At 40.3% G+C, this 72,089-nt stretch overlaps 2 protein-coding genes across 5 annotated transcripts in view; one reads left to right on the top strand and one right to left on the bottom strand.

The window, feature by feature from the left end:
- Positions 1–2,076: 2,076 nt before the first annotated feature.
- Positions 2,077–38,241, bottom strand: fam114a1 (family with sequence similarity 114 member A1). 2 transcript variants are annotated; one of them, XM_073064836.1, is made up of 14 exons: positions 38,132–38,241; positions 31,274–31,681; positions 28,094–28,175; positions 26,118–26,234; positions 24,019–24,119; positions 21,615–21,749; positions 14,989–15,141; positions 10,485–10,608; positions 9,809–9,888; positions 7,950–8,105; positions 6,468–6,607; positions 5,511–5,583; positions 4,976–5,029; positions 2,077–3,978 (listed from the first exon to the last, which is right to left on the bottom strand). In XM_073064836.1, exons 2-14 carry the CDS (start codon positions 31,667–31,669, stop codon positions 3,877–3,879), a joined length of 1,713 nt encoding a protein of 570 aa, XP_072920937.1. In that variant the 5' UTR covers positions 31,670–31,681; positions 38,132–38,241; the 3' UTR covers positions 2,077–3,876. The 2 variants fall into 2 exon arrangements, with proteins under 2 accessions (XP_072920937.1, XP_072920936.1); XM_073064835.1 differs by having other exon boundaries at positions 9,809–9,891.
- Positions 38,242–54,415: 16,174 nt separating this feature from the next.
- tlr1 (toll-like receptor 1) overlaps positions 54,416–72,089 on the top strand; it is an 18,796-nt gene continuing 1,122 nt past the window's right edge. The window contains exons 1-4 of one of the 3 annotated variants that reach the window (XM_073063963.1): positions 54,416–54,435; positions 54,787–54,922; positions 67,765–67,849; positions 70,767–72,089. The exon at positions 70,767–72,089 is cut by the window's right edge and continues 1,122 nt beyond it. In XM_073063963.1, the coding sequence (XP_072920064.1) occupies positions 70,830–72,089 (1,260 nt within the window). In that variant the 5' untranslated portion in view covers positions 54,416–54,435; positions 54,787–54,922; positions 67,765–67,849; positions 70,767–70,829. Of the gene's footprint in view, positions 54,436–54,596; positions 54,923–67,764; positions 67,850–68,027; positions 68,478–70,766 lie in introns of those variants that run through there. The other 2 variants (XR_012101177.1, XM_073063964.1) reach the window with 2 other exon arrangements.

Here is a 72,089-nt window from a genome sequence, read left to right on the forward strand (position 1 = left end):
TATATAGGACCCTGGTCAGACCCCACTTGGAATACTTTGCTCAGTTCAGGTCACCTCACTACAGGAAGGATGTAGAAACTATAGAAAGGGTGCAGAGGAGATTTACAAGGATGTTGCCTGGATTGGGGAGCATGCCGTGTGAGAATAGGTTGAGTGAACGTGGCCTTTTCTCCTTGGAGCGACGGAGGATGAAAGGTGACCTGATTTAAAGTTAAAGCTGTGATTCGAAACTTAACCTTGATTGCCTTTTTACTTAACCCAGAGAAGTCGAGACTGTGACTATCATACTTACTGCATTATCACAGGGTAATAGCATAAACACAAATAATAAACAAGTTGAGGCAAAAATGGAAATAGTGTTAAATAATCACAAAAGATTTATGAAACTGAAAAAGGCTTATACATGTGTTAAATTTTCCATTTTGTAAAGAGCAGATCACAATGTTGGATTTGACTGCCCTCTGTCGGGTGGCTTGGTAGTGACACTGGGGAAGAGCAACCCTTAATAAATACACCTTAAAGCATGCATTTTATCTCAATTTGTGACTGAAAATAACTCTTGCTAAACAGAAAAGATCATATAAGTGTGTACAAAGTAATAAACCTTTATACTTGTTCTTTGAGAGAGAAATGCAAGTGGTCTATTGTACTAGGAAGAATGTTGATGCAAGTTTTTCACTGCCGATTTAGCAACAACTGCAGATGATTTAGAGAGTAAATTTTTTTATCCTTTGTTCTGTGCTGTGAAACCAATGATTACGTGTCTATGTTAATGCCAATGATTGGAAAATTTTGGTGCATCTTCCAGGTTAACAAGTTGAATAGGCTTGGCAGGGCTTAACTCTGGCATGTGTACTGGTACAACTAGAGAAATGTCATTCTTGTTACACAAGGTTCCCCAGTGTGACCATCTGTCCCTTTTTGATCTAGTCTCAAATATATTAGCCTGGAGAGTGGTGGCAGCAGTAGATAGGGAGTTGCAGTGAGGGATTTTGGGAAGAAGGTAAGAGTGCTGAATGTGGCTGAAGGTGTTGTCTTTGTAGCAACAGCAGTGATGAAGGCCACAGGATTTATCTATCTCTATCTCAGCCTGAGCTCACTCCTCTTAGAATCAGCAGCTGGCATTCTTTTAATTAGGTGTTGCAGTGGCAGGTCTATCACATGCATTTGTTGCTGAACATCAAGTACTGAGGATTATCCCTTCAGTGAGTTGCTCGACAGTGATGGAGCTGGACTTACTGCATACTGTTGTTGTGTTGTCGTCTGGACTTGTTACATACCGATATTGCGCCAAGGCGGTGTGAGTGATTATCTTGGACGTTGGTATTGTGATTGCAAGGCCCTGTTAGACATTGGTAACATAGAATACTGCAAGTCGGGTTCACTGGTGAGACTAATGGCAAGGAAGCTGCATTGTCTCAGCTGTGACGAGAGCTAGGCAGTAGCAGTCGCCCGGGGAGGAGACACTGGAGGCAGTAGAAGCCTCTGTGGGTGCACTGGAATCCATACTGGGTTGGGGGGCTGTCCCCTCCCTTCATTGCTGTCCTCTAGTGTTCACTTGGTGGAAGAACTAGCTGGATCAGGACAACTTACCATCAATCTAGAAACATGCTACTCAAGGACTTGGGCTATATTATTATTATTATTATTATCCTTTGTGACTGTATGTTTTTAATGAAATTATAACGATATGGGCTATATACATTGTGCTGTGTATTGTTGGTAATGTGTTTTTGCACCTTGACCCTGGAGGAATGCTGTTGCACTTGGCTACATTCATGTATCATTGAAAGATAATTAAATTTGAACCTTGAACTTGAATTGAAAGCCAAAGCATCCAACATCATCAAAAATTTTGATCTTTAGATCCCCTTTTCAAATGAGTTCTCTGCACATCAAATCAGTAACCACTTTCAGCATAATCACTATAATTCTGAACAAATTCTATGGCAAGTGATTGGCAATATATGGTAACATTTGCAAATATTTAAAACATTTTCATATGGCTGAAAATCAGTTTTCTAATTGCAAACATGGTTCTATTTTAATCTTAAAAAATACAAATCAAGCAGATAATGTTGTTTGGTTTGTTTTTATTCTACTCAAGAGAAAGCAAAACTTCAAAATCAGCAAGTGTCAGAGCCTCAGAGCCAGGTGTGTTTACAGGAATATCATATCACTTACAAACCATAACTTTTAAATTGTTTTGTCATTAAATATTTTGTATTTTGAAAATCATTTATGCCATTAACAAATAATTCATTAGTAATTGCACAGGTATTGACAAGACAAAGACAAAGACATAATAATTTATTGTCCCTTTACTAATTCTGATGGAATTTAAACTCCTGAAGTATGGTTTCATGCCTACTGGTTAATCTTAATTAACTTGCCACTTCTCAAGCCTTGTTAACAATGATGACCAGCAATTTATAAACATGTAGCATTACTACCAAAGCTGATTACATCCTGAATGGACTCTCTGGCAGGAATTATTGAAAAGTGACTTCTGCATAAGCCTGGAGATATTTTCCTTTTACAGCTCCAAGATGAAGCCAAAGGCAATGCCCTTTCTGCTCCAGGGCAGAAGTTTTATTTGATTCTGTTACACCACCTTAATATTTGAGCATATGGAATTCCAGCTCTCTACCTTTGAACAAACAGATCAAAACCAGGGGTACCTGAACTTCCTCTGTGGATACTTCTATCACCTGTGTTAAACACTACCAACCTCAAACTAATACTCATGAAATTAGAAAAAGTCAGATATTTTACACACTTAATATGACAAGGTAAAAAAGACATAAGTTTATTTACATATTGTTAAACTATAGGCCTAATGAACATGTTTTGTTATTGTTAAATTGAGAAATCATGAAAAATATCAGCTCTTAATCCATTGACTTCTCAACATAATCTACATAAATTCCAAACACAAACTTGTCAGAAGTTTGATAAGATTGTAATTTTATTTCCAAGCTTGAATAAGATTAAAATTGCAGGTTTAAGTATGAAAATTAAAATAAAAATGACAAGGACAGGAGCAATGTATTTTCATAATTTCATTGCAAGATTGGGAGACACCCTGAAGAAGCTGTTGTTTTTATATCATTGATGCCACTCTCCCACTGAAATCAGTGACAGTTTGGGACATGCCCTGTAGAAATACTCTGCTTAAAATACATCAATAAAAATGTTCCAATTCCTATTTGCACAAACCTTTAATAAAATATTTTAATTACAAAACATACTACAATAAAACTAAATTTCCTACAAGGTTATGAAGTATTTGTGAATTTATTGTAATGTTACACATGACATTGTTGTATTCTTGTCTTGGTCAAAACATTACTCAATAATATTAAATTGCTGTGCTGAAGTAAATAGAATATCAATAAAACACACTAGTGTTTTGTACTTCTGACTTGTTGAAAAAAGTGCAGTTGGTGCTGTGAGTGTCAAGACTACTTTTGTATTAATTGCACAATTTAAATATTACAAATTGTAGTTTGGTAAATATGGTTAAAATACAATTTGAAGTTAAAAATATTTTCAAAACACTAAAAGTAATGCAGAAGTTGCACCACTTGGAGGTATAAAACATGAATCAGAAAATCTGATTCATGCATTGCAATGATTATTGCTTTTAAATGATACAACACAAACACTGATTTACTGTTCCCTCAGTATAAACAACTAAATCAATTAGTTTTCAACTAGTCTTCAATAATTTTGCCAGTATTTTTTTCTATAGTATTAGTGTAATTTCCCTTTAAAATATTATCAGTTTTCTGTCAACTTTGCTTTAAGCTATTTGAACATTTGAAACTTTGTCTAACATCACTGAATGGAAAGGAGGTTCCACAATTTTCCATCTTATTTGGCTTCTTTGGTGATACTGGATTGTATATGGCAGATCTGAAGAATTGGAAGCAGTAATTGAAATGCACTTTGGATGTATGTGGCACTGTTAGAGCCCTGAAAAGAAAACCCCAAAGTATTAGTTCCTTACATTATTTTTGCACATAAATAAATGCAAAACATTTCTTACTACTTTTAGGTGTACTTTCTGTACTGGCATACAGTGGGCCAAATTGCTTAAAACTGAGACAACTGGCTTAGTGAACAGCAAACTCTGGGTATATCATGTGGTTAGAATATTTATTCATGATTTAAAATATAATAAAGGATATGGATTTATTTCTAACTGAAACTAAAGATCATATGCTTTATCAATAGTTGTTCTAGGTCATATGGAATAAGCTAAATAAACCAAATGCAGTAAGTGCTAAGTAAAATTAAAGTGGAACACTGCAAAAGGTAGAAATCTGAAACAGATAAAATCCTTTACAGAGATGCATTATATGAAAAAAATAAGAATATAGTATGTTGAAAAGCATTTGTGGTATTGAAGAAAGAGAAATGTGAATGCAGGCCTTCTACCACATAAATACTGTACTGGGAAGGTTGAAGCTAGGATCATAGAACACTACAGCACAGAAACAGGTCCTTCATCCATCTAGTCCATGCTGAACTATTATTCTGCCAAGCCCCATTGACCTGCACCCAGACCATAGCCGTCCATGTCCCTCCCACCCATGCACCTATCCCAATTTTCTTAAGTGTTGAAATTGAACTTGCACCCACCATCTCTGCTAGCTACACATTCCACACTCTCACCACCCTGAGTGAAGAAATCCACTCTCACGGTCTCTTAAACATTTCAATTTTACTCTTAACCCATGACCTCTAGTTCTAGTCTCACCCAACCACAGCGGAAAAAGCCTGCTTCCATTTACCCAATCTATACCCCTCAATTTTGTATGCCTCTAATCTCATAACTCTGAAATTTAAACGACACAATTGAGTATTTAAATGTCATTGGAGTGCAAAATAAATCTGGATTATGCAACATAAAACAAAAACAACTGGAGAACATTGAGGAGGGATTTTAAAAATAAAATATAGAAGTTACCTCCAGCAAAATGGTGTTTATTTGTGGATTTAGCACCTCTGCTTTCAGCTTAGCCTGTGTACAAAAACACAAAGGCAATGTAAACTTCCTTAATTTACATTATCTAACTCTTCAAATTCAGAAGTAACACAAAGATTTATGGATATATTCAATTACAATTTTAAAATTAGTTTGATATGTTCTATTGTGTATTTATAGATGATACCTCTTGGCTTAATTACAATGTAAAGCATATACTTGAAAAAGAATGTTTACATTTGTAAAATAATAATTATTAATATACATAAAAACAATTTTCAGAATCGGTCAGTGGAGTTTTATCTGTGTTACATTGTCTAACAAATGCAGTTACTCTCACTCTTCAGAACTTTAAATTTTGATGCTTCAATTAAAGATCCATTTGTGACTACAATGATGTTCTTGTGGACTGGGACATCATTATTAAAGTCCACTGATGACTTAAAAGTGCATTTGGGCACTTCTAAAAAGAAAATTATAATAAATTTTTAACTATGTGGAAATTATAATAACTTACCCCTGCTTGAGTTAAACAGAAAACAAATTTCTGGGAAAGAAGGGACACATCCTTACACATAGCAATGGTTAACCTGAATCAATGAAAGAAAAAAATAAATAAAATGTGACTTATAGAGCAAACAGAACATATTTTCTTGATGAAAGACTTGTATTAAACACTAACGTGCAATCATGGAAAAGCTATGCTAGACTTTACTAGATGTTCAAAGCAAGCTATGTTAAAACATTATGAAATTTTAATAACATTTTTTCTTCTAGTTGTAGATAACAATCTAACATTGATTATTACAGAGTTTTATGGAATTTTGTGATAGGAATTTGACTTATGCTGTTTCTATATAATGTAGATTTAGACTAGTGCAACTGAACAAAATGACTGAAATTATTAAAGAGAAGCAGTAGACCTCATTACAGGCCCTACAATATATTTTTAAAAATCACTTGTATATTTGAATTTAAAATGGATTTAGGTTGTAAAAAATTAAGATGGCTTGAATTTAAAAAAATCTGGCATGTATGTTTTGCCTGTCACAATATCGCTGTTTCTAAGAATTACTGATAACATTCAATCTCTGCTTCAATGGAGAGAATAATGAAGTAGAGAACTAAATAAAAGTCACACATAGGTTAAGTGAAATTGAGGAGTGTGGGGTGGTGGGAATAGAGTGGTGGGTCAGGGCTACCAGTTAGAAACTATTATATCGAAAATATTCGAAATATTTTAAAGGAACACATTTTAAAAACAATTATTGGAGGAAGTCCCATCTCCTACTAAACTGTACTATTGACAGTTCTGTCAATGAACTCTTCACTCAGGAATAGTATTTTAATATTTGGAAAGATCATTTTTTGTTTATTAATTTTAGCAAATAAACACATTCTCATAAATGGCTTATGGAAACAACCTATTTTTGATTAAAATTATTCCAAACAACGCTTAGTGATTATGTCTTACTCAGTCAGGACTTTAGCCTGATCCAATGCTGATTTCTCGATATCCTGTCCGTGGAGGATTAATTCAGCCACCTTATGGAGTTGTTCAATGCAACGTGCTGTTACTTCGGCCAAACTCTCAATGGATGACATCAAGACATCCTGTGTTTAATAAATGGTTAATTTTAGAAATAAAAAAAATCTCTACAATTTTTGCACACCTCTATATTCTGAGATTGCTTTCCAAAAGCACCAGCCACTTTAACTTATTTTGCCAATGAGAGCTGACATGTGAAATGTCTACTAAGGTTCCAGTGTCAAACCCAATTATACCACTTTATCAATGTTCTTTCAGGCGCTTCTATTCAAAGCTGTTGAGTTAAGAGCCTGTGTTGTTGCTTTCCTTAACTTAAGTGCAACATTTGTTTTTACTGCTATTACTTCTGATATTGGCTATCAGAGCAGAATTGAAAAACTAGGAACTTCTCAGTATGCTTGGTGGACAAGCAAGGAAGCTTTGATATATTACTACAGACTGCACAAAGCCTAAAAAGTACCAATTTAAGTCCATAGTACAATTTACTGGGCAGAATTCTCAACTGCAGGTAATGTCAAGACTTGTGTTTGTCAGCATCATCAGGAAAGAGCCATTTCTGACTTATACTTGCATACTAACACGGAAGTTGCCATTGAATTGTAACCTTCATTGAGCGAATCTACTTTCAGGTCACCATTACAGTATGATATAGGTTTTATCAGGAAAGTGATAAAAATGATTATTGATAGTGCTATCAAGTGGATTTGACATGGTCAACACAGGTGAATTCCAGAATTGAGGCAAGAGTGACTTCTCTGGATATCAAGATTACAATCAACTTTGCCATAAGGTCTGGCAAAACGGAAATCTATAAGGGAAAAGCATTAAAACAGTTGGAGTCAAAGGAAGATGATTGTGGCTGCTGGATGTCAATCACCCCAGGCCAAGACATCACTGCAGGAATTCCTCAAGGCAGCATCAGATCCAGGTGGTTTATCAATAACCTGGAAACACAAAAGACTGCAGATGCTGGAATCCGTAGCAACACATAAAATGCTGAAGTAACTTAGCAGATAAGGCAATATCGATTGAGGGAAATGGACAGTCAAGACCCTTTATCAGTCCTGATGAAGCACCATGTGCACTGGCTTTATCAATAACATTCCTTCCACGATCAAGTCAATAGTAAGGACATCTGCACAACATTTTTTGGGACTACTGATCTGTTATCTGACTATTATGAAATAATGATAACTCAACATCTTGTTCACCATTTGAGAGCCTGATGATTCACCATCTAGTTTTGGTGATAAAAAAGAATGGGACAATACATTGGTGGAGCTTTGCAATTTAAAAGGCACTTAAAGGACAACTTAAAAAACCATTTGCAAAATAAGGTTTTATTTTTGATTGAGAAAAAGCACTTCAAATTAGTATTCAATTTAAGCTGTCCTTGGAAAATCTCACCTCTGTTAGTATTTTGCCTTTTTGAATTTCTTCCTGCTTTTGTTTCTCATCCTGTTTATCCTCTTTTTCATTATTTGCACCTGTACTTTTTATTTCAGCTTCTGTTGCAAGATTAGACATGGTCTCCTCCACCCAATCGTAAGCTTTTCTTCTTGCCTGGAAAAATGATTGTCTGCCAATTAGGACCACTGCATTTTGTAAATCTCTTTTTAAAATCTTATTTTAAACAATTGATAATATCATTCCATAATCACAAAAGGTTAAAAGATTAATCCATTACTCTACAACTATTAAAAGTAACACAAAATGGTCAATATCTGAAATTAAAAGGATCTTGTTTTGTCTAAATGAAACTATTTTATTAAGAGTTTGACATACCATGTTTAGATCAAGTTAAGTAACAGGTTCAAACACGTGCTAAAGACATATTATTGATTTATCAGTGCTTTCACTGGGAAAAATCAGTAGCCAAATTGTATATAGCAAGGTTCCTCAAATCACAGTAAACTAAATGCTTCCTATGGTATAATTATAATGTATATAAAGCTTTATATTGGCAAAAAAGAATCACTGGACTGTGCTTAGCATCAGAGGGCCCTCGTAAAACTGGTTAATGAATAACAAGGTAAAAACATTACCTTCAGCCAATCAACCATTAGAAAGTTTTAACTTTGACGTTCATTGACTTCAGTTTTATGAGGGCCCTCTGATGCTAAACTCAGTCAAGTGATTCTTTGATGCCAATATAAAGCATTATATAAAACATGTCCATTTTGTCCATTTGTGGCAAGTAACATTTGAGCCACAGAAATGACACACATTGTCCACTTTAATGTCCAGCTACCTAAACTTGCTACTCAATGGCATTACAATTACCAGGTCCCCCATCAGCATTATCTGGGGGGTCCTTTTGATCAGAAACTGAGCAGGATCAGCCACGTGAGCACATCAGAAGCTGAATTTCCAGAGAAAAGTGATTCTCCTTCTGATATCCCAAAGCCTATACACAAGTTACAAGGCAAGATTCGGAAGAAATAGATGAGTACAGCTCATCTATTTCAACATCAGCAAAGCAAAACAGACTCCTTTACTGCAATCCCATCCATCACTAGCACAACATGGTTAGGGTATGTTTCTGCTACAAAATCTGATGCAGGTATGCATTCAGCCTATTCCTACAGCATCTCCTAAACCCTTGCCCTTTAGCACCAGGATGGACGAGCAAAGAAACAGCTGCGTGTTCACACTTCCACTCTTGTCAGACGTTTTGAATTAGAAATATATTGGTTTCTTCATTATTGCTAGGCTCTCAAACTTGAAAATTCCTACCAAATACAAATATGGGAGCTTCTTCAGAAAAACCCCCCACTAATGTCAGCAGCTCAAAGCATGGCTCATGTTCTCAGGGAGATTAAATGCCAGCAACAACTCATCCCAGAAAATAAACAAATGTTGAGCTCTCATCGGCTCTAGAAAGACCTCAGAATTGTTCTTTAGAATAATAAATCTGCCATTAGCTGGGTTAAAGAGAATCACTATAACTGCCATTGAAACGATTGGGTTTGAGAACAGTTGCTCATGAACTGTGTAGAAAGATTAGGATGGGTGTGTTGATGTTCACTCTGGGCTGAGATAGGATCAGGTCATGCCATGTAGATGTTCCTCCCCTCACCAATGGGGTGCAGCCTTCAACGAACTGAAGGCCTCAAATAAAAAGACTATGGAGAGCAATCACAAATGCAAGTACATACTTGCATAGCAATATATATGAACAAGCTTAGTGTGTACCCATGAAAATTGCATCTAATTTAATTGTTGCATGTCTGTAAGTTTCATTATACATAAACAAGTCTACTTACCTTGTTAAGCTTGTCTGGAGTAGCAGCCACATGCAACTCAAATAGTAGTTCAGTTAGCATGTTCACAAATTCTTCATCGGCTGCTTGAAACAAAGCAAAAACAGTTCGCTATTTCACACTTCATTCAGCATTACAGAAGGTGATAAGGAATTTTTCCTAAAGCACGCATGTATCAAAGGCAATAATTTAAGTATTTGCATTATTGTACAGCCTCATTGAAATACTGGAAAACTATTTTTAGATGGTGATAAATGACAGCGGGTTTATAAACAAATGACAAGGAAATCTACTCAATGATTAAAGACAATGAAGGCTGGGGAAAACAGCTGGTATGAATTTCACATGTCCTAACCCAATTTAGGACATGAACCACTATAGAAATATTATGGAAAACCTCAACAATGACAATTTTCTGTGGAGATGTAACTTTGTTGAATCAAGTCTGTCATAAATAAATTTTAGTGTTCAACTTATACGGCAGCCATGAAACTAACTTATAGGGAGAAATTCAGCCTAAACAGGCCAAGATTCCAGAATTTCTAGAACAGCTTGATTATTTCCCTATAAAAGTGAAATTTAGAATCATTTAGTTATGTCAAAATGTTATTGTTGATTAATTTTCTGAAGCCAATTCTTTAATGATTTGAACAATTGAAATTCAAGTATATTGACATACTTTTCTGTTCTTGATTTTCTTCTGTATTAAATTCTTTCAATAAGAACAACTCTTTAATACTAATAAGGTCTGTTTTCATGGTTTCCAATTCTTGTCCATTGAGGGACATCAGAGCAGTTTGAACCTGGTAGAAAAACAAAGTCTATCATTAGTGGTTGATTATAAGTAAAGTTGATTACAGCAATGATTTTAAGAGTACTGTCATGTGTAACACTAGCAATAAAGAAATCAAAACTAAGCATATTGCAAAGTAATAGAGCAACCATGTTTTAATGGTATAATGCAAATTTTAACAGATTTACCAATAATATGATTGCTCTAAATATAGAGAATGGACCAAAAAATAACACCTCAGGTAGCAATTATAATACTGAAACTATAATACAGGTTGCAGGGGATTGGTGGGGTGAGCAAAGAATGAGAGAGAACAAATTATTAATCTAACAGAGTTCTACCACATAATCCTGACGAAGGGTCTTGGCCCGAAATGTCGACAGCGCTTCTCCCTATAGATGCTGCCTGACCTGCTGTGTTCCACCAGCATTTTGTGTGTGTTGTTCTACCACATAATAGTATTTTTTCAGTTTAATGAGTTTGTCATTTAATTTTTCCCATATATGACAACAAGGTCTGAAAGCTGCTCAGATCTATCTTCCATAGTGTAATAGTTCAGATGGCCAGATCATAGGTTCAAGAAGCATTGGAATTTTTTCAATGAACCAACAGGCACGGATCGCAGTTGTTAAATTTTCTGATATTTATAACCTGCATTGATCTCAATTAAAAAAATGAAGAAGTTCTACTGGACTAGTTCTGACATTCAAAAGAGCTGGAGAACGAAAAAAAAAGGATTAAAACATACAACAACATTGAAAAATAATGATAATTAAATCAAATGGGGTGGGTGGAACTGGTAGAGATAAACAATAGTACATAAAAACAGAAATACTTTATACCGTGGCCATTGCTTGTAAAGCCAACACATTCTTTAACCTTTCTCAAAGCACTGCTGTTCAGCTTATAGATGGTACACACTTTACTGATGGCAAAGAGTGTAAATGTGTAAGGAGGAAAGTGGGAAGGAAGAGCCAATTAAATGAGATGTCTTGTCCTGGATTATGTTGAACGAGTCTTTTGGCTGGACGCATCCAAGAGTATTTCATCTCACATTTTTTAAACGGTGAAAGGCCATCAGGAAAGCACATCCTCTGCAAAGGCTGATTCAATCCAGCATCCAAGATATTGAACATCACAGATCTGAATGTGAATAAATTTGGTTACACTGTCTCTGGCCAGACAATCAATGCATGCCACAAATACTATCTTTTTTTCCCTCATGATGTTCTAATGTTATCAAGGTATAAGGCATGATCATCTAAGAATAAAACTGAATATTCTTTAATCTTTATAATTTTAACTACTGGCCTTATATAACCATATAACAATCACAGCACGGAAACAGGCCATCTCGGCCCTCCTAGTCTGTGCCGAACTCTTAATCTCACCTAGTCCCACCTACCCGCACTCAGCCCATAACCCTCCACTCCTTTCCTGTCCATATACCTATCCAATTTTACCTTAAATGACACAACTGAACTGGCCTCTACTACTTCTACAGGAAGCTTATTCCACACAGCTATCACTCTCTGAGTAAAGAAATACCCCCTCGTGTTTCCCTTAAACTTTTGCCCCCTAACTCTCAAATCATGTCCTCTCGTTTGAATCTCCCCTACTCTCAATGGAAACAGCCTATTCACGTCAACTCTATCTATCCCTCTCAAAATTTTAAATACCTCGATCAAATCCCCCCTCAACCTTCTACGCTCCAATGAATAGAGACCTAACTTGTTCAACCTTTCTCTGTAACTTAAGTGCTGAAACCCAGGTAACATCCTAGTAAATCGTCTCTGCACTCTCTCTAATTTATTGATATCTTGACGAGATATTGATACTATGACGAGAGAAAAGTCTTCATATAGAAGGTATGCCTTAATATTGTTGAATGATGAAGTAGACACGGAGACCTAAATGGCCTACTCCTGCTTTAAATATCTGAAGGTGATAATAAAGTACTCTGGCAATCTTTACCACTGGAAAACAAGGCTGGAGGCAAATTTTGGTTTGCGGAAGCTGGTAGACATTTCTAACAAATTTCAAATCTCCCCAATGCTAAGAAACACTTAAAAGTTGTTAGAATTTCTGTAAATAATAATAAAAACTTTTAAATAATTAAAGTATTAGAATAACATGAAATAATAACACATAGTAGAAAATAAACTTAATTTATCTGTTCCCTCCTCCAACACCATGTATGCACAAATATGCACACACCTTCCAGAATCTAATCTGGTGAATAGGCAGATTAACTTGAACAATCTGTGGTACCATTCATACAGAGCAGTATCACAATCTTTTGAAGTCACTGCTTTAGTGTGATGATGGATACCTAGTTGATTTTGTAACAAGTTCTTGGTTTGGTTTTGATGAAGAAACCTGGCATCAAATAGAATGGTCCTGTACTTCAATTAATACTGGATGCTCTCACCCTTTAATAACTAAAGTAGATTTTGTTCTTGTTTTGTTCTAATTGTGTTTTCTTATAAAATTGTGTATAATTTATGTTTTCATGTGAATACTGCTTATATAATGCTATGTGTTTGTGAGGCATTGCAAGAGTTTTTCATTGCACTTGTGATGAACTTGAGTTGACTTAATTTCGTGTAGAGGAAGATGTTCTAATTTTAATGTAAATGCATTACCGAAGGACACATCTATGATTATATATTACCTTGAGATTCATTTTCTGACAAACAACCAATGTGCAAAAGATGACAAACTGTGCGAACAAAAAAAAAACAAGAACATGGGTGGTAAAGAGTTCTTGAAAGTGAATCTGCAGGTGATAGCATCAGTTCATTGTGGAGGTAAATGAAGCAGTTCAGGAGTGTGACAGCTGTAAGGTAATAACTGTTTCTGTACCTGGCGGTGTAAGTCTTCTTACCGATGGTAGCAGCGAGAGGAGAGCATGGCCTGGACGGTGGCGGTCTTTGATGTCAGATGCTGCTTTCTTGTGGCAGCTTTCCATGTAAATATACTCAATGCTGGAGAAGGGTTTGCCTGTGATGGACTGGGCTGCATTCACCACTTTCAGAAGTCTTTTCCTTTCCTGGGCATTGGTGTTTCAAACAGTTGTGATGCAACCAGTTAGGATACTCTCCACTGTGCATCTATAGAAGTTCGTCAATGTTTTTGGTGACATGCCGAATCTACACAAACTTTTAATTAGAGGCACTGTCGTGCCTTCTATGTGATGACACTTACGTGCTGGTCCAGGAGCAGATCCTGATAAGTTAAAGCCCAGGAATTTAAAGCTGCTGATGTGATGCACCTCTGGGTATTTCTGACTCATTGGCCACTACCAAGGGCCTGGCTTCTGGAGGACTTCTCTCCTTTGCCTCCATACTGAAGGCTTGTTGCCGAATCCCTGTGGCTGCATTCATTCCACAAATCTGACTGACACAGGACTCCTGAAGCAGATTCGCCTGCGTAAAGTTCCGCAGCAGAGGTGCACTGTTCACTGAACACAGCCTCAGCTTTTAAGGGATAATCAGATATACATGACCACTTTACCTAGGATTTCCTTCAAATTGCGGGTCAGAGCTATCATAAATCAGCTCAGAGATTACCATTGTGCATCAGTATGGCTACTTCAAACTGGACAATAATGCCCCTCTAGTTGTCTATCAATAATGTCTCCAAAGTGAGCTTTCTACTTGTTGTCAAAGATGATCACATTGTTCATGGAAATAAAGCATACGATGTTTTCTGATTATAAGAGCAGATTCACTCTTTCCAATACTCAGACATTAAGAGCAGCACTCATTACTCATCCTTTACTGCCCGAGGAAGCTGCAGTCCTTCTGGCAAAGGATTTCCAGGATTTAGATCCAGTAACAGTGAAGGAACAGCATTATATCACCAAGTTAGGATTGTGCATGACGTGGAAGGCAGTGATGTTCCCTTAAATCTGTTAGCTTCGTTTTTCTCAGTGCTAGAGGTCAGGGAGGCTCTATAGAGCAGCCTAGACAAGTTATTACAATGCATTTTGCAGATGGTGCAGACTGCAATCGTTCTGTGCTGCTATTGGGTGGAATGAATGTTTTTGAGTAGATGATGGCATGCCAAATCAATGGGGTGTTGAACTTACTGAATGCTCACAATGCTCTGATTTCTATAATTGTTCCATGATCCAACTCAAGGGAATCTAAAATAACAACATTCATTAAATGACCGTGTCATTTACATTTCCTGTCAGGTCACAATTTGAACCTTGCAAGGTGTGCGACCTTTAAGATCTCCAATTTCTTGTACGTGTTGATTATAATAACATTTCACTAACGCCAGCAACTTGAATTTCAATGGAAACCTAATTCATTCAAACACAAGTAAAAAGAGAAAGTCAATTAAATTTCCTCAAGTATGAAGTGCTTAAGACAGTACTTACTTTTATTTCACTTTCATTGGATAAAATTTCCAACGCTTCTAAATGAGAAAGACCTTGGAAGTCATCAAACAACATCCCAAAGTGAACTGTCTTCTCTACAGCAATCTGGCAAGAAAGTCGTTGTTTTTCTTTTTCTTTTGCTTCTCTTAACATCTAAACAATGAAATTGTACGTGTTAGCTGCTCATGGACATGACACGAATGGTCTGACTTCATGTACACACTTTTTACCTCACTACCAGTGGTGGACCAAAATATCCCGAGTTTTTTTTAAGTTGTTAGGAAAATTACAATTCTGAATTGTCACTGTCACGCTACTTATATTATGCGGTGAAAATCTTGATGAATAATAGTCAATAAGTATGAATGAATGAACCTTATTATCATCAGGCAGTTTCCACCCTTTGGTTATGAAATATTTAATCCCTTTATCCCCTTCTCCCAACAATGAAACACCAAGCATTCGTCAGGTGGGAACTGATGAGTTTTAAAATCAGAAGTAAGTAGGCAAAGAATTCTGGTTAGTTCACAAAACAAAAACCATGAATGCAATTTGAAAAATCGAATGCCATTTGAAAACAGCAAATCACGTCAGGAGGGAGTCATTCTTTGAAGTAGCAAGTGAGAGCACAACCCTGTTGCAGAGTGGGGGCCATTTGAAAACTGTAAGTCTCGCTGGGAGTGAGTTTTATTTGAGCCAATTAAAAGAAGTGAGGTGTAAGCAGAGTGGACATTGTGGGAGTGGCAATTGACAGGAATGTTCCGGTAAGAAGAAAGGACAAGAATGGCATGGATGTCAAGGAGAAAAAGGAGAAGAATATAAACCTTAGGAAGTTAGAATCAAAAAGAGCCCTTGAGTATAAAGAAGCTGGAAAAGAACTCAGGAAGGAAAAGGAAAACCAGGAGGGACCATGAAAAGTCATTGGCAAGTAGGATTAAAGAGAATCCCAAGGCATTCCATACATACATCAGGAGAAGTAGAAAACCAAGGAAAGGGTAGGACCACTTATGGATAAAGGGGGGAACATTTGCTTGGATGTGGATAATGTGGATGAGGTCCTTAAATGAGTACTTCACATCAGTATTTACCGAGGAGAAGGACATGGAGGATAGGGAGATCAGTGCTGAGCTAGAGCACGGATGGAGCATTTCAAAGTAAAGGAGAACGTAGTGTTGGGTCTCCTAAATAGCTTTAAGGTGAATAAGTCCTTAGGGACTGATGGGATATCACCGATTATTGAGAGAAGCTAATGAAGAGATTGCTGGAGTCTTGACCAATACCTTTGTGTCCCCTCTTGCTACAGACCAGGTCCCTGATGACTGGCGAGCAGCTAATGTTGTTCTGTTATTTAAGAAGGGAACCAGAGATAATTCTGGAAACTGTAGACCAGTGAGTCTCCCATCAGTGGTAGGGTAGTTACTGGAGAGAACGCTTAGGGATAGGATTCATGACATTTGGAAAGCCATGGCCTAGTTGGTGAGAGCCAGCATGGCTTTGTATGGGGAAAGTTGTGTCTTACTAACTTGATTTGAGTTTTTTTGGTTGTGGGTGATTGATGAAGGTGAGCTGTGGATGATATCTCCATGGATTTTAGTAAGGCATTTGGCAATATCCCTCATGGGAGGCTCATCCGGAAGATGCATGGGATCAATGGCAAGTTGGCCATTTGGATTCAGAACTGGCTTACCATAGAAGAGGGTAGTGGTCAAAGGAACTTATTCTAGCTGGAGGTCCGTTATTAGCGGTGCTCTGCAGGAATCTGCAGTAGGACCTCTGCAGTTTGGGATGCATATAAATAACCTGGATGACATGTAGATGGGTGGGTTAGTAAGCCTGCACTTAATACAAGGGTTGGTAGTGTTGCTGATAGCATAGATGGCTGGTAAAGAATTCAGCGTGATGCAGATCAGTTGAAGATATGGTCATAGAAATGGCAGACGGAGTTTAACCCGGCCAAATGTGAAATGTTGCACCTTGGTAGGCCAACCTTAGAGACAGTACACTGTAAAGGGCAGTGTTGAGGAGCAGAGGGAACTTGGGGTACAAGTTCACAGCTTCCTGAAAGTGGCTGCACAGATTGATAAGGTGGTTAAGAAGGCATATGGTATGTTTACCTTTATTATTTGAGGCACTGAGTCCAAATGTCAGGAGGTCATATTACAGCTTTATAAATCTCTAATTAGTCCACATAGAGAACTGCATACATATCTGGTCACCCCAGTATAGGAAAGTTGTCCGAGCTTTGGAGAGGGCGTAGAAGTTTACCAGGATGCTGCCTGGATTTAGAGGGCATGTGCGATAATGAGAGGTTGATCGTTTTCTCTGGAGCAGCAGAGGCTGAGGGGAGATCTGACAAGAGGTTTATGAGGCATAGATGAAGTAATAAGACAGCATCTTTTCTCAGGATTGAAATGTCTAAAACCAGAGGCCATGTATTTAAGCTGAGAGGGGGTAATTTCAAAGGAGATGTGCGGGCCAAGTTATTTTTTTAAAATACAAAGCAGTGGATGCTGGAAGGGCACTGCCTTGGGTAGTAGTAGAGGTGGATGCATTAGAGACTCTTAAGAGACGTTTCAGTAAGTGCATGAATGTGAGGAAAATTGAACATTGTGTAGGAAGAGGGATTCGACGAGTTGGCTATTTGAATAGTAATTTATTTGATTTGGCATAACCTTGTGGGATAAAAGGGCCTGTTCCTGTTTTGTACTGTTCTATGTTCCATATTCTAATTTAACAAAGGATTTGAGTTAAATTTTTTAATTTCTCTCCAATCAACCATCATGAACAGCAGCCAACTCTAGACACACACAAAATGCCGGAGGAATGCAGCAAGCTGGGCATCATTTATTGAAAAGAACAAATAGTTGCCATTTTGGCCCAAGACCCTTCACCAGTTCTGAAGAAGGGTCTCGGCCCGAAACACTGACTGTACTCTTTTCCACAGATGCTGCCTGGCCTGCTGAGTTCCTCCAGCATTTTGTGTGTTGCTTGGATTTCCAGCATCTGTAGATTTTTAATTTCTTTACTTTATTGACACTAATTCTTACATATATACTCAGTAGCCACTTCATTAAGTATTTTCTGATAACACTCTACTGCAAATCACTGTTGTAACGTGTGGTTATTTGAGTTACTGTTGCCTTCCTGTCAGCTTGAACTAGTCTGGCCATTCTCCTCCAACCGCTCTCATTATCAATGTAATTTTGCCCTGAGAACAGCTGCTCACTGGATGCTTTTTGTTTTTCACACCATTCTCTGTAAACACTAGAGACTGTTGTGCATGAAAATCCCAGGAGATCAGCAGATTTTGAGGCACTCAAACCATCCTGTTTTGTACCAACAATTATTCCACAGTCAAAGTTACTTAGATCACAGTTCAGCCCATTCTAATGTTTGGTCTGAACAACAACAGAACCTCTTGACCATGACTGCATGTCAGGGAGCAGGAGTGAGAGCCATTGCCAAAGGAAAAAGTGCTAGGCAAACTGAAAGGTCTTAAGGTGGACCAGATGAACTACATCCCAGAGTCCTGAGAGAGGTTGCTGAAGAGCTAACAGATCCATTGGTCATGATCTTTCAAGAATCACTTGATCCCTAGAGGACTGGAAGATTGCAAATATCACTCCCCTATTTAAGAAGGGAGGAAGGCAAAAGAAAGGAAATAACAGGCCAGTTAGCCTAACCTCAGTGGTTGGGTAAGTGTTGGAGTCTATTATTAAGGATGAAGTTTCAAGTTACTTGGAGAATAACGATAAGTCAAAGTCAGCATGGTTTCTGTAAAGAGAAATCTTGCCTTACAAATCTGTTACGCGTTTTTCAAGGAAGTAACAAGCAGGGTGGACAAAGGAGAGGCACTGGATGTCATTTATTTGGATTTTCAGAAGCCGTTTGATAAGGTGCCACACATGAGGCTGATTACAATCCTATCGTGATACAGGAAAGATATTGGCATGGATACCAGAATGACTGACAGGCAGGAGGCAGAGAGTGGGAATAACAGGGACCTTTTATGGTTGGCTGACAGTGAGTAGTGGTGTTCCTCAGGGGTCAGTATTGGGACCGCTACTTTTCACATTGTTTGTCAACGATTTGGATTATGGAATTGATGTCTTTGTGGCAAAGTTTGCAGCAGGACTTAAGACAAATTGGAAGAATGGGCAAAAAATGGTAGGTGGAATACAATATTGAAAAATATATGTAATGCATTTTGACAAAAGAAACAATAGTGCAGACTATTATCTAAATGGGGAGAAGGTTCAAACATCAGAGGTGCAGAGGGACTTAGGAGTCCTCGTGGAAGACTCCCAGAAGGTTAACTTACAGGCTGAGTTTGTGGTAAAGGCGGCAAATGCAATGTTGGCATTTATTTCAAGGGGAATAAAAGCAAGGAGATAATGCTGATACTTTCTAAGACACTAGTCAGGCCGAACTTGGAGTATGGAGTTTTGGGCCCCATATTTCAGCAAGGATGTGTTTATCATTGGAGAGAGTCCAGAAGAAGTTCACAAGGATGATTCTAGGAATGAAGGGGTTAACATACGAGGACTGTTTGCCAGCTTTGGGCCTGTACTCAGTGGAATTTAGAAGAATGCAGGGGGGTTTCTTTGAAACCTACTGAATGTTGAAAGGTCTAAATAAGGTGGATGTAGAGAGGATGTTTCCTATGGTGGGGGTGTCCAGAACTAGAGGGCAGAGTCACAATATGGGGGCTGACCTTTTGGAACAGCGGTTAGGAGAAAAGGAACTTCTTTAGCCAGACAGCAACTCTGTGGAATGCTCTGCCACAGACTGCAGGGGAGGCCAAGTCCATGTGTATATTTAGGGCAGAAGCTGATCATTTCCTGATCAGTCAGGGCATTAAGGGATATGGCAAGAAGGCAGGTATAAGGGGTTGAGTGGCATCTGGGATCAGACATGATGAAATGGCGGAGCAGACTTGATGGGCTGAATGGCCTAATTCTGCTCCTACGTCTTAAGGTCTTTATGGATTGTCTTGCTGCCGCATGGTTGGCTAATTATTTGCATTAACGAGGTGTACAGGAGCACCTAATAAAGTTGTCACTGAGTGCATAATGACAAAGTAATTTTTAATGGTAGAAAAGTAAACAGCAACACAGCTTTCAGCATGTCATTTTTAAAGTGAACACTGGGAAACAAGGAGCCTCCAGCAACTAACTGAAATGAAGCCAAGCTTGGTATTAAACTTTAGGATCAAGTTTATGATCTTGTATTTGCGTCATTACCCACACAGCCTATACCCACCTCCGTAAAAATCACTCACTTCTTCACTGCCCTGCACCATTTGGTACTCCAGTCCCTAATCCATGCTTTTGTTACCTCAAGATTTTACCCTCCTGATTGGTCTTTGCCATTCTCCTTTCTAAAACTTCAGGTTGTTGAAAATATTACTTTATTTTTAAATTCGATTTTTTTTGACAAAACTTTCTTTATTTTTTTCCCCTCACATCTTTTACACACGGATTGTTGCCAAGATTTTGTTTATTTTGCTTCTAAGAAGTGGCATGAGATGTTCATTTGCTTTACAGGCATTACATAAATAAGTGCAATAGATGGCTCTCGTTAAAAATGACAGCACTGAATCTTTTCAAATCATTTTATTCTTGAAACAAAATGATAGAGAAAGAATGGGTCCCCATTAGGCAGGGGAGCTCTACAGCCTCGGTTGTGGTGAGGACTATGCCCTCACTGCAGGGCAGGCTGTTGCAGTCAATGGGGAGAGGGAAACACTGAGGCAGTGGCCTCAAGAGGCATACTGGAAGCTGTACTGGTTTGGGGGCTGATCCCTCCCATCCATGCTGCCCTCCAGTGTTCACTCAGTGGAAGAACAAGCGGACCATCAACATACAGTCATGCTACTCAGGGACTTGGGCTATATTATTTTTGTTTTGTGAATGTATGTTTCTCTGCAATCGTAACCATATACACTATTTGTGCTATGTGCAGTGTGCTGCTGGTAATGTGTTTTGCACCTTGGCCCCGGAGGAATGCCGTTTCATTTGGCCATATTCATTTATGGTTGAATGATAATTAAACTTGAACTTGCACTTGGAGAGAGGTCAATCTATGAATCTTGCCAACAAAACTGAAGAATGGTACAATCGATATGTTTCAGAGGCATTTAAAACAGGCACGTAAATAGGCAAGGCATAGAAGATGGGGAAAAGGCTCACTAAAGGACTTGGTGGGCTGTAGGGCTTGTATCTGTGCTGTTTAACACTGACTATTTGCAGTGATTCTAGATCATGTAACACCAAGATCTCAAATAACTGTTGGGTTACTTCCATCAGTTATTGAAATTCTGTAAAAGGATGTTAGTAGTTATGTGATGGTCCAAGTAATAGTTCTGAGAAATTATGGACATCAGCAAGATGCAAAAATTCCAGCTTCTAGCAGAATACTGTAATGGTGTTTCTGTGTAACATGCCACATGTAATTAATTGTAAAATGATCACTTACTGTAGTAACAGAAACAAGAACGATACCAACATGACATGCATTTGAAGTCTCTATAAATATTCTTAAGAAATCAATAAAAGTAGTTTACACTTTTGAAATTTTGCTGTACATCTTTAAAAGGCAATCAGATGAGGCGTATTTCTAAATACCTGGGATAAGGTAGCAGTTCGATTTATTAATATCTTTGTTTTCTTGAATCCAGGGTCATTTTCTGCAAGGACATTCATGGTTTTCTTGCCAATAAATTCTAATGCATCCAAGCCACCCGTGATTACAGTTTTACCCTAAATAAAGCAGAAGTGATATGAGTATTTGTAGCTGCTTGCCATTTTTAAAATTCATAAACTGTTGAATTCTAGAGGGAGTCAGTTGTTGATTTGGTGGTAACACTCAGATGTCTTAAAAGTCAAGCTTAGAAATCCAGAATCTCAAAACAGATCAACTCTCCATTGTAGAGGAAGTGGGGTCTTGCTGTGCACAATTTGGTTGCCACGCTCATTTCTAAATAGTAATTATACACCAAACATAATTGAGCTGCAAGAGGTACCTCCATGCAATTTGAAACTTGTTTATCTGTTTTACCTGGGGTATTTTCTGTGCCTTTCGCCATAAAGTATCGCAGAACATTGATTTAATTATCTACCATTCCCTGTGGGTGGTGGGGTTTAGCTACTTTTCTGCGAAAGGAGTGTAAGATGCTCCTTCTCTCTGCTAGCCTGCAGGTCACCCTTGGGGCAAGGTGTAGCACCTGCTTAGCCCCTCCAATCAGGGTCATGTAAAGCCATAGGAGCAGGTGGTGGATGATTGAATGGCAGGCTGGCGCACAACTCCTGTTTATGCGACAACTGATGCCAGGCAATCTATGAAGTGTATTGATAATGGCTGAGGTCACCCGTTTTGTAAAGACACTGCCCAGAAGAAAGCAATGGCAAAACACTTCTGTAGAAAAATATGCTAAGAACAATCATGTTTATGAGACCATGATCACCTACGTCATAAAGGTGATAATGCGGTTGACCATTCCTTGCTTCCCTTTAATATCATCTATGGGCCCCACATTTACCTTTAATTGCCCTCTTCATTTTTGTATATGCATACAAATATTTGCCATTTCTTTCAATGATACTTGCCAGTTTTCCTCTCAATCATTTGTTCCCTTTTTTTGAAGCTTTCTGATCTCTTGCTGTTGGTTCTCAGAAATTCACAAAGTTTTGGTGCGCCACTCACTTCTGTCTCTGCATGTATTCTATAGTTGATTTACTTTTCTAGTCCATTCTAATAAACTATCTTTGTACTTGCCCTTCTTTAAATTCAGGACTCTGATTTAGGATCGTAGGTCTTCCTCCTCAAACTCTATCTGCAATTCTACCATGTTATAATCACTACTCCATTAGAAATTCTCAACTACAAGATCCTTTATCACCCCCCACCAACACCTCATTACACGTGACCAAAACTAAAATGGCCTGTTCTTGGTGAGGTTCTATAATATACCACTGTAAAAAAATAATCTGTGATGTACTCCACAAATACCTCTTCCATGGTAGTCCTGTCACTTCGAGTAAAGTTACCCATGATGAATGCATTTACCATCTCGTAACTCCCCATTTATGCTTTGCTTTCCAAGGATGTTACCAGGACTTGAGGACCTGAGTTATAGGGAAAGTTTGAATAGGTTAGGACCTTATTCCCTAGGGCGTAGGAGAATGAGGGGAGATTTGATAGAGGTATACAAAATAATGAGGGGTATAGATTGGCTTAATGCAAGTGGATATTTTCCACTGAGTTGGGTGAGACTAGAACTAGAGGTCATAGGTTAAGGGTGAAAGGTGAAATGTTTAAGGGGAACATGAGGGGAAACTTCTTCATTCAAAGGGTGGTGGAACAAACTGCCAAATGAAGTGGTGGATGCGGGGTTGATTTCAACACTCAAGAGAAATTTGGATAGGTACACGGATGGGAGAGGTATGGAGGACTATGGCTCAGGTGCAGGTCGATGGGACTAAGCTGATTAATAGTTTGGCACAAGCTAGGTGGGTCATAGAGCCTGCTTCGGTGCTGTAGTAGTTTATGACTATGATTTCAGGGGAGGGAACATTTTGGCTGCCTATAGACTATTCCTATCCAAGTCTCCTCCCCCCAGCTATTCCCTATTTGCAATGTAGCCAATACCAGATCATGATCTACTACACTGACTCATCAAAACCTAACCCTTTCTGTTTTAGTAGTACCCCATCCTCTTCCGTTTTACTTCTTTTCTTGTGGAACATGAATGTCCTGGAATACTGAATTCCCACTCCTAACAACCTTGCATTTGTTATTGTTTCTGGCATCCTCCATCTTATTACAAATGTCAAGTGTATTCAGATAAAAAGACATTTTCTCCTTATCTGGATTCAATTCTGGCCACACTTGCTTATATTTTCTGTCATACTTTGATTTTCATTCACTCCTTCATGCTAAGCATGTTAATGAAGCTTATAGCACAATTAAAAATAAGAAATGCCAAGTATACTGGCTGCCCATGTTAATTAAGTGTCTGACTTGTCTTACCGTGCTCTGAACTACATTAGAAATGGTTGACAACATGCCACGAGACCCGGCTGTGGGCGAAGAGTGTGTCACATCTGCAGAATTTGCTTCTTCTTGTGTATCTATCCAGGAAATTAAAAATATACTAAAAACAGTTATTCAGGAACAAAAAAGGAACACAACCGTATCTCATTTCTTAAGATTAATCCCCATAATAAAGCTGAAATGCTGCTCTATTTCACTCTCTGCACTTCTGCCTGCTTGACACCAGGAATAGCACAAAAATAAATTAGTACCAGTCAATTTTATTTTCAAAATGCTTTCATCTTTGATGCACATTATTGGAAATGAAAACTTCAACTTGACATCTTTCATTAAAGAACTGCTCTCATTAATATCTGTCATTATCACTAAAATGCAACCAAACACAATTATTAGTTGGCTTTCCCTTTACCAAAAACAACAATAAATATCTTGTAGCTCTTTGAGAAGTTCTACAGTTCACTTGCTCACATTCTACTATCTGATGGATTTATACATCTACATAAAAATATAATAAATACCCAGCAATATATTCTACACTGGATAGACCTTGCTTTTTGAATTGGTCACCAGGAGGTCAAACAAGCTTCCACTAAACTATCATTTGTCAGAGCCCCAAGATGAAATCAAAACTAGAATGTTCAGCAGTTCAAACAAATTCAAGTCCTGGTCAGATCATTATTGGAAAGCAGCTAATATTAATTATAATAACAAGTTATACTATAGTGGAATACATCCAAAGCATCAAAGCCAATCACAATGACCTTTAAAAAACTAGGATATCACCAAAATCCTATCTTCTGCCAGTTTAATTTACCATAGGAATGTGACAAACATCTGTGTAATTCTTATTAATAAAACGGAGTTTTAATCCCAGTACGAACATATTGCTCACTTTTTGGAGGTTTGTCAATTTGTACAGATTTTGGATTAATCTGTAGCTAGAAATGGAAAATATCAATTTATCTAGGACTTGCTTCTGACACCCATTTCCCCAGGTCAGTAGTACGAGGTAAACTAGATTAGTTTCAAACACTGATGAAATGTGATGACAATGAAGACACCAACCCTCCCCAAATTACAGTCTATGTTTCAAGAGTGGAGTTCAATTTGGGTTCAACAACAACTCTAATACATGTCATAATTAGAGCTGTGCAAAAATTATTGAATTTATTTATTTTAGTAAAGATATAAAAGTAGTGTCAGTTTGCAATACCAATGAGGAGGAAGTGGGTTAAGTGTGGAGTGTAAGTTTACTGAAATAATGACTTTTTTTTGGTGGAAAAAGAAAAATATAAGGTTAAGATTAGCATTATTTGTCACACATGTACATTGAAAAATACAGTGAAATATGTTGTTTGCGTGAAATGAAATCAGCAAGGATTGTGCTAGGCAGCCCACAAGTCTCACCACGCTTCTGGTGCCAACACAGCAGATCCAAAAATTACTAACCCTAACTGTATTTCTTTTTGGGATGCGTGAGGAAACTGGAGCACCCAGAGGAAACCCACCTGGTTACAGGGAAAATGTACACACTCCTTACAGACAGCAACAGAAATCAAACCCTGGTCTGACAGCTGGTGTGGTAAAGTGCTGTGCTAACTGCTACACTACTGTGTTGGCCTGAACTAAAAATCTCACTGAAACTTTGAAAGACCTCATAAAGTGCTTCTTTGTCATCTTTTGTTGACAAACACTAGAATCATGAATCAGTACAAATTAAATATAATTGGAAAAACTTTAGAACTAGTCTCTGCATAAAAGGTAACAACACAATATACGCTACTTCATTAAGTTCAAGAACTTTGACAAGTATATTTTACAGATGAGGTAAGATGAGTAAAAATTTAGAAGAATTGTTTGTGAGTTAAGCTCCATAAATTTAACTCTTCCTTTCCTGCTCCTCAGTGAATTATTTAACCAAGTCTTATGCCTGAGTGCGCCCTACACCCTGAAGACATCTACTCAGTACACAAAATGGGTCAAAAAGGTACTAAATATCAGAAGAATAAAGAAGTAATAAGTGACTTCAAGAACAGAACAGCAAAGAGAAAAAAAATTGGTTATTTTTCAGCTACCTGATGCTAAGGCAACTTCATCTGTCTCAGCTAGTTTCCTCTCCTCAGAAGAGGGGGCACCACCATGTATTTTGAGAGATGCTTCTGCTTTTTCCTTCACAGTATTCAGTCCATGACCTACAATTAAGTGTTAAATTATTCAAGGCACATATTAAAATAAAGCTTTTTGAGAATAAATAAAAAGTAGCAAGCATAACCAACAAAGCTCAAAGGCATGGCCTTCACTAAAGGCTGATTTATACTTGTGCGTACGGGCTACGCCATAGCCCTGATTTTCACTTCTGCGTAGCTCTACGCCGTAGCAAGCATGCGTCGGTGTGCGCCAAAACGCTAGTTGGTGGTGGGGTTTCTATGCCACTGTGTTGAGATTCTTTGTGAGAGACATGGACGAGGAAATGCATTTCAAACATTTTCGCATGTCGGCAGGTAGATTTGATGATTTGGTTCATCTATTTCGCATCGGTGTACAGACATGGCAGAGAAGAAGCAACCAGAAAAGCGTAGGAGGAAATGCGATGCTACCAAATGGACCGAGCTCAGTTGTTGCGGTCTGCGTCGCTGTGACGTGTGAGTTACTTTTTTGGGGAGGTGCACGTCACCCTACGGTGTAGGGTACACGGTACCTACGGCATAGACGCGACGCACAAGTAAAAATCAGCCTTAAGAATCACTGCGGAACTTCCACACCAGTCCTACTTTTTTGTCCAATCTTCATGCTCCTTCAGTCCCATTGTGATCGAATCCAACGATCTTAATCACATCAGTCTCAGGTGAAAAGTACCAGAATTCCAAAGATTCATAAACTCAAAATATTTTTACTCACCCTACAATTCATCAAGTGACTATGACACCCCCTCCCATTCTAGACTTAAGCCAATCAAAGCCCTTTACCAATATAACACGACATTAACTTCTATTTGGAATAATCAAAAGTCATATTGTTTGAGGGACCAACAATTGATTCATTTTAAGTACAAGTGAAAAAATTGAAGGCTTATTCCTCTTATCAACTGGTATATTTACAAATCCATATAGTTGTCTTGCATCATCTATTGTGACTACCAAGTGATGAAAGTTTCTAGCTCCTAGTCTTTTATGCTCAACTTAAATGAATATGAAACATTGGGTACAATTTGAATTCTCATTACTTTGAGACATTCCATTCATATGTTAACTTGTAAAGTAATTGCTCTCCTCTGGAAACTTCTATAATCAACAAACAACACACACAAAATGCTGGAGGATCTCAGCCAGCCAGGCAGCATCTATGGAAAAGAGTACAGTCAACATTTTGGGCTGAGACCTTTCAGTAGGACTGAAGATAAAAAGATGAGGAGTCAGAGTTAGAGAGTGGAGGGAGGGGAAGGAGAAACACAACATGACTGGTGAAACTCGGAGGGGTGAAATAAAAAGTTGGGCAGTTGATTGGTGTAAGAGATACAAGGCTGGAGGAGGGGGAATCTAATAGGATAGGAAAGAAGGCCATGGAAGAAAGAAAAGGAGGAGCATCAGAGGGAGGTGATGGGCAGGCAAGGAGATAAGGTGAGAGAGGGAAAAGGGGATGGGGAATAGAGAGGTGGGAGACACTACCGGAAGAGTTTGAGAAATTGATGTTCATGCCATCAGATTGGAGGCTACCCATTCGGAATGCAAGGTCTTACTCCTCCAACCAGAGTGCCTGCCCATTGCCTCACCCACCCCTGATTTCATCTATCAACTTGTGTTTCTCCCTCCACTCTCCCGTCCCCACCTTCTAACTCTGACTCCTCATCTTTTTTTCCCTCCAGTCCTGCTGAAGGGTCTTGACCTGAAATGTCGACTGTACGTACTCTTTTCCGTAGATGTTGACTGGCTTGCTGAGTTCCTCCAGCACTTTGTGTTGTTACTTGGATTTCCAGCATCTGCAGATTTTCTTTTGTTCATAATCAACTAACATTTACATTTCCCAGCCAATGAATAACTATCATAACACTCACCAACGGTTGCTGTAGCTGTGGAGATCAGAGATTTTCCCCAAGCTCCCCAGGATCCCCAAGTACTTTTATTTGAGGGGGAAACCTGCAAAATTGATCCACAATAGAAAATATTTACCCAATGCAGCATCAGATTTTTATCTGAGATCCTCTGACATGGCTCAACATGTAATGAAATCCTATCTTAATAAAATGATTGTTACTGGTTATCTTAGCCAATTTTTTAAACTTGCACTCACTTGACAAAGTTTCACAGTAGATTTACAGGCATCCAGATCGGTGGAAAATTCTATACTCAAATAGGCTTCTGCAGAATCCTGGTCTCTGATCACAAATGTCAGTATACAGTGAAATCCATTCAATGTGGGTGACATTCAATGGTTAAGGGCTCACTGCCTGTTGCAATGAAGACCTCCACTTTATAAACAGTCAAATCTCAAGAAAATCTGCCCTGATGTTCCTGCAACACCATTTCAAGCATTCCAAATGACAATCACTCAGCAATTCTCAGTTTTGGATCTGAAAGCACTCTAATATCATAGATGCTCTCTACTTGTATGGTAGCATGCATCTACAGAGACAATGAACCCACAAACACTCCCTCTTTATTCCTCTATTTTGCACTACCTATTTTTGCAACTTATAATAATTGTTGGGCTTTGCATTGTATTGTTGTTGCAAATTAACAAATTTTATGTAACTCATCAGTGATAATAAATCTAATTCTGATGGAAAAGGGCACTCTAGTTCACTGCCAAGCACACATTTACACCCGTGTGGAACAAATTCTTCTTTAGTCTCTCCACATTCCAAATCATTCTTCTCCCAGATTCTACCACTCTCCTACACATCTGGGGAAATTAATAATGGCCAACTAATTTACCAACCTACACATCTTTGGGACACAGTAGGAAACTGGAACACCCAGAGGAACTCATGCAATTAAATGGAGAATATGCAAACTGCAAAAGATCTGGACTAGAGTAAAGGATTAAACCCAGGTTTCTGAAAAATGTGTATTTGATCCTATGGATTTCAACAGGCCACAGGCATAAAATATTCATAATGTAATATAACATAAAATGCAGTCAGAAACCTTTGTTACAAAGCACTGAGAAAGTTGCAGCCAGATGTCAGAATGACTGCATTGCTACATGTGGCATTCCACATGAATATGGAGTTTGGTGGTTTTAACAATAGGTGCGGGGAAATATTTTTATAATTTCTCATCTGGAATGCAGCCTCATAATAAGTTGGTAACTCCAGTGAAATTACGTGGGCTCCTGAAACACCACTGCAAGCGCAACACCAGTGTTTGACCAGCTGGAATCCAATTCAGGATTGTGATTTTTAACAGGAGACAGAAAATTGCTGAAGTCTATTTGCTCACAGTCGGCGGGGAAGGGGATGGAAGGAAAAATAAAAGAGTACAAGGCAACTTTAGATCAAATGAAACTAGATTATTCATGATTGGTGAGGTTTTATTTTAAAATCAAGACCTCTCGGCCATGAAGCTACTACAGTCAGGGAAGGATGATCTGATCAGTCATCAAAAGTTGTATCTCATTGGATGATCAGCAGGTTGGCACTGGCCACCATCATGACCTAAGCTCGGAGTATTGATGGATAGAGGAAGTGAAGGGTATCATGGTATTAGATATAACTTAAAGGTCATTGACACTATGATAGTGTAGGGGTTAACACAACACCATTATAGCTCAGAGCATTGGAGTTTGGAGTTCAATTCCAGCGTCCTCTGCAAGCAAGTTTCTATGTTTCTTCCTGTGTGTGAGTGGGTTTCCTCCTGGTGCTCTGGTTTTCTCCACAGTCCAAAACTGTACCAGTTAGTAGATTAACTGCAGATTGGAAATTGTCTCAGGATTAAGCTGGAGTTAAACTGGTGTGCTGCTGGGTGGCACTTCTCAAGGGGCAAGGAAGGTCTGTTCCATGCTGTATCTCTAAATAAATAAATACATTTAAATCAAGTACGAGAATTTCATCACAGTGTAAGGAATTTTTATTTATTAAGGTCCTTAGTCAGAATTTCTGCATCATCAGCAGGTATTCAATAACTGCTGCAAACATAAGTAGGCAGAGATGATGCTGGTCAAGCATTTGGTATTTGTGAACATATTTGACAATAGAAGAAGGAGAAAATAACACCTTTTCCGCCCTGATAGCTACACAATAACACTGCTGAAAATTAAACACAAATACTTAACAAATTTAGACATGACTAGAACAGATGAGGAAGTTTGTCTCTTCAAATCTACTATTCCTCTGAATAGACCCTGAAGCCCCTTATCAATGGACACTTTTGCCTAATTCTGAGTTTTCTTAAATTGCAGTGATGAGAGAAAATAAAAGGAATGTTTGCAATGTGGCATGGATCAAAGTTGTCAAGATAATAATTACATAACAAATAGGAACTAGAGAAAGATTAAACATTTAAAACTAAAAGGTACAGACAAATCTGAAAAGAAAAGTAGTTTACTTGAGATTGTTGAAGTCTGAGATAACACTCAAAGATTACAACCTATTCTGTAATAGAGGTGTGGGCAGGGGGGTGATGGGTAGATTGAATACGTGGCAGAGAACAAAATTACCTGCTTATAAGAACATTATTTTTGTTAATAGAAACTACTATGAATTTACCTCCATAAAATTAATAATTATGCTACTATTATAAGGAACCTATAGAATTATTCCCAAACTGTGTGCAATTGTTTGGGCTTATTTAAAAACTTCAATGTTCTGGATTGAATCAAAGAGCCATGCAAGCCTTTAGATGTTTATCAACTAATATTCCATAATATATATCAAACTTTAACTGTGAAAAACATGATGGAACTTCTTTTCATTGCATGAGATACTCTATATGTTGGCTATTTAGAACAACTAATTGTACTGCATACTAAGTGCAAACTTAATTACACCAATAATTTATTTAAATACTTATTTGATAATTTAACAGCTATAAAATAACTTGCACAACCAGTTTGGATAATATTTAGTCATCAGCAAACACATCTGTAGCCATTCTGAAACCCGCTGACAAGAAGAATCAGTGATGACATAATACGAATGTGCCCTGAACAGAATCTGACTTTAGCCACCTACGTGGTATTGAAAACTGGTTCAATTCTGATTACTTACAATTTATATTTTGAACACATCACATACCTCTGTGACATTTTCCTCTGCTGGTGTATGTGCATCCAATATCTGAGGTCTGCTGGATTCTGTGTCAATATTTATAACCTCATTATTTTCAGTGGAAATAGCCTTAAATGACTCTTCAGTGGACAACGGATCTTTTGATAAAGTTGCTTCTTCCAGGCCACTCTGTTTTCGCTCATCCACAGCCCCAGTCTTGGGTACAATTTCTTGATGTGAGCTCTTATCATCAACTGGGACATGACTGAGATCATACTCCAAAGGATCACTCAATTGAGAAGATACAGTATCTGTTGAAATTCTTGTGCTATTTCCATTTGCTGCATTGGACCCATCTTCAATTGATACATTTTCTATTACAGCTGAAATATCATCCTTGGTGTTATCTTCTGCCTCAGACATTGTTAATCATATCTATAAAATAAAATGTTAATCATTACTACTCACACTTATTCTCATCATTTCATTCCCAAACAAGTGTTAGGAGCAAGTATTTGAACAGCCTGATACCTGCATAACTATCCAATATTCCTTAGTTAGTGAGAATTTTCAAACTCTGGCACCTGGTGATATTTACCTGGACCCACTAAAAATTCCCACGATCAGATATTCTTAGCTAGTGTTTGACAAAAGTTCTTCCATCACATTGCTTTTAAGGCAGATTACTCAGTAAGTGTTCAAATAAGGTGCCCTATAGAGACAAAGCTGGCACTCAGGAGAATAGGGCTGTGGGACAGGAAAGTGTTTTAAGAGACAAGAAAATCTATGAATGCTGGAAATCCAAGCAACACACACAAAATGCTAGAGGAACTCAGCAGGCCAGGCAGCCTCTACGGAAAAGAGTAAACAGTTGATGTTTCTGGCTGAGACCCTTCATCAGAGTTGTGCAAAACTTTATGATAGTAACTTATGTGCCCTTGGGTCTTTCAGCTTTTTGAGCACCTTCTCCCTTGTAATAGTAACTGCACTCACTTCTCTTCCCTCAAACCCTTCAACATCAGGAACACTGCTAGTGTTTTCCACAGTGAAGACTGAAGCAAAGTACTCATTTTGTTCACCTGCCATCTCCTTATCCCGTTATTATTTCTCCGACCTAATTTTCTTGCAGTCCTACATCCATTCTTATCTCTCTTATTTTTTATATACTTGAAAAAGTTTTTATATTCAGCTTGACAGTGTTGCTAGCTTGCTTTCATATTTCAGTTTTTCCCTCTTAAAGATTCTTTTAGTTGCTTTCTGTAGGTTTTTAAAAGCTTCCCGATCCTCTATCTTCCTGCTATTTTACTTTGCTTTTACATTAGCTTTGACTTCCCTTGTCATCCGTGGTTGTACTATTTTGCCATTTGAGTATTTCTTTGTAATGAACCAGAGGCAATTGGGGAGCTTAAGTTAAAGGAACCCTTAGGAGACAGTGATCACAGTATGATTGAGTTCAACTTGAAATTTGATAGGGAGAAAGTAAAGTCTGACATTACAGTATTTCAGTGGAGTAAAGGAATTACAGTGGTATGAAAGAGGAGTTGGCCAAAGTAAATTGGAAGGAGATGCTGGCAGGGATGACAGCAGAGCAAACAATGTCTTGAGTTTTTGGAAAAAATGAGGAAGGTGAAGAATAGTGTGTTCCAAAAACATAACACCCAATCCAGCATAGCTGATTCCCCTAGTAGATTTAACAACAAACTTCTCTGAAAAGCCATCTCATAGGCATTCAACAAACTCACTATCTTGGGATCCATTACTAACCTGATTTTCCCAATCTACCTGCATGGTAAAATCTCCCATGACTATCCTAACATTGTCCTTTGGACATGCTTTTTCTACTTCCCGTTGTAATCTGGAGTCCACATCTCAGTTACTGGTTGGAGGCCTGTATATGTCTGCCATCAGGGTCCTTTTATTTACCGTTTCTGAACTCAGCCCAGAAGGATTCAACATCCTCTGATCCTATGTCACATTTTTCTAAATATGACACCATTCTTTACCAGCAGAGCCACGCCACCCACTCTGCCTACCTTCCTATCCCTCTGATAAATGCGTAACCTTGGACATTCAGCTCCTAACAATAACTGCCCTTCATCCATGATTCAGTCATGACAATCTGTGAAAGTGCAAGAAGGTCATCCATGCTATTTCTTGTACTCCGTGCATTTAGATATAATGTTTTGAGTACTATTTTCACTACCCCTTTTGATTCTGCACCATTAATTCACTGATACTCAACCTGTTGACTGTAATGTTGTCCTATCATCTGCCTGCCCTTCCTGACAGCCTTACTGCACACTTTTTTTTAAACCATCCATCCTATCCTGAGTCCCTTCACTCCAGTTCCCACACCCTGCCAATTTAGTTTAAACCCTCAACTGCTCTAACAAAACTTGCCTGTGAGAACATTGCCCCCCACCCAGGTTCAGGTGCAACTCATCCCTTTTGTATGGGTCAAACCTCCCCTAGAAGAGATCTCAATGATCCAAGAAACTGAAGCCCTGCCCTCTGAACCAGCTTCTCAGTCATGCCATCCAAATCAACCTGTTTTTACCCTCACTGGCGCATGGCACAGGTAGTAATCCAGAAATTACTAGCTTGGAGGTCCGGCTTCTCAGCTTTCTGCCTAGCTCTCAAAATACTCTCTTCACGTTCTCTTTGCTCTTCCTTCATATGTCATTGACACCAATATGTACCAAACTATCTGGCTGCTCTGCTTCCCTCTCCAAAATGCCGTGGGGTCCAAGATGTCCCTGATCCTGGCACCTGGGAGGCAACATACCATCTGGGTGTCCCATTCACATCCATAGAATCTCCTCTGTTTTCACGCATGAAAAAAAATTCTTTAACATTTGGTCTGCGTCAAAACTACTTCAAACATCTTGATATGCAAAAAAGGTAAGCAGGAGAATTTTCCTCACTCTGAAGCTCCTCAATTACTTTCACATGATGGAACATGAAGCTGAAATGCCCCAGTAGCACATTAAAACTGGGGATTGGTACACGGTCATTTAAAAACACACAGAAGGTTCCACATGTACTTGGGAGAGGCTTAACTGTATCGCGTGTTGCAAAGGAAATGCAAGACTAATGATTAGAAGTACGGTAGTCCAAGTGATTGATTTTAAGGAATGTGTTAAAAGCAGAACGTAGGTAAAGAACCAGAACATCTAGGAAAAATACACCAAAGTCTGGGGTTTTTGCAGTTGATAGTTATTGATGGTCAAGCTATTGATATCAGTGATGCTCTGAAGGATATAATCAAAGAAACAACTATCTTGGCAGGTTTTAGGTTTGGACATAGTAAGAAATAAAGGAGAGAATTTTTTAATGTTCGAAGGGGAACTGATGCGGCACACATACTAAAGATCCAAATCTCATTTCCCAATATTTGGCCTGAAGCCTTCTATATCATAGCATCTCAAATGATCATTAACTACTTCTAAAAACTACCTTTCCTCACTACTCCTCTGAGCAGCAAGTTCCAGGTTTTGGTCATCTGCTGGGTGAAAGAAATTCCTCAAGATGGACCTTGTACAAGATCCCACTGTACCTCAATATTTCCTAACCATTATTCTATCCATCAATACCATTCTATAGCCAAAGATAACTCACTATCTACAGCAGCACCAATAGTTGGAAGTATACTGGTCATACTTTCTACATTCATATTCATCTTTCATTAATCTAACAAACTACTAAGGTCCCAAGACTGATACCCTGTGGTATCGATGGAAGATAGGGCACCTGGTTGAGCAGTGTTAAAACATCCTCTAGCTCAACATCTGTACAACTTAAGGGCTAGTTGTTGACCAGGAAGGAGGAGGTGGTTGAACATGCACTAGTCTACATTAGTGGATCAGTGGTGGAGAGAGTCAGCAGCTTTAAATACCTGGGCTTAACATACTAGATGAACTGTCTTGGGCCCACACATGGATGCAATCACAAGGATAAGGAGGTTCAGTTTGTCACCACAAACTAACAAACTTCTATAGATGTACTGTTGGAAGTATCCCGACTGGGTGCATCATGGTCCAATATTGCAATTTTAATGCACAGGAACAGAAGAAGCTGCAGAGTGTAGCGGACTCAGGCCAATATACAATGGGCACGTTCCTCCCCACTATTGGTAATACCTAAAGGAGGTGCTGCCGCAAGAAGGCAAAATTCATCATGGTGCACTATCTGGACCATGAGATCTTCTCAGAGGTACTAACTACCAGGCAGAAGGTACAGAAGTCTGAAGTCCCACGCACTAGGTTCAAGAACAGCTATTTCTCTTCAGCCATTTGGTTCCTGAACCAACTGTCACAACCCTTATCACTAGTCTAGAAAGACTATAACCACTTTGATCATTTTGCACTAAAATTGACTTTTTGTTTTAATTGTGTTTTACTTGTAAGACTGTGTAACTTGTGTTTTACTTGTGAATGCTGCTTCTGTAAAGCTATGTGTCTCTGATGCTGCTGCGAGTTTTGTGCATATACAGTGGCATGCAAAAGTGTAAACACCCCTGGTCAAAATTTCTGTTACTGTGAATAGCTGAGTAAAAGATGACCTGATTTCCAAAAGGCATAAAGTTAAAGATGACATTTCTTTAATATTATAAGCAAGATTACTTTTTTATTTCCATCTTTCACAGTTTCAAAATAACAAAAAGGAAAAGTTTGGGCACCCCGCGTGGTCAGAACTTAGTAACACCCCCTTTGGCAAGTATCACAGCTTGTAAACACTTTCTGTAGCCAGCTAAGAGTCTTTCAATTCTTGTTTGGGGAATTTTCGCCCATTCTTCCTTCCAAAAGGCTTCTAGTTCTGTGAGATTCTTGGGCCGTCTTGCATGCACTGCTCTTTTGAGGTCTATCCACAGATTTTCGATGATGTTTAGGTTGGGGGACTGTGAGGGTCATGGCAAAACCTTCAGCTTGCGCCTCTTGAGGTAGTCCATTGTGGATTTTGAGGTGTGTTTAGGATCATTACCCAGTTGTAGAAGCCATCCTCTTTTCATCTTCAGCTTTTTTTTTTAAACAGATGGTGTGATGTTTGCTTCCAGAATTTGCTGGTATTTCAATGAATTCATTCTTCCCTCTACTAGTGAAATGTTTCCTGTGCTGCAACACAAGCCCAAAGCACGATCGATCCAACCCTATGCTTAACAGTTGGGGAGGTGTTCTTTTCATGAAATTCTGCACCCTTTTTTCTCCAAACATACCTTTGCTCATTGTAGCCAAAAAGTTCTATTTTAATTTTATCAGTCCACAGGACTTGTTTCCAAAATGCATCAGGCTTGTTTAGATGTTCCTTTGCAAACTTCTGCTGAATTTTGTGGTGAGGATGCAGGAAAGGTTTTCTTCTGATGACTCTCCCATTAAGGTCATATTTGTGCAGGTGTTGCTGCACAGTAGAACAGTGCACCACCACTCCAGAGTCTGCTAAATCTTCCTGAAGGTCTTTTGTAGTCAAAAGGGGGCTTTGATTTGCGTCCCTAACAATCCTATGAGCAGTTCTCTCGGAAAGTTTTCTTGGTCTTCCAGACCTCAACTTGACCTCCACCGTTCCTGTTAACTACCATTTCTTAATTACATTACAAACTGAGGAAATGGCTACCTGAAAATGCTTTGCTATCTTTTTATAGCCTTCTCCTGCTTTGTGGGCATCATTTATTTTAATTTTCAGAGTGCTAGGTAGCTGATTAGAGGGGCCCATGACTGCTGATTGTTGGGACAAAGTTTGAGGGATCAGGGTTATTTATAAAGCTTTGAAATTTGCATCACCTGGCCTTTCCTAATGATGACTGTGATCAAGCCATAGCCCTAACAAGATAATTAAGGTCTGAGACCTTGGTAAAAGTTATCTGAAAGCTGAAATCTCTTCGGGGTGCCCAAACTTTTGCATGGTGCTCCTTTCCTTTTTTCCCCACTCTAAAATTGTACAAAACAGAAACATACACTAACCTTGCTTAAAACATTGAAAAGAATGTTCCATCTTTAACTTTATGACTTTAGGAGATCAGTTCATCTTCTACTCAATTAACTATTCACAGTCACAGAAATTTTGACCAGGGGTGCCCAAACTTTTGCATGCCATTGTATGTACTTGTGCATATGACAATAAACTCAACTTTGACTTTGGTACACAACTATTCATAAGCTTTCACTACAAGAACATCCTCCTTCATCGACCTCTTTCAGTATACTGAGCCAATTTGAGATACACTCTGCCAAACTGCTATGAATCTTACAGCTTGGACGTGTCAAAGGCCTTAATGAAGTTCAGGCAGGCTACATCAACCCATTACCTTTAATACACTTAACCATCTCCTTGAAAATGTATCATATTAGACAGGCTCTTCTCTTAACAAAACCATGGGGATTATTCTGATAACGCCTTGCTTCTCCAAGTACAGATTAATCCAATAACTTCACTCCCCTTTTAATAATCTATTTTATGCCTGCTACGGCATTTATTAAAATAAGCCCCTTTTTTTAGTATCCAGAGCTGATTTGTGTTGTAGGAGCTCCAGCAATCTCCATCCTTGCTTCTCACAGCAGGGATAAAGAGCCTCGCTGCTTTAGGTCCATCGCTTCGTAAACTACAGAACATCTACTACAAAACTTGTAACGGCGAGGGTTTCTGCCTCTGCTCCCAGAGCTTTTCACACACCCATCACCCTCGGGGTGAGAAATTTTCTGTGGTCTGGTTCGGCAGCCGATCAGCCGGACTGCAAACTGCTTAGAGTTTAACACTCCTCCGCTCTGGACTTTGAAGCCTCGGAGGGGGTGGGGGGTACACGCCGAGCCGAGGGTCCAACCCCGGGGGCTGTGACCGTGGCCTCTCACTGTCGTCCGTTGGAAGTTTAAACCCTGCGCCCGGCTCGAGACTCACCTGCCGGCACACGCGCTCGCTGCCGCCGCCGCCGCCGCCGCCGCCGCCTCTCCCTTCTCAGCGCCGCCACGTCGACAGCCAAACCCCATCCTAGGCCCGGAACCTGGAGCTCAGCACGGCACAACCCACCGGAAAGGAACGTCGCATCCAATAGGGATCGGGCCGGCCCCGCACGGCGTTCCAGCCAGGTTTCCAACGGATCGCTCCCGGGGGAAGCGGGTTCAATACCTGGCGATGCACACAAACTCGGCAGCATCCATGGGAGATAAATAAACAGTCCACGGTCTGGCCCGAGACCCTTCTTCAGGACTGGAAAGGAAGGGGTGGGGAGGGGGGGAAACAACAGAATGAAAAGGTTTGAGGGGCAAGTGTTATAAGAGGTCAGAGGCTCATGGGGGTAGTAGGTAAGGACAAGAGGGACTCTGTCACTGTTGAGGCAGCGGGAAGATGGGGTGAGTGCAGATGTCCAGGAAATGTGGGTGATCAGTGGTGAGGAAGGAAAGCCCTTCCAGGTGAGGCAACACTTCACCTGCAGATTTGCTGGGGTCGTCTTTTGCATCCGGTGCTCCTTCTGCATTGGTGAGACTATAAATTGGGGCACTGCTTAGCTGAGCACCTGCGTCCCATTCGCCTACAGCAGAACTTCCGTGTGGCTAATCATTTAAATTCCAATTCCCATTCCCACTCTGACAAGTCGGTCCACAACCTCCTCTTGTGCCATGTTCAGAATATATGCAACAGTTTATATTCTGTCTGGGTAGCCTCCAACCAGTTGGCATGAATATCGATTTCCCCTTCTGGTACACCCCCCGCCCCCCCCCCCCCCCCCGTATCCCTTCTCATTCACTTTCTTCTATAATGCACTCTTCTCTACTCTCAGATTTCTTCATCCCCAGCCCTTTACCTTTCTCACCTGCCTGGCTTCTCCTATCACCTTCTAGCTATCCTGCTTCCTCTCCCCCACCTTTTTTTATTTTAGGAGCTTTCCCCTTTCTTTCCAGTCCTAAAGAAGTGTCTTGGCCCGAATTATCAACTTTTTGCTCATTTTCATGGATGCTGCCTGACCTGCTGAGTTCTTCCAGCGTTTTGTGTGTTGCTTTGGATTTCCAACATCTGCAGGATTTCTTGTGTTTAGATATAACAATACATGTACTGGTCCCGGGCGGGGTAATGGGTTCAGCCAGCTCCTATTTTTGTAGGTTGCAGATTCGCTCCCATTTCTATTCAATTTAATTCCTTTTGATGAATACAGTACCCCCAAGCTAGTGCTTCATGCAGTATGTTGAAGGGTTGAGAGTATTGATAGGAGAGATTGATATTGACTAGGAATGAATGTTTAGTTGCATTAAGACCAAATGGAAGTCAATCTATAACCTATAGTGCAACACACATAAAATGCTGGAGGAACTCAGCAGGCCAGGCAGCATTTCTGGAAAAGAGAACAGTTGAAGTTTCTGGCTGAGACCCTTCAGCAGGATTGGAGGGAGGAAAAAAGATGAGGAGTAGATTTAAAAGGTCAGAGGAAGGGAAAGCGAAAGACAAGGTGAAACTGGGAGGGGGTGGGATGAAGTAAAGGACTGGGAAGTTGATTGGTGAAAGAGACAGAGGGCTGGAGAAGGGGGAATCTAATAGCAGAAGATGGAAGACCATGGAAGAAAGGGGGGGGGGGGGAGGAGCACCAGAGGGAGGCAAGGTGAGAGATGGAAAAGGAGATGGAGAATGGTGAAGGGGTGGGGGTGGGGCGGCCTGAGGTTTCGGAGGAAGGACTGACTGGGGCCCTGAATAGTAGTGAGGGAGGAGGTGTGGGGGCAGGTGTAGTACTGGTTTTGCTTGCAAGGGTAATTGCCAGGAGGGAGATCAGTAGGGTGGGACAAATGGCCAAGGGAGTCATGTAAGGAGCGAACCCTGCAGAATGCAGAAAATAGGGGTGGGAGGGAAAGCTCTGCTTGATGGTGGGATACATTGGAGATGGCGAAAGTTCTGGAGAATTATGTGCTGGATGCAGAAGTTGGGGGGTGGTAAGTGAGGACAAGAGAAATCCTATCTATGGGGGATGGTCAACAGTGTAGGTTTAGAACATAAACTGTTCCACGTAATCGACAAAAAGTCAGGCAGAGCTGGGACCCATGTGAGTCCCCATGGCTACGCCTTTTGTTTGAAGGAAGTGGGAGGGGCCATACTCTTCTCTCATTCCTTGGATTTCCAGCATCTGCAGATTTTCTCTTACTAAGAGCCTGGTGTACCCATTCATCCCTTCTCGTGACTGGTTTAATTGATAGCTCTTCTCTGAATCAACATACAGCACATCTTTCCCTCCCACCCCTATTTTCTGCATTCTGCAGGGTTCGCTCCTTACATGACTCCCTTGGCCATTTGTCCCACCCTACTGATTTCCCTCCTGGCAATTACCCTTGCAAGCAAAACCAGTACTACACCTGCCCCCACACCTCCTCCCTCACTACCATTCAGGGCCCCAGTCAGTCCTTCCTCCGAAACCTCGGGCTGCCCCCACCCCCAGCCCTTCACCATTTCTTTTTGAATGAGCTTGACTACACATTTTGTGACTTCAAAAAGCTTTCTCGGTTACAAACCCACAACATAGGAGCATTTGGGATGAATTTTCCAGCTGTGCAGGGCTACGGGCATCTTCTGTCTCCTAAGAACTTGGTTCATGGCTGCTTTTGTGACTTTTGAACTGTCAGGTTGGGAACAGAAACCTTCTGTAATGTTAGTTGGACTTGTAATTGGCTGAAAGTGATCTGATATTGTGATATGAACTATATAATTATAAAACTTTACTTCCTGGTTGTGGTAAACTATGTGTATACCTGTCTGGACACGCCCCTCCACGGACTGCTCCTGTGGCTCCTCCCACAGACCCCTGTATAAAGGCAATTGGAGGCACTGCTCCTCCCTCAGTCTCCAAGATGTTGTGGTCATTTTTGCTGCTAATAAAAGCCTATCGTTCGCCTCCCGTCTCCGAGAGTTATTGATGGTGCATCACTGGTCTTGCTTTTACATATTCATTGTTCCCGAAGCCACCGTTGGCAGTAACATTAAACTGAACTTCTGCTCTGGAATTTCCTCTCACTCTTGAGACACTCCCAGAAAACTAGTACTTTGACCAAGCATTGAGTTACTTGTCACAAGACATCTAGCTTAATAACCAGTGAGTTTCTGACATCTGGATACCGTCATGGAAGAGGGAAGCATGCAGCGGATCTTAAGGACCTCGTAAAAGCAATCACCTTCTGCAAAAGGACTAAGTCTAATACTTGTGACTGTGGGAGAGAGGTTTAGCCATTGGGTGGAGACAGTAGTATAACATTTCTGCAATTCTTGTGTTCCAGTGGAAAAAATTAGAAAACATTTGGAAAAAATTAGAAGTGACATATATGACCCTTCTATTAAACTTGATAAGACTTGAAGGCCATTCATTCAACATTTTCACATGATGTAATTTGACCCTGTTCCAATCCTATTTTTTTTTCTGGTTCTGATTATATATACGGTATATATATATATATATATATATATATAGAGAGAGAGAGAGAGAGAGGATTGGAGTTGGTGACACTGATGATTCTTTGTCTTTTCTTAGATGCTACAAACAACCCTTTTTTTCTTTTTTTATTAGTTAGTGGTTAGTTTGTTAGATTAATTCTTTTTTTTGGGGTAATTTTTTTTCTTTTTCTTCTTTTTCTTTTTTTTTATATTGATATACCTAGTTTTTTTTGTCTTGTCCATATTATATTTGTATTACGTATGATTTGGGAAGACTTAACTATATTGTATTTATTGCTTATGTATCCTTTTATGCTCATTTTAATTTTGTAATTTTGTAATCCCAATAATTATGTATCAATCTTACCATGCTGATATTAATAAAAAGATTGAAAAGGGAACAGAAGAATCAGATTTAAGTTAATTTACGCTGATACAAATCATGGAATTTGCTGTTTTGCAGCAGCAATATAGTGTTCTCCTACAGATGTCTGGAGGAGAGCATTTTGATGGGTTGCATTAGTGCCTAGTACGGAGGCTCTAATGCACAGGCTCAAAAGGGGTTGCAGAGCCAGCCAGCTCCAGCAAGGGGAATAGCCTCCTCGCCATCAAAGACAACTTCAAAAGACAGCGCCTCAAAAAGACAGTGTGCATCATTAAGGGTCGTCACCATCCAGGACATTCTTCTCAATACTACCATCAGGGAGGGACAGGAGCCAGAAGACACACACTCAGAATTTCAGGAAGATTCTATCCCTCCACCAATACATTTCTGAACAGGCTTGGACAGAAAATGGGCTGTCTGGCAGAGGCAAAGAGTGGGAATAAGGGGGGGGCCTTTTCTGATTGGCTGCCGCGGTGTTCCACAGGAGCTGGTGTTGGGTCTGCTACTTTTCACATTATATGTTAATAATCAAGATGACAGAATTGATGACTTTGTGGTCAAGTCTGGAGATGATACAAAGGTAAGTGGAGTGGCAGATAGTGTTGAGGAAGCAGAAGGACAGACATTTGAAGAATGAGCAAAGATTCCAGACCCATTGGATTCTGGTGTTTTAGAAACATAGAAAACCTACAGCACAATTTGCCCCACAGCACTGTGCCAAACATGTACTTACTTTAGAAATTACCTAGGGTTACCCACAGCCCTCTATTTTTCTAAGCTCCATGTACCTATCCAGGAGCCTCTTCAAAGAACCTATCATATTTGCCTCTACCACAGTCACCAGCAGCCCATTCCACTCCTTCACCACTCTCTGAGTAAAAAACTCAACCCTGATATCTCCTCTGTACCTACTTCCAAGCACCTTAAAACTTTGCTCTCTTGTGTTAGCCATTTCAGCCCTGGGAAAAAGCCTCTGACTATCCACATGATAAATGCCTCTCATTATCTCATACACCACTCATCTTCTGTCGCTCCAGGGAGAAAAGGCCTAGTTCACTCAACCTGTTTTCGTAAGGAATGCTCCCCAATCCAGGCAATATCCTTGTAAATCTCCTCTGTACCCTTTCTATGGTTTCCACATCCTTCCTGTAGTGAAGTGACCAGAACTGAGCACAGTACTCCAAGTGGGGTCTGACCAGGGTCCTATATAGATGTAACATTACCTCTTGGATCTTGAACTCAATCCCATGGTTGATGAAGGCCAATACACCGTATGCCTTCTTAACCACAGAGTCAACCCGCGCAGCAGCTTTGAGTGTCCTATGGACTTGGACCCCAAGATCCCTCTGATCCTCCATACTGCCAAGAGAGTTACCATTAATACTATATTCTGCTATCATATTTGACCTACCAAAATGGACCACCTCACACTTAACTGGGTTGAACTCCATCTGCCACTTCTCAACCCAGTTTTGCATCCTATCAATGTCCCACTGTAACCTCTGACAGCCCTCCACACTATCCACAACACCCCCAACCTTTATGGCATCAGCAAATTACCAACCCATCCCTCCACTTCCTTATCCAGGTCATTTATAAAAATCACGAAGAGTAAGGGTCCCAGAACAGATTCCTGAGGCACACCACTGGTCACCGACCTCCATGCAGAATATGACCCATCAACAACTACTCTTTGCCTTCTCCGGGCAAGCTAATTCTGGATCCACAAAGTGAGGTCCCCATGGATTCCATGCCTCCTTACTTTTTCAATAAGCCTTGCATAGGGTACCTTTATCAAATGCCTTGCTGAAATCCATATACACTACATCTACTGCTCTACCTTCATCAATGTGTTTCATCACATCCTCAAAAAATTCAATCAGGCTTGTAAGGCCCGATCTGCCTTTGACAAAGCCATGCTGACTATTCCTAATCATATTATGCCTCTCAGGATCTTTTCCATCAACTTACCAACCACTGAAGTAAGACTTACTCGTCTATAATTTCCTGGGCTAGCTCTACTCCCTTTCTTGAATAAGGGAACAACATCTGCAACCCTCTTTTTCTGTCCCTGAGCCATCCAAGTCTCTGTAATGGCCACAACATCATAGCTCCAAGTACTGATCCACGCTCTAAGCCCATCCAGTTTGTTTATGATACTCCTTGCATTAAAATAGACACATCTGCTGCAAGGTTCTTTCAGAAGTCAGGAAAGAGGAACAAAACATGTTTCTTCACGATTGTTTTCTTGAGCATTGATAGAACAAGGAAACAGGAACAGAACCGTGATATTGGTCTACTAGTTAAGAGAGAGGGGGAAAAAACTAAGATGGCGCTGCCTTGTAGTCAGCTATTTTTATACCCATAGATCAGGAAAATTCCATTCAGATTTGGAGATAAGAGTCAACCAATGAGAAACCATTATTCAAATAATGCCGTACCAAGAAGTACCAAGATACTATCACCATCAGGAAGCATAATAGGCAGTTAGATGTATATAAGTAATTGTATAACATACAGGCAGATCATTAATTGTTAAACTGAAAAGTAAATAACAATTAGACAATCCAATCTAAAAATAAACAGTCAGATCCAGCAATCCTCCCTTTGATTTTAAATCACTCATTTAGAATCATTACATCTGAAAAATCAGGGCAGGGATACTTATAATATCTATGTCAAGTGTAAAATAATCAAAACATACTTATCAAATATCAAGGAGCATGTATTCTTCAAGCTGTTAATAGGATTATGTCATGGTTAGGCAGATTAGTTGGCATACTTAGATGATTTGAACTTTTCTATTAATAATCGCTTTTGAACAAGTAAAAAAGATATAAATTATGATAAGGCATATTAGTATGAATATTATGACTCATAATATGGAAAGTATGATGTTGTAGGCATCACAGAATCATGGCTGAAAGTTAATAGCTATGAGCTTAATGTCTAAAGATATAGATTGTATTGCAAGGACAGGCAGGAAGGCAGAAGGGGTGGCATTGCTCTGTTGGTAAAAAATGAAATCAAATCATAGGGTCAGAAGGTGTTGGATCAATGTGAATAAAGCTAAGGAACTGCAAGGGAAAAAGACTCTGATAGGAGTTGTGTACAGACCCTGAAACAGTGGTAAGGATGTTGCCTACAAATTAAAAATGAAGATAGAAAATGCATGCATGGGGGACTTCAATACGCAGGTAGATTGGAAAAATCAAGTTGGTGCTAGATTACAGGAGGGGGAGTTTCTAAAGTGCCTACGAGATGGCTTTTTAGAGCAACTCATAGTTGAGCCCACTTGAGGATCAGCTATTCTGGATTGGGTGTTGTGCAATGAACCAGAATTGATTAGAGAGCTTAAGGTAAAAGAACCCTTAGGGGAGAGTGATCATAATATGATCAAATTCACACTGAAATTTGAGAAGGAGAAACTAAAGTCCTTTGTATCAGTATTACAGTAGAGTAAAGGGAATTACAGAGGCATGAGAGAGGAGCTGGCCAGAATTGATTACAAAAGAACACTGGCAGGGATGATGGCAGAGCAGCAATAGCTGTAATTTATGGGAGCAAATCAGAAAGGACAGGGTATATACATCCCAAAGAGGAAGAAGTATTCTATAGGAAAGCTCACACAACAGTAGCTAATGAGAAGTCAAAGCCAACAGAAAAGCCAAAGAGAGAGCATATAATGGAGCAAAAAATAGTGGTCAGATAGAGGATTGAGAAGCTTTTAAAAACCATCAGAAGGCAACTAAAAAGTCATTAAGAAGGTAAACAAATCAAAAACAAGAGAAAATCTGCAGATGCTGGAAATCCAAACAACACACTCAGAATGCTGGAGGAACTCAACAGGCCAGGCAGCATCTATGGAAAAATGTACAGTTGATGTTCCGGGCCGAGACCTTTTGGCAGGACTGGGGGAAGAAAAGATGAGGAATAGATATCAGCAAGTTCCACACCCACCATGAGGCTGATCTTTTCTTCTGCCACTTCCGTCTCTGAGCCTATTTCTTTGACAAGAACTCTTCACCCTGCAGTGATGACCTCTTCTCCCTCTTCAACCCTCCCCCTCTTCCTGGACACCCTGCCCTGGTCTTCTGCCTGCTCTGGACCTTTTAATTGCTAACTGCTGATGGGACATCAACTGTCTCGACTTCAACACTCCTCTCTCCAATTCCAACTTCACCCCTTCTGAACACTCTGCTCTCCACTCCCTCTGCACTAATTCTAACCTCACCACCAAACCTGCAGATAAAGGAGATGCTGTAGTAGTCTGGTGGACATTACTAGGGCCCAGCAACAACTCTCAGACATGTCCTTTTACTTCCCCCTCGAACAGAATCCCACTAAGGAGCACATAGGCTATTGTCTCCCACACCATCACTGACCTTATTAGCTCTGGGGATCTCCCATCCACTGCCACCATCTCATAGTTCCCACATCTCGCACTTCCTGTTTCTACCTCCTACTCATGATCCACAAACCTGTTTGTCCAGGTAGACCCATTGTTTCAGCTTGTTCCTGCCCCACTGAACTGATATCTGCTTATCTTAATTCTGTCTTATTCCCCCCCCTAGTCCAGTCCCTTCCTACCTACATCTGTGATGCTTCACACGCTCTGGATCTTTTCAATGATTTCAAGTTCCCTGGTCCCCATCATCTTATTTTCACCATGGATGTTCAATCCCTATACCCCTCCACCCCCCACCAGGAAGGCTTCCGTTTCTTCCAGAACACCAGACCCAACCAGTCCCCCTCCATCACCACTCTCCTCTGTCTAGAGGAACTTGTCCTCACCCTTAATATTTTCTCCTTTGGCTCCTCCCACTTTCTTCAAACAAACAAAAACTGTATGGGTCCCAGCTATGTCAGCCTTCTTGTCGGCTATGTGGAACAGTCTATGCTGTAAACCTACACTGGAGTCAGTTCCCCACTTTTCCTCTGCTACACCGTCAACTACATTGGTGTTGCTTCCTGCCTCACGAGGAGCTCATCAACTTCATCCACCCTGCCCTCAAATTTACCTGGTCTATTTCCTCCCCTTTCTTGATCTCACTGTCTCTATCCCTGGAGACAGCTTATCTACTGATGTCTATTATAAACACACAGACTCTCACAGCTACCTGGACTATATCTCTTCCAACCCAGTTACTTGTAAAAATGTTACCTCATTGTCTCAATTCCTCTGTCTCTGCCACATCTGCTCTCAGGATGAGGCTTTTCTTTCTAGAACAAAGGCGATGTCCTCCTTTCTCAAAGAAAGGTGCTTCCCTTCCTCCACCATCAATGCTGTCCTCAACCGTATCTCTTCCATTTCACGCACATCTGCTTTTACCCCATCCTCCCACCACCTTACAGGGATAGGGTTCCTCTTGTCCTCACCTACCACCCCACCAGCCTCCACGTCCAGCACATAATTCTCCAAAACTTCTGCCATCTCTAATGCGATCCCACCACCAAGCACACCCCACCCCCCCACTTTCTGATCCTGCAGAAATTGCTCCCTACGTGACTCCCTTGTCCATTCGTCCCTCCCCACTTACCCTTGCAAGCGGAACAAGTGCTACACCTGACCCTACACCTCCACCCTCACTACCATTCAGGGCCCCAAACAGTCCTTCCAGGTGAGGCGACACTTCACCTGTGAGTCTGTTGCAGTCATATATAGTATACAGTTCCTGGTGTGGCCTCCTGTATATTGGTGGGACCTGATGTAATTTAGAAGACTGCTTCAATGAGCACCTACACTCCATCTGCCAGAAAAAAACAGGATCTGCCAGTGGCTACACATTTTAATTCTACTTTCCATTCCCATTCCGATACGTCAGTCCATGGCCTCCTCTCCTGTCGTGATGAGACCGTGCTCAGGTTGGAGGAATAATATATTCCATCTGGGTAGCCTCCAACCTGATGGCATGAACATCAATCTGTTGAACATCCGGTAATGCTTCCCCCCTCTTCTTCACCATTCCCCATCCCTTTTTCCTTCTCTCACCTTATTTCCTTGCCTCCCTCTGGTGCTCCTCCCCTGTTTACTTTCTTCCATGGCCTTCCGTCTTCTCCTATTAGATACCCCCTTCTCCAGCCCTCTATCTCTTTCACCAATCGACTTCCCAACTCTTTATTTCATCCCTCCCCTTCCTGGTTTTACCCATCACCTTGTGTTTCTCTCTCCCTGCCCCACCTTTTAAATCTACCCCTCATCTTTTTTTCTCCAATCCTGCTGAAGGGTCACAGCCCGAAACATCTACTGTACTTTTTTCCGTAGATGCTGTCCAGCCTGCTGGGTTCCTCCAGCATTTTGTGGGTGTTCTTAAGAAGATAAAGATGGAATACAAAAGTAAACTAGCCTATAAAATTAAAGAGGATACCAAAAGTTTTTTCAGATACCTGAAGTATAAACAAGAGGCAAGAGTGGATATTGGACTACTGGAAAACAATGGCGGAGAGGTAGTCATGAGGGACAATGAAATAGCAGACAAACTGAATAGGTATTCTGCATTTGTCTTCATTGTGGAAGATGGTGGCAGTGTGGTGGAAGTTCCAGATGTCAGGGGCCATGAACTGTGTGAGGTTACCACAACTAGAGAGAAGATTCTTGGGAAACTGAAAGGTCTGAAGGTAGGTAAGTCACCTGGACCAGATGGTGTATACCCCAGAGTTCTGAAAGAGGTAGCTGAAGAGATTGTGGAGGCTTTCCATTATAGTCATTTTGGAGTGGCTTTTACATTTGAATACAGTAACTTCTAACGGCAGTTGTATGACATCCATGAGTTCTTGTACTAGTTGCCCATTCTTGATTGATGTTCCTACAGCCATAAGATATCCTCTTTGTCTCCATAATTTTCCAAAATCATGAGCAACTCCAGAAGCATATTGAAAATCAGTGCAGATACTAGCCGATCTTCCTTTAGCCAACTTACAGGCTTCAATCAAAGCTTTTAGTTCTTCCTTTGCACAGAGGTACTGGGGGCCATGTTTCCCAATGCCAGCACTTCAGTTCCAGAAACAATCATTTGATCTCCTCTCTTAGTCGTTAGGAGCCATCAGTGTACAGAATCAGACCTTTGGCAGAGTAATAAACAACAGCATGCTGTTGGTCCCCGTGTTTTTGAGTTAAGACTACCTGTACTATCCTGTGTTTCTCATTAACATCCAGGGGAAATTGTTTACCTGTATCAAGTACATGGTTTACTTGATCTTTACTGGAGCAAGCTGTGACATGGCTGTCAGTCTTATTGTTTCATTACAAGTGCTGTGTTGAGTTCCTTGTGTGAGATGTGGGAATTCTGGGAGACCTCCAGCATCCTGGATAACCACATCTGCACCAGAGGCACGAAGCTGCAGCTCTTCAGAGAACATATTTAGGAACTGGAACTGCAGCTCATATGGGAAAATACAGAGATGATATATAGGAGTTACAGGGAGGTAGTCAATTCTAAGGAGGCAAGGAACAGTGTGACTGTCAGGAGAGGGAAGGGAAATGGACAGCCAGTACAGAGTACCCCTGTGGCTGTTCTCCTCAATAATACGTATACCTTTTTAGATATTGTTCAGGGGGAAGACTTTTCTGGGGGAGAGAGGCAAGGCATAGCAACCGTGTCCCTGGCACTGAGCCTGGTACTGTGGCTCAGAAGGGAAAGGGGAAGACGAGAACTGTAATAGTGATTGTGTTACGAACCCCGTAACTGGGTCACTTACCAGCAAAGATAGAGAGGTCCGTTGAAGTCTGATGATACTATTTTTAACAGTATTTATTAGGAAAAATACACAAAAATAATATCAATGCAAATATACAGATACTATACGTCGTCAATACTAAATCTAAAAGTGCGGGTATAATAATAATCAATAAGAAATAAGCTCTATCGTTGTCTAGGGGATAATGTATTGTCCGATGGAAATATAAAAGTCACTCAGTTCATGCAGGCTGCAGCCTTTGGGGACCGCTGGGTTTGCAATGGTTGGAGAGAGAGAGAGATTTGGAGAAAAACTTGTCGATTCCTTTTATGATTTTGATCCGTTGGAGTCTCGTTAGGGTAGCCGTTCACTTGTGGCCTCTCCTTTAGCTAAGCCGTTCTTCCGTGGTGAGCCCGCCAATCCCTGGCAAGGGAAGGACGCACACGAGCCCCCCACTGGCTGTCGCTATTAAACGCTGTCACGGGATTTCTAGCGTTTCTCCTGGTGCGTCTAAAGGGGTTGTTCCCCAGACCCTCTTTTATCCTTACTCACGGGGTTTCAGATGTCAGTCAGGTTGGGATGATGCAATCCCTCAACCAGCCCACTCTGGTTGTCCCCTGAGGGGCTTCACTGAATAGTACAGTACTCAATACACAATTCCGTCTCCAAGAGACAATAGCCGTTATCAGGGGCTTTGTTTCCGCTGCGGCCAGGACACATTCCAAACCTTGTGGATTCTCTCTCATTTCCTGGGTCCCAGACCCGAATTAATAGCGATCTTGCGATTCTCAAAAAGGAGGGGGCGACTTTGTACCCTTCGACCTCTTAGAGTTGCCGCACATTCGTAACAATTGACAGACAGACAGACAGACATACTTTATTGATCCCGAGGGAAATTGGGTTTTGTTACAGCCGCACAAATTGATTGTTAGAGTAGCCATGAGATTCTGTGGATGCGGTAGAGACACTCGGATGGTATATTGCCTCCCAGGTGTGAGGGTCAGGGACATTATGGATCAGGTGCATGACATTCTAAAGGCTGAGGGTGAGTAGCCAGAAGTCTTGGTACGTATTTGCACCAATGACACAAGTAGGGAAAGCGAGGAGGTACTGAAAAGAGAATTTAGGGAACTAAGTACTAACCTGAAAAACAGGATCTCCAAGGTAGCAGTCTTTGGATTGCTGCCTGTGCTATGCACCAGTGAAGGTAAAAATAGGATGATGTGGCAGATGAATACCTGGCTGAGGAACTGTTGGAGGGAGCAGGGGTTCAGATTTTGCAATCATTGGGATCTCTTCTGTGGAAGAGATGACCTGTATTAATGGAATGGGTTACATCTGAACCCAACGGGGACCAATTTCCTTGCGGGCAGGTTTTCTAGAGCTGTTGGGGAGAGTTTAAACTAACTTGGATGGGAGCTAGAGTGATAGGGCTGAGGATAGTGCTGTGGTTTACAAGCAGAGGCAGCTTGTGGTGAGGCTGTCGAGAAGGATAGACAGATGGTGGAGCAAAATTGCAGTGAGTGGGATGAGTTGCAGTGCAGAAGTGGAACAAAATCAAAATGTGTGACGGATGCAGGACTGAAGTTGTCAACATTCAGGATAAGATAGATGATCTTGTAGCACAGTTAGACATCGGCAGGTATGACATTGTGGGCATCACTCAGTTGTGGCTGAAGGAAGATTATAGTCGGGAGCTTAACGTCCAAGGATACACTTTGTATCAAAAGGACATGCAGGTAGGCAGAGGGGTTAGCATGGCTCTGTTAGTAAAAACACAAATCAAATCCTTAGAAAGTGGTGACATATGATCAGAAGATGTAGGATCCTTGTGGGTAGATTTAAGAAACTGCAAGGATAAGATGTCTCCAATGGAAATTATATACAGCCTTCAAACATTAGGCAAGATGTGGATTACAAATGACAAAGTGAGATAGAAAAGGGCAATGTTACGATAATCATAGGGATTTCAATATGCAGGGAGATTGAGAAAATCTCGTTGATGCCGGATTCCAAAAGAGAGAATTAGTAGACTGCCGATGAGCTGGGTTTTTTAGAGGAGGTTGTGATTGTGCTCATTAGGGGATCAGCTGTTGTGGATTAGATGTTGTGTAATGAAACAAATTTGTTTAGGGAGTTTAAGGTAAAGGAACCCTTAGGATGTAGTGATCATACTAAGTTTAACTGCTCCAACCAGACCAGATGAAACGAACGTTGTTGATATTATGAACTAAGTTTAGAAATGAATCCAGAATTGAATCCATTGTTGATTGCAAAAAACTTCATGTTTCATAAGTGGAATCAAAAGGAAGGAGAGTCCATTTCAGCCTACATGGCTGAACTGAAGAGATTGTTGGAGCACAGTGATGGGCTTAATGGTGCACTTACTCCATGGAATTTTCCAAGGCAACGTTCAAAATCGGCTCCTAACTGAAGCATGACTTACATTTAAAAGAACGGCTGGGGGATGGCTGTATCAATGACAACAGAGAAGCAATCGAGTGGCAGCAAGGAATGAGAATGCAACACGCACAACACGGGAGGAACTCAGCAGGTCGGGCAGCATCCGTGGAAACGAACAGTCAACGTTTCGGGCCGAGACCCTTCGTCAGGACTGAAGAGGGAGGGGGAAAGAGCCCCTTGGAAGTTACTCATGTAAGTAATAATATAAAATACAAGCAGAAATGTATTAATTGTTAAACTGCAAAAGATAACAATTAAACAGTATAATCTAAGAATAAGCATTTGGATCCAACAATGGTATATTGTGTAGGGAAGTAATGGTCATAAACTTTGGCAGAAGGAATAAAGGCATAAACTATTTTCTAAACAGAGAGCAAAATCAGAAATCAGAGTTGTAAAGGGACTGTGGGGGGGGGGGGGGGTGGTCCTACTGCAGGAATTCTTAAATACTAACTTGCAGGTTGAGTCGGTGGTGAGGAAGGCAAATGCAATGTTAGCATTCATTTCAAGAGGACTAAAACATAAAAGTAAGGATATAATGCTGAGACTTTATAAGGCATTAGTCAGTCCCCATTTAGAATATTGTGAGCAGCTTTAGGCCTCATATCTTAGAAGTATGTGCTGGCATTGCAGAAGGCATCACCTGCCTTCTAATCCTTTTATCAGTCACATCATATGCCCATTAAGTTATTTCCTTCTCTTCCAAGGTAAGTGTGGCTCTCCTAACTCTCTTAATCATTCCATCCTGGCTTCTCAGAATTTTATACACCTCTGTTGCCAATTGCAGAATATGGTAAAGCGTGTCAGACAATCAATTTGTATAATAACTATACAGGTAACTTCATTGTAATGGCAGAGTTGGGTTCCTACACTGCCTGTATACTGATTCATAACACAGAGCCCTATTTCTAATTGAATCCGATGCAGATGTGGCAATGCATTCCCATGGAATGATTTTTCTTTTAACAGTAATTATAGTAATACAGCTTATGGCAGGGGGCCACTTAAGAGATTACCTTCTCAGTTTCTGAAAACTTCAAGTACAAAACAGCTTGAAAACATGAGTCATTGCAGGCGCTGTGATCTGGAGCAGAATACAAATTGAAGGCTGGAAGATGACAGGTAGAGATAGACCTGTCAGATAGAATAGAATAGAATCAGATAGAGATAGAAAGAGGAACAAAGAACAAATGGAAGTAGGTTGGGTTGGAGGTAGGTGGCAGCCTCTTGTGTCACCACTCATCACCTTCCAGCTTCACACTGAATGGAGACACATACTTTGAAATGCATATCAAATATAAATCAGATAGCTTAATGAGGTCAAGAATAACAGTGATTGTTTAGGTTTGCAACCTTCACTTAAAGTTGCTGGTCCTGTTTCAGACATCATGAAGGCAAATAATATGGATAACTGTTAGAAGAAAAATCTTCCAGACAGCAAAATGAACTTTGTACACTAAGCAAGCTGCCACGTTATTTGTGCACGCATAAAGAAGTGCAAGTTGGTAAAAATAGACATTTGTTTTTTTTTGCTTTTAATGTTAATTTAATTTTTCCTCACTTAGATTCCATGAGAGTGAATTTTACTCTGCTTATGCAATTTTAGGGTCATGATTTGTGAATTCTATTAGTGTTAGTTCTTGTAACCTAAATGGCTGTAATGAATGTTACCTGTACTCTTTTATTGTGATTAGTTCAAAGAACTCAAAGATTCATGTCATTCTTTAAAAACTTAACTGCAAAGTTTTTCAATTCTTTTACTTATGTAACTCATTAGTTACTTTCACTACTTCTGAAAGACACACCTTGTAATTAGATATTGCCTCCTCTAGATGGACCTTTTTGGGGTTAGATTTGTTGACATTGCTTCCTTTGTTACAGCCAATTATTTGGCTATAAGACAAGTTCTACCTTCCAGGCTTTGCTTGAATTGTTATAGTCAATATGTGGCTATTTCTCCAGTCCTTAGCTCTACATGTTTCTTTAATTCCTTCAAATTCCTACTGTTGCTGTCCCACAGTTACTGATCATCGGGGTGAATTTTGGACGCCACGGTAGTGTAGCGAATAGCACACTGCCATTAGAGCACAATGCTAGTACAGATCAGACCCTTCCATAGGTTTGGAGTTCAATTCTGGTGCTGTTCTGTAACGTCCTCCCCACAGAATGTGTGGGTTTTCTCCAGCATCTGGTTTCCTACCACAGTCACAAAGTTGAGCCGGGTATGTTAATTGGTCATTGTAAATTGTCCCATGATTAGATTAGGGTTAATCAGGTTTGTCGGGGATTGCCGTGGCAGCGTGCCGAGAAGGACCAATTCTGCTCTGTATCGCTAAATAAATAAAATTTGACAGAGACGCTATAGGAAGCGAGGTGGAAGTAGTGCCTTTGAGGTCATCAGTGGATTATGCAATGCCAGACTGAACTGGATTTCTTTCCTTTTTTTTGTTGCTAATTCTGCTTTCTTTTTGGTTTTACCTTTCTGACACATTTTATTCTGATATTCTGATCAGAAAGTAGCTTATAAAGCCCTTTTTAAAAGATTTTTCAGCGTGCCTCTTATTTTTGTATAATAAGCTACCAAAAATGAAACAAGTGTATTGCAGTAACTGATTAATCTCATTAGTTTCAGATCAGAGGTTTCTGAACGTTTTATTATGCTGCACCCTGAGTGCTGGGAACAAGACATTTCCTGTATAACATACAGGCCTTGCACTGCTTTGGAGATTGCTACGGAGAATTGGTTTAAGCACACTACTGAGGTAAGAATCCATATCTTCAAAAGAACTTGCAATTTATGTTAGCTAGTTCTTCTTAATGCCATGAAATCAAAAGTAATGTTTAATTAGTTATAGAGGAAAGTAAGGGTATGGAATAGAAATATATAATTAAAACTTCGTGTGGTTCAGAATAAAAATATTTCAATCTGAGCTGAAAACTTAGAATTTATCTACTGTGGATATTTTATACATTCTAATTTATTTCTATTAACAGATTTGCATTTCATCTAATTGGGTATAAAGATTTTTATGACCTGCAGATCAACTGCAGACGTTCTCAAGAACATTTAAGAGTGTCAATCAAAGGTAGGCTTGTGGGTGATACTCACACCTTGAAAGTGTAAAGGAAAAACAAAATAGATGAGGTAAAAGGACACTTCAGCTTTTAGTGTGTAGCTGTTTTTAATATATGAGACATTTCAGACATTTCTCCACAAGGGCAACGGATTTGTGAGAAAAATCTCTCGTGCCCCACCTTGCTCTCTTGCTCTGCTTCTCTCATGAACTTAAAGGATAGTTTAGAGTAGAATTAGGATGTGCCTTGTCAGAAATCTCTAGACTTCCACTATGTCTGCACAAAGTCAATCCAGGTAGTGGAAGTGATATAATAAGTAGGATGGAGGGACGTTGATGTAGAAAAAGGTAAGAGAGAGAAAGATGTTTTATACATTCTCCCAAAGAGCAATACCTGACACTTGTCTACATTAAATTCCATCTGCCATTTTTCAGCCCATTTTTCCAGCTAGCCCAGATGCCGCTTCAAGCTTTGATGTTTCCTCGCTGTCCACTACACCCCCAGTCTTGGTGTCAGCCACAAATTTGGTGATCCAGCTTACCATATTATCATCCAGCTCATTGATATAGTTGACAAATGACAACGGACCCAGTAGGCATCCCTGCAATATACCACTAGTCATAGGCCTCCAATTTAAAGGGATATCCTTTTTTAGGATGTACCCTCTGGTCACAGACTCTCCCACTATTGGAAACATCCTTTCCAAGTCGACTCTATCTAGGCCTTTCAATATTCGGAAGATTTCAAAAAGAGCCATCAAACAATGCTGATACATTAACTTTTTTATTCCTGGGGTCATTCTTGTAAATCTCTTCTGGTCTATTTCTAATAGCAGCACATCCTTTCTTAGATATTGGGCCCAAAACTGCTTACAGTATTCTAAATGTGGCCTGATTGAGGCCCTATAATTCTTCAGAATTCCATCCTTGCTTTTGTGTCCTAATCCTCTCAAAATAAATGCTAACATTGCATTTGCCTTCCTATTCCTGAATCATCTTTGACTAACTTTCACCCTACTGTCAAGTTCACATAGACCATTTCTGACATTTTCCCTTTTCTATATGTCTCTGACCCTGTGTCAGGAGAAAAACCGTCTACTAACATTTATTATAAATAGACTATTTCCACAGATGCCTGGTCTACACTTTTCCCCACACTGTTTTTTGTAAGAATGTCATTCTTTTCACGCAGTTTCTCCTTCTTTGACCTATCTGCTCCCAAGAGGAGTCTTTCCATTCCAGCAGGATTCTCAGAATACGAGGTGTTGTTTCTTTAGTTTGTATGGGCCCTGGCAGTGGAGAAGACCATGGATGGACAGGTCATTGTGAGAATGGGAAGGAAAATTGAAATGGCATGCAACTTGGAGTCCTGGGGTGGACATTGCAGACATTTCTGAATATGTTCTCCTTTTCAGGAAGTATGGCTTTCCTTCTACTATTAGAAGGAAAGAGAGGAAGCCCTCTCTTGCATCTCTGTTTCTTGGACTTCTGCTTTCATTGCACCTCCCTCCATGCATCATCCTTCATCATTGCTGCCAGATGCAATCAGGTGCCACCATCTCCTCCCTACACCACTCAGTCTTCCGCAGGGATCACTCCCTCTGTGACTTCCTGATCGATTCACTCCCTTCCCACTCCATCACTTTCCTCTGCACCTACATGGGGTGCAATATTTGTTCTTGCACCTTTTCACTCATCACTTGAACAGCCCATCCAGCTGAGGTAAAGATTTGTGTGCACTGCTTTACCCTCGCCTACTACATTTGGTGATCCCAGTGTGGCCTCTTCTGCATCGGTGAGACCAAGAAACAGATTGGACGACCATTTTGCTGTGTGTCTATGGTCTGTCTGCATTGGCCATCCTGCACTTCCAGTTGCATGCCATTTCAATTCCCCTTCCAATTTCCACAGTAACCTGTCCATCCTCGGCCTTCTCTGTTGCCAGGGTGAGGCGCATGGTAAACTAAATGAAGAACAGCTCACTTCATGTACCTCCCTCTGGCATATTTTCCTCCTACACACCCACATTCCTTCTAATCATTCTCCATTTCCATTTCTGTCCCTTTCCCATCCCACTGAGCTCCCCCATCATCATCCATTTTCATTCCTTCTCTCTCCTATATGATAGTTCCTCTTTACGCTTTCCACCCTTCTCCAGTTCCCAGATGCCTCTCCTTTAATGATTCCATTATCTCCTTCTTTACTTATCAGATCACAGTGCTCGTAGTCTTTGTGTTCCCGATAATCTCCCTTCACCATTCTATTGGAAGGTCTGGACAATGAAGATGCATACATTAGGATGCTCTTCATTGACTACAGCTCAGCATTCAATACTATCATCCCCTCAAAACTAATCAATAAGCTTCAATACCTTGGTCTCAATAAATCCTTGTGCAATTGCATCCTTGATTTCTTCACTTGTAGACTCCAATCTGGTCTGGATTAGCAAAAGCATCTCCACAATCTCCATCCGCATGGCTGTGCTTAGCCCTGCTCTAATCTCACTGGGCTTTCTCACTGGGCTCATATGCAAACTTGGCTGGATGACTAACAGCAACATGACTCAGGGGTGAGAAGGCCACCTTTCATGAACAATATACATCGAGGGTTGGTATGACTTGGGTTTCAACCAAACAGGAACATCATGATGTCCAATTAAAGAAACTTTGTTTTGAGTGAATGCTGTGTAAATACAGCCCATACACAATTACAGGTTAGCAAGAAATAACAGATCGTACACCGCATAAAATTATAAAGGAAGTATATTTACCAATTTCAGCTTTATCAAACAGTTAATAGGAAAAAGGAGAGAATAGAAAATGAAAGGGCCCATTACAATTAACCCAGTCCAACGTGCATATAAAGGTGGAGCTCATACTCGAACTTTCCTGAAAGACCATCTCAAGCAAACTGGTTCTCTCTCTCTCAGGAGTATTGGCCCTTTCTCCTTGGAGCCACTCATCTGCACAAAACACTTCTTGAAACAGTGACTCCTTCCAACGGCATTCTGCAGCATCTTCCCTTCTGCCCCTCTTTTCAATGCCTGCCAAAAGACCCCAAACAAGACTACTGTCCTTTAAGAAACTCTTCCCCACAACTCTCTAGAACCTTCTCTCACATCCCACAATCCTGATTGGCTGACTCATTCCTAAACTGGACAACCTTATCTCATCCAAAGCCAGAACACACTAACCGACATGGCACACTGCTTTTACAGAAAACTGTGAATATAAACTACCTCACAGCATAGCAGTGGATATCTTAAGCAGGGCATTGCACTTATAACTTATTTATAGTAAGGTATGGTGTCTTTCATGTGTTTGCATTTTAAAGCAAGATTTTGGTGAATGATGTTTCCCACTTGATTGCGGCTGTGTAAGTAATCAGATTGAGTTAAACTGCTGCAGGATCCTGTAATGTGTTCGATTCTTTTTGGTTTCTCTAGGCATTTTCTGCATTTATTGCCTTGAATTTGTTGGTCTTTTATTATGTACTTTTGATATTTTTTGTGTGTTAACCACTTGGTCCTGTATTGCCACAAGGAACCCTCTTCTGTTTCTAGGATGAAACCTCCAACTTTGAGCCAGGTGTTTGAAACTTCCTTGTCAAAACCTGGTCTGCTCAGATCATGGGGATGTCTCTCATGGAGGGTCACGCTCTTCCACTGGTTAATGCTTTCTTCTGTAGTGATAATTTCTTCATTTTTCTGGATTGTTCATTTAATTTAAGTGGTTGGTACTTAACAGAATTGCATATACACGCATGGAGTTCTGAATCCTGTTTTCATTGATGAAAGTATCTCCTTAGAAGTTTTATCTGACTGTTGTGTAAATTTTTAATGATTGTTATTCCTCTTCCTCCTTCTGTCCTAGGTAGTGTTAATCTAAGGGTGTTTAAGTGTACATAATGTTATCTGAAATTTGTCATTTCTGTTCTTATTTTTCTTAGTAAATTTTCCAGATCAGTTTTGGACCAAGGTATTATGCCAAAAGAATATGTTAATGTGGGGAAAGTGAACGTCTTTATTGCTTTTGTTATATTTTTACTACTGAACTCTGTTTGGCAGACTTTTTTTAAGCCTTGAAGTAAATTCTGTTGAAAGCTTTCCCTTTATCACACAGTGATCTGTTTTCTTTGCATGTTGTTGTCCCAGATACTTACATGTTTCGTACTCATCCATCTGTTCTGTTGTATCCTGCTGCTCTGTTTTAGATTCTATTAGCTCTATTGCACCTTTCTTTATGTTTAATGTTCTGCATTTATCCAGTCCAAAGTTCATGTTTATATCTTTTGAAAATAGTTCTACTATTTGAATTAATTACTTTAGCTTTACTGATGAAGGAGTGTATCATTTCAAATTGTCCATGTATAGAAAGTGTGTCAAGTTATAATTTGTTTTGTTGTTTCTGATTTGATACCCAATTTTTCAGTAAATTAGAGAACGTGATTAAAGCTAGACAAAACTGTCGTGGGCTTAGAGAGTCACCCTTGAAAATGCCTTAGCTTATTTTGATAATGATGGTTGTTAATAGATAAGGTGATTATAGTACACCAATGCTTCATCAGCTGTTGAAGGAATTTCACAAGTATTGGGTGTAGTTTATATGTTAACTTCTATTAACTGTGACTGTGGGACAGAATCAAAAGTATTTGGTAGTCAATATAACACCATGAAAGATATCTGCCTTTCTACTAGCCTTGGCTTAGAGTTACAGAATCTATAATCAGTTGATCTTTACATGCTTTTCATTATCCTTTCTGCTCTTCTGTAAGTGGTTACCTAAAGTGAGTGGTGATTAGTAGCGAGATGTATGGTGTTACAACTTTATATATAGTTTATAAACAAGTAAGAGAACAATATTTTACAATAGACAATAGACAATTGACAGTAGGTGCAGGAGTAGGCCATTCAGCCCTTCTAGCCAGCACCGCAATTCACTGTGATCATGGCTGATCATACACAATCAGTACCCCGTTCCTGCCCTCTCCCCATATCCCTTGACCCCGCTATCTATAAGAGCTCTATCTAACTCTCTCTTGAATGCATCCAGAGACTTGGTCTCCACTGCCTCCTGGAGCAGAGCATTCCACATATCCACCACTCTCTGGGTGAAAAAGTTTTTCCGCATCTCTGTTCTAAATGGCCTACCCCTTATTCTTAAACTGTGCCCTCTAGTTCTGGACTCACCCATCAGCGGGAACATGCTTCCTGCCTCCAGCGTGACCAATCCCTTAATAATCTTATATGTTTCAATCAGATCCCCTCTTGTCCTTCTAAATTCTAGTGTATACAAGCCCAGTCGCTCCAATCTTTCAACAAATGACATTTTGATGGATTATTTGTGATTTCTCCTTTAGGTAAGAGATATATTTTACCTTCTGCAAAAAATTCAGGCACTTTTTCAGGATTTTAAAAAAAATTGTTGATATGTATTAACAGGAATGGATGAAGGCAAGAATATTTTATACCAATAATTATGAATATTATCTTTGCCAGTACTTCTCTATTTGTGGGTATTTTTTATAACTATTTTTAGCATACCCATTGCAACTTCAGGTATTTGCTTTTCTTAAATTGATTTTCCTCCCTAATCCAGCTTGCTTCTTGATTGTGTGTAATCCTATATGACCAGATATTAGACCAAAAGTTCATTATCTCTGTGTTTGTTGGTAGTTCTGTACTAAGGCTATCACTATTATTATTAGTATTTTTGTATTTGCACAACTCCTTTGTGCACCTTCGCACATTGGTTGTCTGTCCTGTTGGGTACAGTCTTTCATTGATTCTATTGTGTTTCTTGTCATTACTGTGAATGTCTGCAAGAAGTGAATTTCACACTTTGATAATAAATTTACTTTGAACTTTGAACCAACTTTCTCCAATTTCACTCTAACTTCAGCATGCCTTTACAGATCATTTCCAATATTTTTTCATTGATTAACTTCTGCTGTTTCGTGCCTGTAGGTCAGTCTTTCTTTATTTTGTGTCCTTGAGTCAGATTTCCAGCGTTTGAAAACTTAAATGCAATTACTGTGTAAAATTAGTTTGCTGAGAAAGAGGAAGTGATTTATATTTTTTGCAGATTTTTGCCATTATTTTTAGTTCTTCCCCTTTTGAACATCTGCAGTGTGGTTGCAGAAGTAAAAACGTTTCTAATTTTCAAATCAAAATATCCTTTTGGAAAGTAGTTTTTCTCTCTCTTTCTAAATTGTTTAATTGTAGATATCAGAGAAAGATCCTTTATAAAAAGATTTTTCTACATTTAGAGTCTTATGTAATTGTGTGGTTTATAGCAGCAAGATGTACACAATGTTTAGGCATGGACAGTGAAATGGCAAGTGAATTTGTGCTAAGGTGATCCGTGCAATGACAGTCTTCAACAAATGGGAGCATGACTGCTCAGTCATGACAGGGGCCGAATGAAGCTGCCAGGCACGTGTGGAAAGATCAGCAATCCTAAACTCTAGGCCGCATGTTTACGTGGGTGTTAAATGTTATTCCTATGACTATATAAGACCATAAGACTATAAGACAAAGGAGCAGAAGTCGGCCATTCGGCCCATCGAGTCTGCTCTGCCATTTCATCATGAGCTGATCCAGCCTCCCCTTTAGTCCCATTCCCCAGCCTTCTCACCATAACCTTTGATGCCCTGACTACTCAGATACCTATCAATCTCTGCCTTAAATACACCCAATGACAGCCTCCACTGCCGCCCGTGGCAACAAATTCCATAGATTCACCACCCTCTGGCTAAAAATTTTTTTTCGCATCTCTGTTCTGAATGGGCACCCTGCAATCCTCAAGTCATGTCCTCTCGTATTAGACTCCCCACCATGGGAAACAACTTTGCCACATCCACTCTGTCCATGCCTTTCAACATTCAAAATGTTTCTATGAGGTCCGCCCTCATTCTTCTAAACTCCAAGGAGTACAGTCCAAGAGCGGTCAAACGTTCCTCATATGTTAACCCTCTCATTCCCGGAATCATTCTAGTGAATCTTCTCTGAACCCTTTCCAATGTCAGCACATCCTTTCTTAAATAAGGAGCCCAAAACTGCACACGATATTCCAAGTGGGGTCTTACCAGTGCCTTATAAAGCCTCAACATCACATCCCTGTTCCTATACTCTATTCCTCTAGAAATGAATGCCAACATTGCATTCGCCTTCTTCACCACTGACTCAACCTGGAAGTTAACCTTAAGGGTAGCCTGCACGAGGACTCCCAAGTCCCGTTGCATCTCAGAACTTTGAATTCTCTCCCCATTTAAATAATAGTCTGCCTGTTTATTTCTTCTACTGAAGTGCATGACCGTACACTTTTTGACATTGTAATTCATTTGCCACTTCTTTGCCCATTCCCCCAATCTATCCAAATCTCTCTGCAGACTCTCTGTTTCCTTAGCACTACTGGCCCCTCCACCTATCTTTGTATCATCAGCAAACTTAGCCACAAAGCCACCTATTCCATAATCCAAATCATTGCTATACAATGTAAAAAGAAGCGGCCCCAACACGGGCCCCTGTGGAACACCACTGGTAACCGGCAGCCAACCAGAATGGGATCCCTTTATTCCCACTCTCTGTTTCCTGCCAATCAACCAACGCTCTATCCACGTATGTAACTTTCCCATAATTCCATGGGCTTTTGTCTTGTTTAGCAGCCTCATGTGCGGCACCTTGTCAAAGGCCTTCTGAAAATCCAAATACACAACATACACTGCGTCTCCCTTGTCTAGCCTACTTGTAATTTCCTGAAAAAATTGCACTAGGTTTGTCAGGCAGGATTTTCCTTTAAGGAAACCATGCTGAATTCGGCCTACCTTGTCGTATGCCTCCAGGTGCTCCGTAACCTCATCCTTAACAATCGACTCCAACAACTTCCCAACCACCGATGTCAAGCCAACAGGACTATAATTTCCGTTTTGCTTCCTTGCCCCCTTCTTAAATAGAGGAGTGACATTTACAATCTTCCAGTCCTCCGGAACCAGGCCAGAATCTATCGACTTTTGAAAGATCATTACTAATGCCTCCACAATCTCCACTGCTACTTCCTTCAGAACACGAGGGTGCATTCCATCTGGTCCAGGAGATTTATCTACCCTTAGACTATTCAGCTTCCTGAGTACTTTCTCTGTCGTAATTGTGACTGCGCATATTTCTCTTCCCTGACACCCTTGAATGTCCGGAATATTGCTGATGTTTTCCTCAGTGAATTCTGATGCAAAATACTCGTTCAGTTTCTCCGTCATCTCCTTATCTCCCATTACAATTTCTCCAGCGTCATTTTCTATCGGTCCTATATCTACTTTCACCTGTCTTTTACTCTTTATATACTTGAAAAAGCTTTTAGTATCCTCTTTGATATTATTTGCTAGCTTCCTTTCATAGTTCATCTTTTCCCTCTTAATGACCTTCTTAGTTTCCTTTTGTAAGCTTTTAAAAACTTCCCAATCCTCTGTCTTCCCACTAATTTTTGCTTCCTTGTATGCCCTCTGCTTTGCTTTTACTTTGGCTTTGACTTCTCTTGTCAGCCACGGTTGTATCCTTTTTCCATTCGAAAATTTCTTCTTCTTTGGAATGTATCTGTCTTGCACCTTCCTCACCTCTCACATAAACTCCAGCCACTGCTGCTCTGCTGTCCTTCCTGCTAGTGTCCCTTTCCAGTCAACGTTGGCCAGTTCCTCTCTCATGCCACTGTAATTTCCTTTACTCCACTGAAATACCGACTCATCGGATTTCGGCTTCTCTTTCTCAAATTTCACAGTGAACTCAATCATGTTGTGATCACTGCCTCCTAAGGGTTCCTTCACTTCCATCTCTCTAATCACCTCTGGTTCATTACACAATACCCAATCCAGTACAGCCGATCCCCTAGTGGGCTCAACAACAAGCTGTTCTAAAAAGCCATCTCGTAGACATTCTACAAATTCTCTCCCTTGAGATCCAGTGCCGACCTGATTTTCTCAATCCACTCGCATGTTAAAATCCCCTACAATTATCATAACACTGCCCTTCTGGCAAGCCTTTTCTATTTCCTGTTGTAATTTGTAGTCCACATCACTGCAGCTGTTTGGAGGCCTGTAGATAACTGCCATCAGGGTCCTTTTACCCCTGCAATTTCTTAGCTCAACCCATAAAGATTCTGTACTTTCCGATCCTATGTCAACTCTTTCTAATGATTTAATATCATTTCTTACCATTAAAGCCACGCCACTCCCTCTACCTACCTGCCTATCCTTCCGATACACTGTGTATCCTTGGACGTTCAGCTCCCAGAGACATGCATCCTTTAGCCATGTCTCAGTGATGGCCACAGTATCATACCTGCCAATCTGTAACTGTACAAGAAGATCATCCACTTTATTCCTTATGCTGCGTGCATTTAAGTATAACACCTTAAGTCCAGTATTTGGTACTTTTTGCATTGATTGCACTGCAACTTTATTGCACTGCAACTCATCCCTATGGCTGCAAATTTGCTCTATCTCCTGCCTGTCCTTCCTGACATCCTTACTGCTCACTACCTTAGATCTATTTCTGTTTTCCCTCTCCTCCGCTCCATCATTCCGGTTCCCATCCCCCTGCCAAATTAGTTTAAACCCTCCCTAAGAGCTCTATTAAACCTTCCCGCCAGGATATTGGTCCCCCTAGGATTCAAGTGTAACCCGTCCTTTTTGTATAGGTCACACCTGCCCCAAAAGAGGTCCCAATGAACCAGAAACTTGAATCCCTGCCCCCGCTCCAATCCCTCAGCCACGCATTTATCCTCCACCTCATTCCATTCCTACTCTCACCGTTGCGTGGCACAGGCAGTAATCCCGAGATTACTACCTTTGCGGTCCTTCTTCTCAACTGCCTTCCTAACCCCCTATATTCTCCTTTCAGGACCTCTTCCCTTTTCCTACCTATGTCATTTGTACCTATATGTACCACGACCTCTGGCTCCTCAACCTCCCACTTCAGGATATCGTGGACACGATCAGAAAAATCCCGGACCCTGGCACCAGGGAGGCAAACTACCATCCGGGTCTCCTGATTGTGTCCACAGAATCACCTGTCTGACCCCCTAACTATCGAGTCCCCTATTACTACAGCCTTCCTCTTCCTTTCCCTACCCTTCTGAGCTACAGGGCCGGACTCTGTGCCAGAGGCATGGCCACTGTTGCTTCCCCCAGTTAGGCTGTCCCCCCAACAGCACTCAAACAGGAGTACTGATTGTCAAGGGGTACAGCTACTGGGGTACTCTCTGGTACCTGACTCTTCCCCTTTCCCCTCCTGACAGTGACCCACTTGTCTGCTCCTGTGGCCCCGGTGTGACCACCTGCCTGTAACTCCTCTCTATCACCTCCTCACTCTCCCTGACCAGACGAAGGTCATCGAGCTGCAGCTCCAGTTCCCTAACACAGTCCCTTAGGAGCTGCAGCTCAGTGCATCTGGTGCAGATGTGGATGTCCGGGAGGCTAGGAGACTCCAGGACCTCCCACATCCGACACTGAGAACAACAAGCTGCCCTCACACTCGTAATTCCCCTTTCCTCAAATAACAGGAAAAATTGAAACCTAAACCTACCTTGCCTCGCCCGCTTCCTCCTAAGCCCGTTGAGCCAAAGCCCTTAAGCCTTCACTCTGCTGCCGCAAAATGATGCTGCCCTCTGTATAAGGCTGTGTCCTTTTTAAATCTTCCCCACTTCACTGCCTAACGTCACATGCCTGTGCAGTCCCGCCTCTCTTAACTCCGATGTGAAGAAGAAAGAAAATCAAGATGGCTCCCGCCACACTCCCGTTCTGATCCTCCGACTTCCTTCTCCAAATAAAACCCAATTCAGAATTTCTTGCCCTTTTAAAATCTTCCCCGCTTTACTGCCCAATGTCACATGTCTGTGCAGTCCCGACTCTCTTAAATGGGTTTTGGGTTCTTTGAATACAGTGATTTTGTTCCTATGCAGTTCACCTTTAAATTGTATCTGGATTGTGTTATATCGTGGTCACTACCTTCCTCGAGATATATCCTATTAATAAGACCATTGGAGCAGAATTAGGCTATTCAGCCTAATTAGACCATGAATCTGCTCCATTATTCCATCATGGCAGATTTATTATTCCTCTTAGCCCCATTCACCTATCTTCTCCCCATAATCTTTGACACCCTTACTAATCAAGAACCTATCAATTTCTACTTTCAATAAACCCAATGACTTGGCCTCCACAACCATTTATGGACACAGATTTACCACCCACTGGCTAAAGAAATTCCTCATTTCGGTTCTGATGCACCATCAATAACTCTCGGAGACGTGAGGCGAGATATAGGCTTTTATTCACTGGAAGAGAGCAGTCAGCAGCAAGAGACCATCATACAACATCCTGGAGACTGAGGGAGGAGCAGTGCCTCCAATCACCTTTATACAGGGGTCTGTGGGAGGAGCCACAGGAGCAGTCAGCGGGGGTGTGGGGGTGTGTGTCCAAACAGGTATATGTAGTTCACCACAGGTTCTAAAGGGAAATCCTTGTATTTTGAGGTTGCGCCCTCTGATCCTATAATCCCCCACTATAGGAAACATCCTCTCTACGATTACTCTATTTAGGCCTTTCAGTATTTGATAGGTTTCATTGAGACACCTCTCTCCCCAACTCTTCTTAACTCCAGGACGTACAGGCCCAGAAGCATCAAATGCTCCTCATACATTAACCCTTTCATTCCTGGGATCACTTACATGAACCTTCTCTGCACTCTCTCCAATGCCAGCACATCCTTTATTAGCTAAGGGGCCCAAAATTGCTAACAATACTCCGAGTTTGTTTTCCTTCCTTTTCTTTTCCCTTTGCATCCCAAAGACATGCAGGTGTAGATTAATTGGCAACTGCAGACTGCTCTTGGTGTGCAGGTAAGTGGTAGAATCTGGGGCAAATTGATGGAAATGTAGAGTGAATAGACTGAAGAAAAATCAGTGAGAATGAAATTGCTCTGTGATCTGGCATGGACTTGACGGGCCAAATGGCTTTATTTATCATAAGGAAATACGGAAATTAATTGTCTTTTCATGTCACAGTAGTAGTTCATTCCTCTCATACCTCCTTTGTTCCCTTTCCAAGCCCTTAATATTCTTCTTAATGTTTAGTTTCCTGGCATTCGACATTACTCCAAATAACATCCATCTATTAATTTTGTAGAAGTTTTGCATTACAGCCTGTATTTTATGGTTAATTTATTGATATTCAAAGGTAAATATTCTGCATCCTTCCTCATCTACCTGAATAACCTACTCTTCCCTTTGACAACATTCTGAAAAATGTGGCTTCTTTTCCCTCGCCTTTCACAACACACACAGCATGCTGGAGGAACAGGTGTGGCTCTACTTGCTTTATAATTATGACTGTTTGGTGGAGCACAGCTCCAATGCCATACTTATGTTTACTGATGACACCACAGTCGTTGGCTGAATCAAAGGTGGTGACGAATCAGCAGAAAGGAAGGAGATTGAAGATCAGGTTGAGTGGTGCCACAATAACAGCCTCTCACTCAACAGCAGCAAGACCAAGAAGCTGATTATTGACCTCAAGAGGAGGAACCCTGTTGAGCCAGTCTTCATCTGCGGATCAGAGGTGGAGGAAGTAAGTAACTTTATATTCTTTAGCGTTATCATTTCAAGAGGTTCGGTCTTGGGTCCAGCAAATAAGTGGCACTACAATTACTTTGTACCATTATAAATAAAGCATGGTAGTGCCTCTACTTTCTTAGAATTTTGCGAAAATTTGGCATGTTGTCTAAAACTTTCATAAACTTCTATAGATGTGCGATGGAGAGTATTTTGACTGGTTGAGTCACGGCCTGGTATGGATACATCAAGTCCTTGAACAGAAAAGCCTACAAAAAGTAGTGGAGACCACTCAGTATGTCATGGGTAAAGCCACCCCCACCACTGAGCACACCCTCTTGGAACGCTGTTGCAGGAGAGCAGCATCCATCGTCAGAGGTGCCCATCACACAGACCGTGCTCTCTTTTCACTGCTGCCATCAGGAGGGAGGAGAGGAGCCTCAGAAACCTCATCTCTGGGTTCAGGAACAGATATTACCCTGAACCATCAGGCTCTTGAACCATAGAGGGGATAACTTCACACAGCTTCAGTGCCCCAACACTGAACTGTTCCCACTGCTTTTTTTTTGTTGTTTCTTTGTATTTAATGTGAATGCTTGCAATAAAATGAAATAAAATGAAACTCATGGTTGTATATGACGTCATATATGTACTTTGATAATAAAATACTTTGAAATTTTAACTTTTGAGATGGCCAGTGACTGGAGCTTGCAGGGCATGAAGGTTACTTAGCACTTAACATTGAACCTTATAGTTTGAACGTTGCCTTCAGGATCTGCATCTTCAGAAACTCCACACTGATTTGTAAATTCTGAAAAATGGTAGACCTGAAGCAAGTTCATGAAATAAAATAAGCTCCCTGCAAAGGCAGAATGCAGGAAACTGCAAATGCTGGAATTCAGAGCAGCATGCAGAATGCTGGAGCATCCCAGTGCATCAGGCAGCATCTATGAAGGGAATTGCACATCGACTCCAAATCATTGACTCCTTTTCCATCCTTAGATGTTGCCAAACCCATGGAGTTCTGCTGGCATTTTGTGTGCTGCTCTCTATAACTGCTGTTTCATTCTATATTGTTTTTTTTCCCTTTAAAGGTAATCAGGAAACAAAATGTAGTAAAACTTTGATAACCTGCTGTCTGACTAAATCATAATGGTTTAGCATTTAGCTCATTGGTAGCTAGCTTCTGTAATGTATTTCACATAAAATGGTCCAGGTTCCTGTGCACCCTTATAAATAATAGATCCAAGATTTCCTGTTCCACTTCACAAACCAGTGCTCTTGTTCCTTACTCCCTTTATTTCACATGGTCTTGGTTTATAACCATATAACAATTACAGCACAGAAACAGGCCATCTCGGCCCTTCTAGTCAGTGCCGAACACTTACTCTCACCTAGTCCCACTGGCCCGCACTCAGCCCATAACCCTCCATTCCTTTCCTGTCCATATACCTATCCAATTTTACTTTAAATGACAATACCGAACCTGCCTCTACCACTTCTACTGGAAGCTCATTCCACATAGCTACCACTCTCTGAGTAAAGAAATTCCCACTCGTGTTACCCTTAAACTTTTGCCCCCTAACTCTCAACTCATGTCCTCTTGTTTGAATCTCATCTACTCTCAATGTAAAAAGCCTATTCATGTCAACTCCATCTATCCCCCTCATAATTTTAAATACCCCTATCAAGTCCCCCCTCAACCTTCTACGCTCCAAAGAATAAAGACCTAACTTGTTCAACCTTTCCCTGTAACCTAGGTGCTTAGGTCTTCTCTGTACTCTCTCTATTTTGTTGACATCTTTCCTATAATTCGGTGACCAGAACTGTACACAATATTCCAAATTTGGCCTTACCAATGCCTTGTACAATTTTAACATTACATCCCAACTCCTATACTCAATGCTCTGATTTATAAAGGCCAGCATACCAAAAGCTTTCTTCACCACCCTATCCACATGAGATTCCAACTTCAGGGAACTATGCACCATTATTCCTAGATCACTCTGTTCTACTGCATTCTTCAATGCTCTACCATTTGCCATGTATGTCCTACTTGGATGATTCTTACCAAAATGTAGCACCTCACACTTATCAGCATTAAACTCCATCTGCCATCGTTCAGCCCACTCTTCTAACTGGCCTAAATCTCTCTGGCTTCCAGGCTTCCTTTAAACTCACTGGGACCTTGGTTTCTGTATTCCCTTGAACTCACTTGGTTCAGTTTACTGTGCTCCTGAGAAATTAACAGAACTCTGCTTCCTGAGTTTTATTAAAACTTACAGAGGTCACTGGAGAATTTATTATTCTACTATGTGACATCTAAAAAAGAAATGAATTTAAAAATTGCATTAAAGTATTAAAAGGAATAACATTGAGAAGTTTTGAAAATCTGCTCCACCAAAGTACAAAGTTTGCAAGATTAATGGAGTTTTTCTGTTAGCAGTTAATCCTGGGAATGCATAATATGTTAGTTACTACCCAAGAAATATAAGATTCAAAGTGTTTTTAAAATTGAACTGTCCTGCTGAAGGGTTTTGGCCCAAATCATCAACTGTACTCTTTTCCATAGATTCTGCCTGGCCTGCTGAGTTCCTCCAGCATTTTGTGTGTGTTGCTTGTAAACATGCTCATATCCACTTTTGAATTTTTCTCAATGAGACCAAATGTTGCATTATTATATTTACCATCACAAATTTTCACCACTTTTCCCACAACAAAATTCTCTCATCTTTTTGAAATGTGCTGGTGGTTAGTTCAAAAGTGCATTATTGATGTGTTTTGTTTGGCTACTGTATAACCATTGTGGACTGCATGTTTCAATTAACATTTAAGTATCACTTTGAATGTGGCACTTAATGCCATCTTCTGTTTTCAACTCAGCTTTCTCAATATATACCATTAATATTACTCATATTTTGCTTTTCTTTCAGATGTTCTAAGTGGATTTCACTTAAGAGATCTGTGAGTGTTTCATTGTGGGAAAATCATGCATTATGGCCAACTCTTCCTTCCTTAGCTGGATTTTTATCTTTAAAGCTGCCTGTAGTTTGTGTTTTTCTGCAGAGAATGGCAAAGTCCTAGACATTTCGTCTTTTGCACTGACAACCGTCCCAAGCAACTTACAAAACCAGACAGAAGTATTGGATTTATCACAAAACAGCATCACTGAAATTCATAACCAGGACTTTGCTTCTCTTCACTGGTTAAGAAATCTGAACTTGTCCAGCAATAGAATCAACAATGTAGCAAATGCTTCCTTCAGGTCTAATCAAAATCTAGAATGTTTAGACCTTTCCAAGAATGAACTTTCAAGTATTGAATGTCAATTTTTATATAATGTTACATCCCTCAAATACTTGGATATTTCTTATAATCGTTTTCATTGCCTGACCCTTGGGAAAGCATTTAGGTTGTTGAAAAATCTGGAATATTTAGGCCTAGGCAGTAGGGAAAAAATAAACTTACAGAAAAATGATCTGAAAGAAATATCAGGAAAACAGTTTCAAGAAGTTTCAATCGGATTAAAATATTTGTCTGAGTATGATCCCGGTACTTTACTGGTTTTGAGAACAACTAAACTCCACATTATTTTGCCATCTGCTGGCACATCAGATTTACTTAAAAAGCTCTTGCATGATGCCTTCATGTCTTCTGATACTTTGAAATTATCAAACATTGATTGCTTTCAAACATGTATCAATTATATTAATGGCTTTCAAACAGTAGGAAAATTGTCAAGGGTTAGTAGTTTGTCATTAGAAGATTTTACTATCTCTTGGCAAGATTTAATGAGCATAACAAAGCTTATTTGGGAGACACAGATTAAACATTTAAGTCTTTTGAGTGTAACATTAAATTACATTGAGGATCCTGAATTTCAGTATTCAGACAAAGTATTGGAAACATTAATTATTAGAAGATTAAGAATTGCTACATTATATTTCAATCAACAAATCATTTATGATTTCTTTGCCAAAATAAAAGTTAAAAGTCTAGCTATTTCCAACTCGAATATTATCTTCCTGACCTGTCCAGAGCAAGGAAACCTTTATCAGTTCATGGACTTTACAGATAATTCAATTACCAGTGATTTTTTCTTGCAAGGGTGTGATGCCCTGATTTTTTTGGAAACTCTTATTTTACAGCAGAACAAATTATTTCAATTTTACAAATTGAGTGCAATGACCCAAGATATGAAATCCCTTAAATATATGGATGTGAGTCAAAACCAACTTAATCTTCATGAGAAAGGA

This window comes from Hemitrygon akajei, chromosome 13, assembly GCF_048418815.1.
Source record: "Hemitrygon akajei chromosome 13, sHemAka1.3, whole genome shotgun sequence".
NCBI classification, from domain to species: Eukaryota; Metazoa; Chordata; class Chondrichthyes; order Myliobatiformes; family Dasyatidae; genus Hemitrygon; species Hemitrygon akajei.

What these genes read in the sequence shown, in the direction of transcription:
- fam114a1 (XM_073064835.1), bottom strand. Translation starts at nt 31,669, where the DNA reads ATGTCTGAGGCAGAAGATAACACCAAGGATGATATTTCAGCTGTAATA. An exon ending in TGAAGTTGCCTTAGCATCAG is followed by an intron (nt 24,120 to 26,117) that starts GTAGCTGAAAAA and finishes TTTCCTGGATAG; the next exon opens with ATACACAAGAAGAAGCAAAT. An exon ending in CAGGCTAAAGTCCTGACTGA is followed by an intron (nt 5,584 to 6,467) that starts GTAAGACATAAT and finishes TCATTGATTCAG; the next exon opens with GTTAACCATTGCTATGTGTA.